The sequence below is a fragment of the Rhea pennata genome, chromosome 14 (genome assembly GCF_028389875.1).
Source record: "Rhea pennata isolate bPtePen1 chromosome 14, bPtePen1.pri, whole genome shotgun sequence".
NCBI classification, from domain to species: Eukaryota; Metazoa; Chordata; class Aves; order Rheiformes; family Rheidae; genus Rhea; species Rhea pennata.
The window spans coordinates 14298676-14370764 of NC_084676.1; the positions used below are offsets into that span (position 1 = coordinate 14298676).

General features: G+C 39.1%; 2 protein-coding genes across 2 annotated transcripts in view; both read right to left on the reverse strand.

Annotated features, from left to right (window-relative positions):
- Window positions 1-2627, reverse strand: part of C14H5orf47 (chromosome 14 C5orf47 homolog) — a 7263-nt gene extending 4636 nt beyond the window's left edge. The window contains exons 1-2 of the mRNA XM_062587719.1: window positions 2384-2627; window positions 844-932 (exon numbers count right to left, since the gene is read on the reverse strand). Coding sequence (XP_062443703.1) covers window positions 844-932; window positions 2384-2627 — 333 coding nt within the window. The remainder of the gene's footprint in view (window positions 1-843; window positions 933-2383) is intronic.
- Window positions 2628-10756: 8129 nt separating this feature from the next.
- CPEB4 (cytoplasmic polyadenylation element binding protein 4) lies at window positions 10757-57077 on the reverse strand. The gene is made up of 8 exons (XM_062587756.1): window positions 54004-57077; window positions 43439-43520; window positions 23476-23649; window positions 20783-20872; window positions 20023-20141; window positions 19031-19145; window positions 18631-18812; window positions 10757-15165 (listed from the first exon to the last, which is right to left on the reverse strand). Exons 1-8 carry the CDS (start codon window positions 55123-55125, stop codon window positions 14938-14940), a joined length of 2112 nt encoding a protein of 703 aa, XP_062443740.1. The 5' UTR covers window positions 55126-57077; the 3' UTR covers window positions 10757-14937.
- Between the last annotated feature and the right edge of the window lie 15012 nt (window positions 57078-72089).

The window sequence follows — 72089 nt, forward strand, 5'->3', positions numbered from 1 at the left end:
ATAGAGAGACAGACTAATAAATATAAATGGCTGTTAACATGCTAACATTACGACTTTTGCCAGACCCCATCCGTGAAACTAGTTTAAATCTAAAAGACTCCTTTCTCACGGACATTTATTGCTAAAATGTAATACATACTCCTCATTCTTTTTGAAGACTATTTAATGAACTAGAAGAGCAATATTATAGTATGTTATTAGCTGTTCCTCTGAAGTCAGTAGTATTTTGCTAGTTTTAAACCAAGTATCTGTGACATTTCTATATTATAGTCTAGCTGATTACTTGTACTTCACACATTACAAAAGCTCATAATGAGTTACTGTTTTAATAAATGTGCCTTTTTAAATTTCAAACATTTGTTGAACTACTGAAAAGGAACAGAAATACTTTTATGAAATGGTAATTTCATATTGCTACTAGCACAGTGATAATACCCATTATTTTGTCCTTTGCTTATTTGTAACCTGTAGACTTTCTTTGTTCAAAATAATCAGATGAGAAAGAGAAGCAGCAGAGTTTTGCCTTGCTGGGTTTCACCCAGCAAGGTGTGGAGCTCTCTGGCCCCAATCCAGCGAAGCATTTCAGTACATGCTTTAAGTCAATAGAACACTCTCACTCTTCAAGGTAAGCACATACTTAAGTGCTTTATTGAATGAGAGCCAGGGTTTTAAAGACCCAAGAGATGGAAAGTAATCCCATTTTTCTTTCCTGTAGGTAAGGTTTTCAGTAACAGACTACCAATTCAATCTTTTAATCTCCCTCATGCTCTCACACACAAAGGACAAGTGGGAAACTATTTTCATAGATGCAAAGGCAGCTCATTCAACTCTCATGTTTTATACCTTTTGCTTCTTTCGTTTCATTGCCTTATCAACATTTCTTGAAGGGAAGGGGAAATCAAAGGTGTCAGCTTTATCCTCTCGACGGTCACCTAAGAAGAGAGTTTAGAAAGCATATCCTGAGCATTTACCCTATATTCCCGAGGAAGCTATAGATGTCCCATCTTCCAAAGAGGTATTTATTTCTCCCAGCAGGTTACAAAATACCAGTCCTCACATGGTGCTGACCATCATCTTGCTTGTTTTCTCCATTAAAACCAGTTCCTCTTATGCTTCACAAAACAGATTTAAAACCAGTACAGCAACCAAAAGCAAAGACGTTGGGCTTCTGGGCAATACAACCATTTGATAATTCCCTCTTTTCTCCCCTCAGTCGGGTAACTACTACTATCTTGTCTGAGCTAAAGAGGAAATGGTGACTTGCTGAAGCAAGAAATCAGATGAATCGCTTCTAGCAGCACAAAAAAGCAGAAGCAAGAAGGCCAGGCCAAACTCTTGGACTGGTTCCCTCCTACAGAATGATTTCAGGAAAATGGTGTCCTCCAGGCCACCCCAGCACCTTGGCCACCCGTGCGAGGGGGCTGTGCCACACATCCTACCACTTGAGCAACCAACTGCCACAGGCCTGCATCGCTTACATTAGAGGTTAAATCAGCAGAACTGGTGCTTTTAATGACAAACTCCTGTAGCAGTTCACTTTGTCATCCTGAGAAAAATCACTTTTGCAAGCGAAAAAAAAAAAAAGCCAAAAGAATCCTAATATCTCAAGATCACTGAGCTGGTAAAAATCAGGATCACCCTCCCCTGCGTTTCTGGCTGGCAACCTCATGTCTTCTCCAGGAGCCAGGTCATGTTCCCCATCTTCACTCCACTACATCTCAGGCAGCAGAACTGTGTTTCATAATAGACTGTAACTAGTGGAAAACTGCCTAATTTTTTTGATCGATTAAAAACAAACAAACAAAAAAAAGGCACCCACACCCATGCCCAGCCCAACTTTGTTTGGTCCCAGTCACGAAGAAAGAAAATTACCGAACACGTTTAGGCTCTTGCAAAGAGGGACCAAAAAGTACAGCGGCACTGCGGTTAGGTGGGAATCCAGTGGGAAATGGCAGAAAGGACTCTGAAGTTTAGCGTGGAATAAAGCCGCTCCGGAGGATGCATTTTATTTTTGGCCTTACTGTTTTTTGATTGCTTTGGAAAGGACAGAGGAAGGCTAAAGAGCCCAGAGCTGCCTTGCCTTACAGCATGGAGACACTGCAACGTGAGAGTTTGGGGCAAAAAATAATGAATTTTTCACCCCTCTTTCCCCCCAAGAATGTAACATCTTTCCTTGAAACCCTGCCTAAATGCCGGTCCAGTTGTTCCCGGTAAATTAAGTGTGCAGCGTTCACCCCGAGGCGACCACGACAGGGCCGCACGAACAGCGCGATGCGCCACAGGAAAATGGCGCCCCTCGCCGCCCGCCGGGGCCCTCGGGTTCACCCCCGCCGCCCCCCGTGCCGGGAGGCCACTCGAGCTCCCCGGAGCCCCCGGCTCGTACCGCGGCGGGGGCCCGCGGGCTGGGCGCCATCGCCGCCGCTCCGCGCCGCCCGCGGCGGGTGCCGGGCCCTGCTCGCCGGCGGGGGCGGCTCCACCTCGGGGCGCCTCGCCTCGCCGCTCCGCCTCGGGGCTCCGGCGCCCGCGCAGCGGCCGTAGCGGATGACGGTGCCGCAGCGGTGGGCGCCGAAGCTGTTGAGGTAAACGAGCGGCACGCGGGGCCGGCACAGGCCAGAGCCGGGCTCCATTTTGGGGCAGCAGGGCAGGGCGGCGCCCGGGCGGCGCTGCGAGGAGGAGCGGCGCGGCGGTGCCTGTGGGCACCGACCCTCCTCGCCGCCGCCTCGCAGCTCGGGGGCGAAAGAGGCAGAAACAGCCGTGACCGGCCGCCCGCGGGACAGGAGCCGGCCGTAGAGTTCGCCTCAAAACTTGCAGCCCTTCGAGAGGGACCTCTGCTTCGGTGCCCCTGCCTCGAGCACCTTCTCAGTCGCTGCTCTGTCAAAAAACTGCCCAGGGCTGCACTCGGCCTTGCTTAAGCTTTAGCACAAAGTACGCGGCCCTCGGCCTGCAGCCATATATTGACCTCTTTGAGGCATATTATTAATACAGCGACAGGTGAGACTCCAGGCTGAAGGCAGCGGTGGATTTACGTGCCCTGCGGAGGAGCGGAACCATCGCCGCCCCACTGCTGCGGTGCGTCGATGGCGTCTGCTCTGATACCGTGAATTTTCACGGCAGCGTAAGCCAAACTAACAGCAACCTGCCACTGCGCGGGTGGCCGAGTCCAGCTACACGGCGAACCATGTTTAAGTAACATCTGTATTAATACACGGGCCATTTTGCTCTTCAAACAACAGCTGGTATAAACGAGACTGGGCGATGCTGAGGAGCTACCTACTGGGCTTTAAATTCCTCCCCTTCCATGCTCGCGAAAACGACACCTTCCAGTGCAGCACACGGGTTATTAGGTATCACCAATGGCAAGTGGGATTTCTCAAAGCACTTAAGAGCCCAGATCGCATTGATTTTTGCTTTAGCATTGAAATACTACTCAATACCATTTCGCAGGGCTTCAGCCCATTTAACTGCTTCCAGGAATGGAAAGCATTAAAAAAGAAAGTGTAAATTCCACTGAAAATCCTTTTTTTTTTTTTCATTTTTTTCCCCCCAGCAGCAAAATACGAATTGCACTGGCGATTCGTGCATCTCGCAATTGCCGAACTGCGGAGCGGAGCGGAGCGCTTCGCGGGGCGGCCGCGGGCCGGGGCCGGGGCGGTGCAGGCGGCTCCCAGCAGATGGCAGCCGCTCCTCCCGCAAGGAGCCCGGCGGTGCTCCTGCGCGGCTGAGCTAAGATCTGGGGAGCCGGGGAAGGGGGGGCGGAAGAAAAAAAAAGAAAAAAAAAAAGAAAGAAAGAAAGAAAGAAAGAAAGAAAGGTGGGGGGGAGAAGGAAAAAAAGAAAAGCAAGCCCCCTCCTTCCAAAAAAACCACCGCCACCCCCTTTTGCAAAGTATCCTGGAATTTTCCGCTTCTTTATACACTGTCAGAAAAAGGCATTTTGTGTCTGTAGTTGAAAAAGCGGAAAACAGCCTCCACAGCTGGACAGTTTGCCTGAATTGTCATGTTGCAGCGATAAAAGAACCCCTACTGCAGGCTGCAGAGCGCATGCAGTGAGAAGGAGGTCACAGATACAATGCAGTCGCCCAGTCAGAAGCCTTGGGATCAACTGTGATCTCAAAAAAAATAAAATAAAATAATAATAAAAAAAAAAATCCAAACACCAGGGATGCCCCCTCCCCTGCAAAGACCTGAGCTAACAAATTGGTCTAGTGAGGTAACCTAAGAGTTCAATTTGGGGGCATTACACAGAGAGGCAACCAAATCTGAGAATAGCTTCATTAAAAAATGATCCTGGAGTGCAAACTTTGTCACATCCATTAATCACAAAGCCCTGGTAAAGAAAATGCTTTGCTCCCTATGCTGAAAATACACGGACCTCGATCCACCCCACTCCCCCACACCCGTGTAAATCTACACAGCACTCATTTTCATTACACTCTCTTAATGCTTTGCGTGAGTGCTTGCTGCTGTACATTCCTAATCAGGAATTTGCTTTGTTAACTGGCAGGCTGCTTCCTTCCTATCGCCCATTTCGTGCGTCTTCATAGATAACAGTTTTGAAAGGCCTCCCAAATGAGAGGCTTTCCCAACATCTGTATTTCATGGAATATTCTTCCACTCTGCTGATATAAATACACATCCTGATGCGACAGGTTCTGCTCTTTTCCCAACAACAGATTGTCGTAACTTTGATTTCAAAAGCAAATTCAGCTCACTTCCCATTTAGGATCTATTACTGCTGACAAAAATCAATGACATCTAAAAATCTATGAACAACCTGCAGAATGGAAAGACTCAGCTATTTTAGCTGCGCACTGTTCCTCGCCCTCCTTTCTATACGCACAAGTGGACTCTATCAGTTAGTCACTACCTCCAATGTTATTTGTCGCTTTGAACAAACATCTTGGCTTCACCACTTCTTCAACTGTCTGGTTAAAAATAGACCAGATTCTAGCTTTCAGTCTGCAGCTCATCATGCCATTTGTTTTGAATTCAAATGTCAGCTCTCCAATTCAGAGCTTGCATTGTTTCTCATATCCCATTGCTTGAGTTTTACTTTGGTCAAGTATGCGTTGTCTTCCTCATTCATTTTGATTATTGTTTTACAATACCTTAGGTTTTGGTGTTAGCATGCCTACAGCTTATGCCAAGGAGAAGAAAGAAAGGAGCCAAGGAAACTTTACTGCAGGCACATTCATTGATTTATCTCTACAAAAAAGGAATCTCATTCTGCTGTTCAAGATTTGTTATTTCTCTGTGAGGACTCTTTGCAGTGGACTTGCACAGAGTACTTACGTGATCCAACACAACTCTGGCAAGGCAGATTGCCTATGAAGTATTACTTTGTCTTGATCACTTTGCTGTCTTCAAAGTATGAATCCATCTGAAATAGGAATCCTTAACACCATTAGCAAGTTTTCTTGTGGAAAGTATGCAAGTTCTGAGAAGTACAGCTATAGTCAAACCTTGTTAATTACCCCCAGTGTAACAGTGCAGATAATTACTGTATCTCCCTTGTTTTCACAGGTGATTTAATAAGAGTCACTGGAATTAGGTGTTTTATTAGAATGTGGTTACTTTACAAAATACGCTGGAGACCATTTATTAGTATAACAAGAAATCATTATAAAAACAAAACTCACCACTTTCTGGTAAATCGAAGCAATGCATTATGCCTTCAATTTTTGCTTACTTATAAATTTCATAATTTACAATAGGTTTCACAGTTAATGTAAGCAACAACACAGTGCAGCAGAGAGATGAAGTGCTGCCATTTTAACACACCTGCATTTCATATTAATGAACTTGCATAGCTCAGATTGCTTTACACACCATACCTGTGGGAATCACTTCATTCACACCACTCATAAGGAGCAGCATATTTATCCATGCTGCACATAAATATATTTAGCAGAGTATAAAGTTTGTTACATAAAAAACCTGAGTCTCTCCTTGAGGAATTTTCAAGTTACCCAGAAGATCCTTAAAGCATAGTCAAAACCCAAATCAATGAGACTGAAACCTTTGGCTTAGAAAAAAAATGGTGTTAAAATGTCTAAATGAAGAATCCAAAAGGCCAAATCACTACTGAAACTGAAAAACATATTTAAACAGCCTTATTTCTGGGAAAGATTTATAGTCAAGTGGATATGGCACAAGGCAGTTTAAGACTACAGTTTCTCTGACTTCATTTTCCCATAGAAATGTGCAAGTTACTGGTGTTTAATGATGACATGTTTGTTTCCAAATTAAAGACAGCAAAATTTTACTTTGGCTCTTTCAGATGTTTGGCTGCAGGGACTGGGACACTAACTGCTCCTATTGTTATTCTGGGGAATGTGCAGTGATGCCCTTGCTGAGCGCACAGAAGTTTGCTCTCACCTGAGATAAACCTCCAGATACTGTTCTCCGACATCCTGGAAGAATATCCATTCAGTGCAGGATATAAAAAGCAAACTCACTTAATCATCCTCAGATTCTGTGGTAACCTGGATCCTCCAAGACTGTCTGTCCAAGCACAGAAGGCTCAGGTTTTCTTAGCTGTTGAAACCTAATACAATCTCAGTCCAAAGTGTGCCTGCAGGCTAATGTAATCATCAATACATCTGTCCACATATATCAGACAGTTTTATTTAACTACAGTACAAATATCACTAAACAGACTTGCTTCTCAGCAGTAGCTCCACTTTGTAATGGTACTAAGGTCTTTGCAGAACTGTTCCAAATCCTGTACATTCACTTCCCTCCTACCCCCAAAGACATAAGGATCCTGCCAGAAAAAGAAACAGAGTAGGGCTTCTGTCTCAAAGGATTGCTAGTTCTGCAAAGAAAATTAAAGCAGTCACTGCTTTGTTCTGCCATTGACTTCCTCCAAAGACATCTCCCTGAAAAAGCAAGCCTTGAGCAAATTTTCTTGCTACTGACTGAAGAACTGAGTTAAATCTGGCAGTGTGTTCAGAGCAGCATCTGCCTGGGAACAGCTGGCCTGCTGAAGCAAAGCTGGGGGCTATTCCATGCTGCTTATGATGAGACTGTTCCTCAGAAATCTAAAAATCACATTTAACTCACTGAAGGAAAATTTAGAAACATTTGGCATGAATGGACTCTATACGCAAGCCAGTACTGAGCATGTGCTTAAAGCAACGTGTGCTGTCTTGAAAAAAGGCACTTTTCTAAAATGACCCCTTAATGCTTTCACATGCATAGTAAGGCATGAACAACCACTAAGCAAACCTATCCTGGTTCATGAGTCAGCAGCAGTCTGAGATGGTGAGTTAGACTGGTCACACATTTTCACAGGCGTTGGGTTGAAGAGGTTTGCAGAGACAATTTTTGTTTTGAATGCACTGCCTTGTGTGTGAATTGATACCCTCTACAGATAACAAAACTTGTATTAGTGCAGCACACAGCATGTTTCAACTGCATCTATGTTATTGGTCTGTCATTCAGATTAAACCAATGTTGCTCTCTCCCCCAAAAAGCAGACCAGCTCACCCTATGATACATGTTCAGAATTGAAAAAATGCCACAAAACTAAGAGCAATAAAATTCAGTTCATATTAAACACTAAATTTAATACAAAACCAAAAACGCGTTCCCCCAGCTACCTTTTACTTGCTTTGTGTTTAGAGGGTTTAATCTCAGAAGTCACAATTCACCAAAATAAAATTTCAGGAAGAAAAACAAAATCAAAACCAGACCTTAAATATCTCCGTATTTTATATATACAAGGAGGATTGATGATCTCCCTAATAAAGTAATATTTAGAATCCAAAAGCCTCCTCAAAACAAGCCCTACAAAAAAGTCAGCAAATTTTAGTTTGTGTACCATGAAAATAGCTGCTGATAGCACTAATTAGAGCATCAAGTTTCAGAAAGACTCTCCCCCCCATCCCAAATGGGGAGTTCAAAAATGTACTTAAGAGCACTGGTTCAACCCCCCTCCGCTCCATTCAGTTCCTACGACTGTAAAGACAGCTGCAAGTATATTCTTATCCCAGAGGCTGTTTTTCATACTGACAGACTGAATCAGCTTATTTTACACAGAGGAAGAGATGTCAGTGTTTTTTCCTCATCTATCCTTTCTGAGGCTGTTATTTGTCTTAGATTTCCTGTAGACAAGCAATGTGCATTTAGGACCACGGCTGAGGAGGCTTTCATAGTACTGAATAAACAGCAGCTGGAGGATCAGGACAGACAGCAGAAACCGTCCAGTAACAATTCAGCAGCTAGGAGACTTTCTTTAAAGTACACCTTTGCCTTTAAATCTGTAGTAGATGGTATAGATTTATCCATTGCCATGGATATGGATATCCAGATTTTATCCATCTCCACCCAAAACGAGTTTTTTTCCACTGATGCGGGATGTAGCAGTTCATTTACTGAAAGTAGCACCCAAGAGAAAGCTGTGTGCTCAACAAGCAGTTTGTGCTGAAAGAAAACAGCTGAAATCCATGTACTGTGGAAGTTCTCCAGTTTTACCCATCATGCGTACCTCCACCTTTTGCAGTCTGCCTGTAGCATTTATTTGTAGTTTCAGGACAAACATAAATCCAAAAGGGATTTGATGCATCATCTCTCCTAGAGAGCTTCTTCTCAGCAAGTCAGATTCAGCCAAGGCTGTCACTACCAAGAGTGTTTATTTTTTATTTTTGAGCACTCCAGACTTTCAGCATTTCAACTTACTGAGTTGAGTTTTTAGATTCTGCTTGTGAAATGAGATTTAGTTTATTAAACATTCACGGAGTATTTCTGCCATCTTCAGATGGGAAAAGTTCAAAATGAATATATACATCTCATCTTGAAATCAGAAGTTCTATTCTAATATACACTTCTAAGTTTATAGCATATGTGAACTGAAATCAGTTAGACAGTGCCTTGTTTTTGAAGGACATCAGCAATTCCACTAACCTGGCATCAGGAGATATTCCAAGACCAAATTTCAAGTCTATTATACTACTTTAAAAATCATTACTAGGTAAAACACTGATAAGCCCATGCTTTCCAAAAGACTATGTGCACTTGAAACAATGCCAAGAACTTGTTATCACATTGGGAGAGGCTGAACCATGACTATTTCCTAACAATACTAAAACAGAGAACGGATAGATAATACTTCTGCTACCAGCTGAGTCACGTGCTATAAACTGGTCAATACTGTCTAGTATTATTTGGCTGGCACAAAAGGAAGCAGTGAGGAATTCATTATTCACTAGGTAGACATCCCCTCTCTACTCAACGTATTTGATCCAAAGCTTAACCAGCATTTTGTTCCTTTTTTAAATACTGATTTCAAGCTGTTGTAAGCATGTACAAGGAGTCACCAGCAAAATTTTGTATCATTGTTAAAAAACTTTTTTCTAAAGGCACCAGCTTCTAAGTTCATATCACCTGAAGCCAACGGGAATTCAAATGACTAGCATCTTGCAGCATTAATCCTATTAGAGCTCTGTTCTATAAGATTTGCATTTCCTGAAGCACCTATGGAAAAGAGTACTCAGCGTCTATTTAACATTTCCAACACCATTCCTCAGGTGCAGAAGATATTACCAACTCAGACACTAACAGCGAAATGCTGTTTGATGCAACGGACATGGTTTGATTCCTACTAGGATATTGTAGTTTGGGCAGTTTTTCTCGAGTTGCACATGAATCCACTCAGCAGACCAACTTCTAGACCAATCAAAATTACAGTTCACTGAAACTTAGCTTTTTGTATCAAAATGGAAAAACAAATAAAGCCTGCGGGATTCCTAGCTGCTGAGGATGCACAACTTGTGCATGGTTCCTGTCGCATAATCCACGGAGGGCAGATACATAAGGTGGTAACACCCTACATGATATTTTAAACGTTTTAGACATTTTAAACTGATGGCTAACGCTAGCAAGCTCATCTAAGAATGGTCTTTAAAATGCCAGACTTCTTCTTTCTCAGAGTCTCAGATCACAACTGCAAGGCGAGTAAAAGAATCCTTGTCTGTCTATGCCATGCTCGGCCATACCCAGGCCCTAACTAGCATCTTTGGGGCTTGGCAGTGGTTTCTGACTGACGTGCTGCATTACGTGTGCCTCAGTGGTATTCTTCTCACTGAACATGTCACCTGCCCAGTTAGTTTGATTTCTCAGCTGTACGGCTTTTTATCTTTGTCCCTATTACTGAGCAGCAGAAAGCACCAAGTAGAAAACAAGTGATCAAACATTTAGCGACAATAGCTTGGCCTAACTGGATATGCTCCAGGCTGTTTAAAAAATAGTGCTGAATCTGCTGAAGGGTTTTTTCAAAGCTAGATGAGATTTCTAGACTATACTCAGCAAGCACCAAATTCACAAAATTAAGTAGTCAGCATTCAACATCCCCCTACAGACATCTGGACAGCAGCAGTAAAGACGCTGCTTCTTTCACTGTGATCCAGAGTGCACTAGTGCATTCCATTTCTGCAATATTGCACAGTTATTTCACAGCAATTTAATGCAGTGTTCAGGGTATCAGCATCTCTCAAGTGCTAGTACTCCTCTCACACACTTACCCCCTGCAAAACCATGCTCCAAACCAGTTAGAGTTTTGACCAGAACAGAACCGCAGAACTTAGCCTAAAGCACTTAACACATCATATAGTCATAGGTGTGCTGTCTGCTTCATCAAAATCACTTCCCAAGCCCCATACACTTCAGCCACAAAGGAACATGTTTCCATAGGAAGCTTAAAATAAGAAGGTTAAGAAGAAAAATTGAGTTAAAAGTTTTATTCATTCAACATCTCACATTACAAATATTTAAAAATTATATGCATACTGGTATAAATAGTCATTTGCAAACTATTTAATAACATTAATTTTTCACTAGCACTTCAACAAATGAACTCTTTAAAAAAAGTAACTTGTGTTATATAACTTAGAGTAGAACATACAAAAATATGAACTTAAACGTGAAAATGACTTTAATAAAAAATGAATTACCCTTATTTAAAATGCTATAATAAATACTACAACCTCCCCATACACAGTAAAAACTATATGGAAATTCAGCCAAGTAGTACAATTAACTGACATACTTAAATAACTTTTCCTTCTGATAATATGAGCAATACATTGGGGGAAAAACATATTAGGGATTAGTAAAAACTAGACACCCACTTGCTAAAAGTTTCACTTCCAAAAAATATAACAAAAAATCTGATGAAAATTATAAAAACTAATTATACTTTAAAATTTAAAAATATAAAAAATAAAACAGTTGAATACAATATTGTCCCAATTCTTACAATGCTATCACAGTAGCTTTAAAATAAGATAATAAAATAAAGCAAATGACCAAAACCTTTTATTCCATTTTTTAAAAATAATCTCAAATTTACATTAGTAGAAAGATTGATTTCTGATTCTTTTCTTTAGAAACACCAGCAAGAAAGAGGATTTACTAGAACAGTAGAAAATGACATTTTTAAATGTCTGCAATTAAAAACAAAGAATTACACTGCAAAGATCTTCCAGAAGTCTGAAATAGGTATTGCACATAACTTGAAGTTAACTTGCCACAATTCATCACATTCAAGTTTTAAATCACCTTTTAACAGAAGGTTTTAACTCTTCAAAAACAAAAGGGGTGAATTATCAAGTCTTTCCAACAGCATCCTTATAAAACGCTAAATTCATTCACTGCAAGTTTTAAATTTGCATTCTGCAGAGGTCTGTGTATGGAGAAGTATATACTATACCAAAAAGCACGGGGCAGTGGGGTTCCTTTACATATAAAATAATCAGAAACACTTTATTTTACATTGCAAAAATAACCATGTAATTACTCTGTAACTACATTGTAAATACATGGCCAGTGCCATGCTAATGTGATAAAACTACATGCTTATTAACCCCTTTGCAAATTGAAGTGATACCCTAAGACTTGTAAACTAATTACATGTTAATTATGTTTGGAGTGACATGGTAACTCCAACTACAAATCCCATGTAATCAGAAGGACATGTAATCACTATTTAAGTACAGAGTAATGTATATAATTGTTTATGCCCTGTAAATCGAAGTGTAACCAAATAATTTGTAAACACGCTTGTCACACAATCACAAGTGAATATTAGTAGAATAACAATTTCTTACATTAGTCATGCATACTAACATTACATGCCTGCCACCTAGCAGGCTCTCTTTTATTCTTTAAATATAATTTAAAAGAGCAGACACATTTCTGCATCAAACACCTAACATCAATTTGTTATTAATATTAAAAATGGCTAAACATTCACCAAAAACGCCTGCATTTGTGTATAATTTTTAAAAACTTAGTAAGAAGCAGTAGACAATTTTGCTGTTTCTTTACTTTTAAATTTCTACACTATATTTATGCATTTAAATTTCAGGGTCTAAAGACAGTGTCATTTGTCACTTTCATGCTTTTCTTCTTTAATTCTCAACTTTACATATACTATTTCTTAAATTATATGTACACCAAATACCTGGTGCTGGGCTAAGATGTTTAAGCAACATGCTTTCTTTTCTCTGCAGATTCTAAAATAGCATTGCCAGTGCACAACATCCATAATTCAAAATGTATGCAGAGCACTGAAATGTATAAAAAGCAGAATATAAGAAAATAAAATTTATTAAAATTATTTATATTAAAAAATGAAGTATATGAAGATCTCTCAGTAATAAAAGTACAAAAAGCTACTCTTTGCAATATGAAAAATTGAGGTATTGCATAAAGAGATATCCCGTCAGTGAAAAGTGTGCCTAAAAATGCTCACTGTTGGAAAAACAAGATATACAAAAGTAGTGCATAACAAATATACATTATGTGCATGACAAAATAAGTTAGCTACAAAAACACTGTACCGAAATTCAGCAGGTCATGTACAAAGGGAAAATTATTATTCAAAGCTAGTTCTCAAACAGTGTTATTTCTTGTAATGGTAACTCATCTCACCTGTTAACTGGGTAGGATCGGCACAATAGCACACCCCAAGCCACCTACAAGCATTAAAAAAATTAAAGGAACATTCCAACTATAATTATGTACTTCAGAGAAAAAAAAGTCCCTGACAATCTACACAAGAGCACTCTGCATTTGCATTACTGTTGTCAATATTTTCAGGGATTTCATTAAAAGCAGCTCCCTTTCTATACTTGACTAGTAGACAGCAAATGTCTCCATTTTGACCTTTGGAACTTGATAAGGTATAGTTCATTAAAGCCTGTATTGCAAATAAAAACTGCTTCTCATAAAGATAATCTGGGTGGGGGGGAACAAGATGAGGGGGCTGGCAAAGGCTTTTATGGAGCAGATGTTTTCCAAGCAGTGCTGAGGCAAGTCTTTGGTTTGAGAGAATCTAGGATGGTACCATGCCAGTCAGGCAGTTTAGAAGATTGCCACCAAGTTTGTTTGTTTGTACACTGCTAAAAAAAAAATCATTTTAAAAGTTGGCCAGGGCATTAGTTTAAAAGTAATAAAAATATTTTTCAGAACTACTCCTTCATTCAACTATTCCAAACTAAACTCGTGCACCCACTCCTCATCATTCGATTAACATGTACTGTGTTAATGCTTCTCAAGGTAGAACTTATTTATAATAAAGCAGGCATTAACTTAGCAATGTTGGCACTTCAAATACCTATGTTTCCTTATTTCCCCATATTAAGTTCTGAAGAGGAGGAATCTCAGTTGAGATATTTTTCTACAGGAAGAGTAAGAAAGGCATATGCATGTTTGCACTGTCTCGCACACAAATTCAGGGAACAGTACAAAGCAAGACTTGGAAATTACTTAGCTTTATGCCTTCGGTTACAACTAAGTTAGAGGATATTTAAAACTAACTTTACATCCAAGATGGGAAATCAATAAGCAGCCAATTTTAATTTGTGTGACACATTGGAATATCAAAACTTCAATGAAAATCAGTGATATCCTTGAGGTATCCTTAGGTTTTCTACTTTTTCATGTCAAAATGGAGAGCAAAGGCTGGCCCCTGATGAATGTTAGTAGATTAGGATATAGAGTTATATATAGCCATCAAAAATAAAAATCTATATATTCATCCTTCAGGAGAGGAAATGCCAGTTAACTAGTTGTCATTTTTCTAGCTTTGGTAGGATTTCTAGGGCTGTAATCAGACAACTGAATTCTCTTAAAGAAAAAAGAAAGTGCACTCCCCCCTCAGTAGTAACTTTACTCAACTTATACATTCAGGAATTCTTAAAATGTAATCATTCTGATGAAACTATAGTAAGCTCTGCCTATCTCATTAGTAATTTGGATGTGGGTGGTAGTCAGAGGCACGGTCAGATACATACCGAGCTAAAAATTCAGCCTCAAAACCCTTAACAGATTTTTTTTAAAAACACTATTATAATGCTGCCTGAACTTTGCTCATGCATTTCTGTTGCTTTAAACATGCTCTTTCCTGTTGATAGGTAAATGCTAACTTCATCTGTTGCTGGAAAAACTGCAAAGTCAAAACAAAAAGAGAGGAAAAGAACAGGCTTCCCTGGGGGAAAGTGTCAGAACAGACCGATAGTGTTATTGTTACATGGTTATTTTAATAAAAGTATTCTTATGTTCTTTATTAACAATAATTTAATTAAAAAACCAAAATACTCTATTGTTTCAATTCTCTTTTCTTAATATTTTTCTCTCCTCTAAGAAAATGTTGCATGAAATTAAGTGTTCTCTTGGTAGTAAAGACAAGAGAATGCAACTTGCTTGCAACATGTTATCAATACGAAAAGGAGTTCCCAATACAGTTTTCAATGACAAGAGTCTACAAAATACCCATATTATAGGTCATTCTTTCATTATACTATTGTTAAATTACAGACTACTACAAAAGGACATGCTATCTTGAATAAGAGAAAGGGTTGGGTGGGGTAGGGACAATCAGGATAACAGAAGAGTGCACTTAATTTGAGGCCTGCATATAAGCACTGCAGTAATCACTTAGTTCCAGCGGAATGAAATATGTCTTGGGCGATCACCTCCCTCCTTCACCAAGGGTTTGTGGAATTCCCTGCCAGCACGTGAATGGATAGCAGCCCAGCAATATTCACAGTAATACTGCAGACAGGTAACATTAGCACAGAAAAATGGAGCAAATTTTCCACCACAGCGGGCCCCCTGACATTCATCACAAAGCTGATCATCCAAGACATATGGCTTAACTTCCACCTGTATGCAGAAAACAAGAAGAAAGTTTGCAATTCTTAATAACAATGTAGGTAATGACAATTCCACATTATTTACTATGTTTATTCTAGCAAGACTGTGATCACTTGATCACAGCCATTAAACACTCAAAACTACACACTTGAGAACAATCCTGCTCCCACTGTTCCTCCTTATAGCTTAAAAAAACCTGGATACTCATCATCTTTATCATGCATGCTATAACCTTTTTAAAAAAGGTACCAATGAACACATTATTACAGAATTTATGTGCAGAGATTCTTATCAAAACCTTGGGAGAATTGTGGGGGTTTAAGTATGGTGACACACAATTAAGCTTCTACTCTTTCAGGCAGGAACATAAACAGTTTACACACTAACTGCAAATTAAAAATGCACATATTCAGCAAATTTCAATGTCTGAATTTCCACCTTAAAAAAAAATCATTTATTATCTTTAATAAAGAGTACGATTCTGTTTCCTTTTACTGAGGCTTACTTCACTCAGCAGAAGGAGATTGGCAGCAAGGTGCCTAACCTTGCTGGTATCATATGTGAAGCTTAAAATGCCAACCTAGAGAGCTGGCATTAAGGACAAGATGATGAGCAGCAATTTAGCACAGGAGACAAGAAAGGAGAGGAAAATTTTCTTCCAAGTTTTTAACTGGTAATAACTCATAGGAATTTACCAGCTGGTGCTCCAAGGATACATCTATACTGCAACATCTGCAGGCTACTGGCTTGTAATCCACGCATTTGCGTACCAAAACCAAGCCTGCTGTACTATGGACTACAAAACCCTGTCCACAGCACTCCAGAAAGCTTCTTCTGTGACAGGAATGACGAGCTCATGACTCTCAGTGCCCGGCTACATTAAGTACAGCTCGTTTAGACATGCCTACACGTTTAAATAACAACCACAGCCCTGCCATCCCCTGAAGCCTCTGTTCCACCTCACTACTAATGATCACCATCACTACCATTTCTCTGCTTCTTAGGGCTGCTTAAGGTCAATGCATGAATTACTCCAAAGTACAGCACAAAACCTCAACTTAAAAAATATATAGCTACATTACAAGTTGCTATTCTAGAAGTGCTTGTGAGCACTCTCTGAAGCTTGTTTAACCATTTTTCTCAAAAACATTTCCAAATATCCAGACCAAGACTAGTGTCTCTAATGTTACCCTTCTATTTCTGCATCTGGCACAGTGATGAAAGTCTTTGTACGTCTCGGGGATCTCAGAGTGCCACGCCAACCAAGCCAAATAAGGACATTCATAAGTTCCTGTGTTTTTAAACTTACCCAATTTTATTACAGTCCAGGCAAGTCACTGCAGTAGTTGATGCAGTTTGTGCTTACAGTAAAAATAAACTACTCAAAGCAGTGTAGTAGCCTTTCTTTTCACTTCATTTTTTGTTTTCCATTCCTGAAGAGTTCTGTTTCTCAAATACCCCTCACGCTAACCCAGAACTGCAAATGTGTAAAATAGCAGAGGCAAACAAACATTCCTAACATCATACCACTTTCTCCCTTCAACGCTACTTTGGCTAACTAGTTTTAAGTGGGTACTCAGTGATGAGCGTCATCTTCATCTTCTATAAATGCTAAGGAGTGTAAACTACAAATACGCTACGCAGGCCTCCTTAATGTGGCAGCTATCTTCCTCTATTACCAGTGTTCCCAGACACACTCAGAGGCTGGCCTAGGCTGCAACCTAAAGGCCCAACTACAGCACATGTAACTATACATCTGTTTGCTTTGGCCTGTACCTGCAGCACCAGTTTTTGTGCAAGTTAGCAACCCACAGATATTAGAGCCTTCAGCACATTTATTGTGTGCTGAAGCACGTGTGCCAAATTTGACTTGCAATATTACCTGTAAATATTACCAAATATTACCTGTTATTTGTGCTATGCATATTGAACTTCTCAAATGCACAGTGTAGAGTAGCTTAAATTACAGCAGTTGCATCAAAGTTAGGGTGGTAGCACTCATCAGAACCTCTACAGTGCTGGGTGCTGCAGGCCACCGAACATTTAACTTGTATTATCTCATTGAAGAGCGCACCTCTTTGCCTAATTTTACAGGAATTCCTTCTCTGTTAGTCATTTTACGTGCATATAAAACGTTACTATAAAAATTAATAAAAAATAATACCTTAATAACAAAAAGCAGTATTGCCACTGTTGCATTTCTCTCTCATGCATCCAAAACAACTATTCTAATAAATCCTCTGAGCACGTATCTCCCCACATTTCTTCTAAAGCATGTAGAAAACAGGGAAATAAGGAGGAGTGGGAGGAGAGAAGGAAAGGGAAATAGATTGCAAAATCTTTCCTAGAGTTCACAAGTACTTACTTAAAATCTGTAGTCCCACCAGCTTCAATGGACCTATTCACCCAAGTGTCTGCTTATGCAAGCAGAAGTTGCACAAGGGTGGGGGGGGGAGGCAAATTATTTGTTCAAAGCCATACAGAATTTATTTCTGAGCCAAGACTAGAACAAAAACATTCCAATTCTCAGGCCCACAATCAAATTGTTGTTCCAATTCTTCTTCCCCAGTTGTATAGGCAAACAGGAGTGAAATGATAATCAGCTAATCAGCCATTTAACAACAATGACTGACTGAAGCTTAGAGGTTAAGGCTTTGGGGCCTTTTTCCCCTCCCTGTAGTAATTATAGAATTAATATCAATAATGACAGCCACATAATCCTGATTCCTGAAAATCTTAGAAAAAAGCACGAACTAGACAGCACAGTAGAGGTTCTGAGTTTCTCAAAATTGTGGCCCTAAGATTAGCATAATAGGACAGTCACATTTTATATTAGAGTGCGAAGAGAAGCAAGCTGCAGATCCATTTGGCATACTCCTTTAATTTATGTTAATAAAAGAATAAAATAAGCTGTAAATAATTTTGATCATCATTTTAGAAGTTAACTGGGCATAGCCTTTAAGTAAGCTATGGAGGATGACTATGAGGCTGTAACGTCCACCAAGGAGCTTACAACGCTTTGCTATGATGCTCTTTAGGATGATCCAGTATATGTAACATCAGGCCAAATTCTGCCTACTCTCTATAGAGATGTAGAACAGGAATAGGAACTGCTCCATCCTTGGGAGATGCCTTACTCCCTGACTTTATACAAACATTACAAGGGCAAATACTTACAGTGGGAGTATAAAAATGCAATGCTCTTACAAAAGGGCAAGGGAGCTGAAATGCTTCCCATTATGCTAGGCAGTTTAAGGAAGTCTGCTTCACAGTTGCCACCACAGTCCAGAAGCAAGAGCTCTGCACTACTTTCATTTTTATTCTGTGTCGTATCTAAGTGGCAAAATCTAGCCCTAAATATGCAATGAATCCGATCTAACATTTACAGTCTTCAAGTGACGCATTCACGTTTACTTGGAAAACCATTTCTAGAGAAGGCATGAAACAAAAATAGAACGTGCTTGAGGACCTTACCCGTTTATCTATTTCTCCATGCTGCAGCTGAACAAAGCGAGCGCTGATAGCAGCTATGTAACTTTGTTGATTAGAAAATGCAACCCGCCCAGCTCCTTTTGGGTACTTCAGCTCAGGGTCTGTGTCAATTCCAGCATAGCACACCCCTCCATACAGGCGATCCATTATCATTGCAAGTTCCACTAAACCAGAAAGAAAAAGAAAACAGTAGTGTAGATTTAGTAATTTTTTTTCTCACTTCCTAAAAGCACCAAATATGACAGTTCATTTGTATTAATGTTTCCCGGTATAAGTGTCAAGAGCACTTAACACTTCCCTTGCTGAAATTACGTCTCCCCCCTTGCTCTCCCAATCATACAGCTTATTCAACATGCCCAATACTGCAGAACACGCAGTGTACCTGCTCGTAAAGGCCGAGGAACACCACCAACAAAAATAGTTTTTCGTGGGTCAAGAGGCTGTGAACCATCCATAACAAAATCGCTATCACTAAGGTTCCAAGGCCGGATCTGAACCTATGGACAAAAAGCCTTTTTTTTTTAAACCATTCACAATTCAGAAAGTATTTCAGTAACATAAATTAAAACAGTATCCTACAAAGAAGAAATTTAAAAATTGTATTTTAAAACTAATTTTCTACTTATTCAGCAATCACTTCTCAAGATGAAATGGTAATAATGTCTATTAAGACAGACCTCTTCATCATACCAAATTTCACCACTTGTTACCTAAATTTGTAGGAAAAAAAAATACTGCTTGCACATTTACTTAATCATGACTGAACTGTGGTGTATGAACTACGTTGCTGCATATATATCTGTTATCTGTGTTATTCTAGCCAAGTAAAGTGTAGGCACTGGACTAGTGTTATCTCAATGGAACAGGCTTCAGTGCACAAGGTCGTGTGTTTATTTACTATGCTGAACTAGCTACTTTGCCTACAGCTGGCCAAATTCAAAGTACAGGAATACATCATAAGTCTCTCTATTAATTGACTTGTTATGCTTTTTGAGGTTTAATTCACCTCTGTCAAAACATGCTCCATACAGCGCTACAGGTACTATTGAATATAATACAGAATTCATGCTAAGAATATATTACATTAAAAAACGTGAAATTTAGTAAGTCTTTTTCTAAGAAAAATATGAATTGTAACTAGACTAAAAACCTCATGATGTGTATGTAATGTACATCATGGAGGATTAACTTCAGAGTTTAGAAATACCCATCTAATTTGATCTTCTCTTTAAGAATTTAATTTGACGACATAAAGAAATTTAGATATTAGTGCTCTAAAGACAGAAAAAAAAAAGAAAAGAAAAAAGGGCATCTGAACAGCACAATTTCTAATTATCATACAGGAACTGCATAGCCACTGAAAAATTTACCTACCGGTTTGTCCTTGATAGTGGGGCTGGAGACACAAAGATAGAGTTTTCCATCTTCTTCAATACATGCATCAATCAGTGCCTGAACAGAGCTTTCATCTTGGAACAGCAAAAATGCATATCCTACAAAGAGAAAAAACAAATATATGATTTCCTTTTTTATTGTCATATATGATATCATCAATAATTTAACACAGAATTTTGCCTGATGCCACGTCATCATGCTACAGCATAATGAAGGACAAATTTTACAATGCTCTTGCACACTCCTAGACTGGTCTGCTGCAAGTCCTCTGCATTGTCAAAAAGGAAAGCAGGGACATTTGTGCCCAATATACTCTCTCTCCCTCTCTTTTGGCAAAGAATAAGCCAAGAGTATTAAATGACCAAGAGCAACAGCTCTAGAAGCACGTCGCCAAGCATGGTTGTGAATATAAGGTACAAATCCTTCCTGGTTTCTGTGGAAGGCATTTAGCTGCTTTAAAAAGGACTGCTCTTGACTATTACTATAAAAATGAGTAAAGCAGAAAAAGGAACAACAGGAAAAAAAAAAAGGAATAAGGTAAAAAGACGAAGTTAAGGAAGAAGAGGAAAATAATCACAAGACCATGTTCTACAGTCCATCAGTGCACAACAGCCCTAAGGATTCAACTTTTTTTTTTTTTCCTAAACATAGGGCCATTAACACAAAAATCTCCAAAATGGAGCTTTACTGAGAAAAAAAAAATCAAAAATACTCATATGATACTAATAATCAAATTTACCTTTTGGAGGAAAATAAGATTTACTCTCCGCCTTGTGCGGCCAGTCTACAATCAGAGGTCCGAAACGACGAAAACTAGCAGTGATCTCATCTATAAAGAGAAAGGAGAAAAAGCATGAACTGAAAATGAAAGCATCAATCAACTGTATGACATGCAAGACATCTGAAGAACACAGATCTCGGGTATCTTCTTCCCAGCCTATGAACAAACATTTTGCAACCCCAGAAGTTGAGCAGTTCATAGAAATGCTTAACAATGTTGGCAAATCTTTCTGACAACTCAGAATATACGTTGGAAAACAAGACAGTTGAAAGATCAATTTTTCCCCCCCTACTAATGGCTATAAATAAAAACTCATAACTCAGTAATTCACAGAAATGGAGTCACTGAATCTATATAGCTATCTTAATCTAGCTTCAGGCACTTTCCCACAAAGAGTTAGCAGACAACTCGCTAGTAAGTCATCAGATCTTGTAATTGTGAAAAGACTGGAGTAAAAGGAAGGGACTATCACAGTACCCAGCCACGTCCATTCATATCATGTGTCAGTGCCACAACTGCAAATACTATCCGACTTAAGCTCAAACTAACTTACAGTAAACTTGCAGAACACAGTTATGTCATTTTATAGGACAGATGACAAACAGCATGTCACTGTATTATGAAGCAACTGTTGCATCCATTTCAAATCTTTCTTCTACCTCATATTTTTGGAAAAAAACTACATATGCTAGTCCTATGGAAGCTTTCTAATTAGAGCTCTGTTCTTCTTGAGATTGATTATTCCCCTTCCTTCTCTGCAAACATACTTGAACCATTAGCAGGGAAACAAAAATCTCTGGACAAGCAATGCTAATTAAAAAATTGAAATAGAGATAAATCATCCTGTTGCTGGCGAGTCACCTAAACTGGCACATTGCTCAGTAGTATTCTGCTTAAGGTATTACAGGGCTTTCTATATTAGCAATGTTTAATACAACTACTTTCCCCACAGTGTTCCACCATTCTTCCCTTTGCCATATTGTATTTCTCAGAAAAATGTTTCATTAAGAAATCTCAAATTCTCCTGATTTTTACCCCTTACTGATACAGCCTGAAGAACAGGAATAACTCCACTGGGGGCTGCTCACAGCTCTCTAACAAATAAAAAGCGTAAGAGAACGGTGCTTTAGGAGCATTCTGTCCTATCCAGAGGATATCCCAGGACCAGGATGAAAACCTCATCAGCTGTGTTCTGTTGGGGGTTCTTAATACACAATTTTGAGAGGAGTTTCCTATCCTCAAACTCTGTTAGAAATCTGCAAAGGTGTTACTAGCTCTGCCCTTCTCAGTCTGTTTATACTCTTTGCCCACATTGCTAATATAATAGCAACTGAGAGGTCACTGCCCTGACAGCTCTTTGTGCACCACGGGTCAGCAGGAACATACACTGCAACGCAAGAGTGTCAAGGTTACATGCTGATGAGGATATAAACCACAGAAAACAATACTTACTGTGTATCTATTCTCCAAATAGATCTCCATTCGCAACAGCATTTATCACAAACTTAACATTAAAGCACATAGTCAAAATACGTCAAAAATTTGGTTGTGCAGTAAATTTTAAATCGCGTCGTCCTTATGCTAATTGACACGTGTCATTTACAGGAAGAGTGCTGGCAGAAGCAGCATTGAAAAATTCTAGCTACTCTCTGAGCACAGGTTTAACAAAGGTCTTTACGCTTCAGTAACTAGGGCCCACACAGATCAACCTATTCATGTGCTCAGCTGCTTTTAAAATAACAAAGGTAAAAAAGAAAAAAAAGATTGAAATAATATGTTTTCTTGTAGATACCATGTTATATTCAACCCTTTAAATGCTAAAGGCATAAGCTATGGTAACCATGATGAAAGTAGCTCTTTTATTCGACATGCAAGTCAGCTTGTCATGTCACAGTAGTATGCAGTGACATGTATTACCATCCTCCCTCATATGAAAGGTGGACATTAAAACAACATATTAAGAAGCGACAAACCATGATTTTTTTAGGTTCATACACAGCAAAACACCAAACTCTGGACAAAAGAAGCTTCACAATTGGATATGATATATTTTTCTTCTCTGTCACCACAGTTTGTGGGACGCACCTAACAGAAATCCTTGCTTCCTCAATATATGAAACTGTCTCTGCATACATTTATTTTTTTCTGAGTCTTCAACACACATGTATGTTAAGAGCTAATATAGGACACAATCACTGGCCAAAAACAAGCTCTAAACAATTCCACATAAACATCTAAATAGAGAGCTAAGACTTACAAGGACTAAACAAACTTTATAAAAAAACAGCAACACTCCTCCTACCACTACCTTCTGGTGCCTATAAACAGGCTGTAAAGTATTGGTAAGGGATATTTACTTATTTCCCCATCACCATCTTTTTTTTATATATAATTTTATCTTGTTGAATGTGTGCTGAACACACAATTCTATTTTTCAAAGGTAGAGCAATTCCATAGCCAAAACTAGTTCAAATTATCTCACTTTTGACATGGATTGAGAGAAGTGACATAGAGAGATCTATTTACATATCAAAGGTCTTCTGCAGAGTTTGGAAAACAATCAGGCCTTAGCTAACAGACAAAAGGTTTCGCATTGCAATTTTGTCACTAGGCCAGAAGGCGTATTTCTGGTTAAATTTTTCTCTGCGTACCTTCATCAATATCTGGTGGCAGTCCACCGACAAAGACTTTACGGGAATACCGTTCCACTCTTTCTCCATTCTGGTGAGAGAAGCAGTGAGGTGATCCTAAACCACTGTGAAGAGTCTGATCCCCACGTCCATCATCCAAGAACCCGTCTTCCATTGGAAACAGTGAAGACTGACCTAGAGAGGGTAAAAATAAATAAATAAATAAATAAAAGAAGAAGGAAAAAAAAACCATACATACTAACAGAAGAAAGTGCTATTTAAATGGGGGGGAAAAAAGAAAAAGGAAAAAAAAGAAAACCTCACCCTGGCTGCTGCATTAGCAGGAGAGCTGTTTGCAGTCTTCCCTTTTAATGAGCTACTATGTTCTCTATTTCATAGGAACCTTACAGGTTCCAGTACCATTCAGTAACTCAGATAAATTATTTAAGAGAAAAAGTCACTATCTTCTTCATAACTAAACTACAACTAATGAAAATTTGAAATAAAACAGTATTTCCAATAGATGCTCAGACTGACCATTTTCCATAATATTTTGTGTTTCTGAATGCAATTAAAAGATGTAAAACAGAAGAGAGTATAAGCCCAATTATTTCAAGGACTTTCCCTATAGCAGACATTACTCAAATCTAAGCCATATATATCACTTCCCAGTAAACAACTTCCTACACTGAGCTGATACAATTTCACAATACAGATGGGAAAATAAAGAATTCTACCAACTAAATAGAGTACACATATAAATCACCTGGTATCAAGACCCTTCATAAACCATCCACTTGGAAATAAAAAAAAACACCCTAATAAAAACAACAAGATCCACTGTAATTGCCTGCAAAAGATGCCTGAAAACTAAGCAATACTGTGTCATTCCTTGGGAAGACCAGGTTTACTTAGATGTTAAAAAAAGATATTGGTTAATGGACTCAATCTAAGAGAAAACGTTGAAGCATGCTTCCCCTATACAGTCCAATGCTCTCCTATTATAAACTTTTATTATAGATCTATTTAGTAAGTTTCATTACTTTTATACTATTCTTATTTTGTGTAACATCATAAACAGAGCATACAAACTTATCCTTTCAGTAATGTCACCTTTTAGTTACAAAATTCAATAGCTAGATAGTAAACTGAACAGACTTCTACTCATTTAATGGGTGTAATAGGAATATAAATATGTGAAAAATAAGCCAACATATGAGATGTGCTAGAAATTTTAGGATACATTTTATTTTACCTAAAATACAATATACTATGTCTGCCTTTCAGAATTCATTACAATCTAACATAGTAGTATATTAGTAAGCTTAATTTATCCTGCTCTGTTTTCCTTCATTCAAAATTACATTAATTTATTTGATTTTAAAAAGAAAAAAACAACTTCTTGAGAACAGAAAATTTGACCAGTTACAATATCCAAACAATTTCCATGCAAAAATCAAAGCACTCACAGGTTTAACAAACAAATAAAGATCAACAGTCCATAGAATTTACGTAAATAAAATACAAAGACTTGATCATTTTTCTTTATTTGAACTTTCAAGAATCTTTTTATGCCTTTAATTAAAATAACACTTTGAAAACCAACAATCAACTGTAATCCAGCCTATTTCTGCAACTCGGCAAACTTGGCTTTCTACCACGATAAAAATATTGTAATATAGACTTAAACATGATTTTGTTTTCCCCTAGTGAATTGATGCATATTTTGTTTGGCTCTTACGACCCCAATCCTGCAGGTATTTTTGGAAGGGAACAATTCTCCATACCTAAACAATCTTTTCTTACATTCATCAATATTACCACTCGTGTTGCATAATTCAACACGCATCCTTGCAGGATCTGATTCTTTAACCTAGTTGACCAGGACAAGTATTCTCTGTACTCTGTGCTGGATCAAGAAAACCATCAGTACCCAAAGAACCAAAGATAAACTTCTCCAGTACTGTCATTGGTAACATACACACAATGTAGCTCTCCAGTGTAAGAATTCACACAGATGATGTCCACTGAAAGGATTATGATCATTTCAGTCTAAATAGTATGCTACTCCAGAGTACAATATAATTCAGTTAAAATGCTTATTTATGGCATGCAGACTACATAAACTTATGCGAAGCTGATGTTTTTTAATCTTAAATTTTGGGGTTTGCTTTCCAGTAACAACTTAACGTTATTTCTCCCATGAGACATTGTTAACATTAGAAAATTAAATAGGAATACTGTTACCTCGCCTTCTCCCATATGTCCTTGCTGCATGTTAAATGAGAAAGAAAACAGCCTTTCAAACATTGTTATAAGGACCAAAAGACCTTGTTTAATCTTCTTTATACTAGCTCAGTGATTCTCAAGCCCTTTCCAGGTTATTTAAATTGGTATTCAAAAGCTTATCTCCCCCACCACCCGCAATACCATGGCTTCCTTGCACCATCTCTTGTTACTCATTGATACGAAACGTTGATAGGAGGCCAGCAAAGGATGTACGTATACTCAAGAGACTTTTTGAGAACAGTTTCAGTTTTTAATTTGCACATTCCTTTCAGTATCTATTCCTTACTCCTCTGCTGGATGTATGCCTGTTAGTAAACTGATCTCTTCTCAAGCACCAGGTCTCTCGACACTCATTCTGTAAGGCAACACGGTCCCTACCTCTCGAGCTTCAAGTATACTCCAACATTGATCTCTGAACTGTAGGAAAAGCCCTAACACAAGGAACGTGAGGGACAATTGTGTTTATTTCTCGTTTGAGATTAGATTGCTAAAAAAGCTTCGTGCATCTCACAAAGTGCACAGTTACGTTGTTAGTGGCAAATAACCAGTTAAAAGACTTAAAAGTCAGAGATAACATCTAGGCGACTAACACTGCTTCTCAGACCTCCTGCAGTCTACGTTTAATAGTATAGATTTTCTCATACTAACTTACAAATTCACCATAATTATTAGACAGCTACCTACTGCCTCCTAATTGCCTTTTCTCCCAAACAAATCAATGCTATCACAAGTACAACATTTTTCTGAGCTGGCTTCCAGGACCTGTTGTCAGAATACGGCCAAGCTTCCTAATCAAACTTGCACATTCTTTCGGTTTTAAAGATAATCTCATTAAAATCTGTATCTGAAAGGCAGCCAATTGTTTTCAAAACCTGGATCCTGGCAAGTACCATGAGAAAGCCTCACTCAAGAGACAAGTAAGGCTGACAATTAGCTTAAGCATTCGATATTTGCAAACCACAACAAAACACGAGTAGTTTCTTCTTTCAAAATAAAATCGCATCAATCCAATTTACTTCATGATTGTTTAACATTGGTAAGATCATTTATTTCGCTGATCTTTTGCTGATAGAGATACTCGCAATTAATGCCAAGATGAAAAAAATGACCCAAGTCCTAGGGTTCAGACCAGAACATACCCTCAAGTGTTCACGCACAGATACTAGCTTTACTGAAGGATCTTAAAGGCTGAGGGCTTTTGCAAGCGTAATTTTTCCACAGTGATTTTTAATTTAGAAATCCAAGACATTCATACAGTCTTAGAAGTACAAAGTTTTAATGAACTCGTCTTTCAATGCAAAAAAATCAGCAAGTTTACTGAGTTTCTGACCAGGTTCAGAAGCTTTTACACGTTTTAGAAGACTTCAAGCACTTTCAAAAACAGCCATGCCTATAAAGCCATAAAATCTTGCCTGTGGTTTCTAAATTACTAACAAAACCACACAAACGTCTTTGCTTGGTACACCCACTCTTGGCAACAAAGTCTTCAGCATAGACACAATTCTCACTGCAGATTTGTGACCACAATTTAGGTCAGCAGACTCCTCACTGCTTTGCCACCTGTGCCACTCCAGACAATAGGATTTTTCTCCTTTATTAGTACAGCAGAGGAGCTCAGCAACCAGCTTTAAAGCATTTCCAGCACCAAATATTACTGAAGAGGTTTTGAGAACTAAACATTGAGACTGTTTTCTTAATTTACAGTAGAAAATTTCCTCCATTTGCTTCATCTAACCCACAAAATACCAAGATGTGACATTTCAAAATGCTTCTCAAGGGCCACAGACTCTAAACCATCCCAGCGCAATACAGACGCAAACTTTCTCTCTGTGTTGAATTCAAAGCTCATCACATGCCATTAATTTCCACACAATGTAATACAGCACTGAAACAAAAGAATGCTCTTTTGGCAGGCCAGGAAGACAGCTAACGGTAATTTACTGATTCCACCTCTGGCTTCCAGAATTTCATATTCAGTGAAATCTTTGCTATGGAAGTCCCTCAGCTAAGCTTCAACACAAGCAATACCTTACAGTAACCATTACAGGAGAGAAAGACTTAATTCTAGAGATACTTATGCCTGCCCACTCCATGTGGACAAATGAGGAGACTACAATGTGGTTTGGGACTCCTGAAATCTAGTTTTTGTTTCTCCATTTCTTTAACATTTCAGGAGAATGCATCAAGGGCTTAGGACAGATTTACTGACCTCATAAGACATTTGAACAAGAATTATGTTACAAAACCTATAAACCAGAAAGTATTTACACAACCAGTTCAACTGCTTATTAATAACCCATGAAGAGACATCCTCCTATATGATTAGTCTAAACTATGAAGTGCTATTAAGCAGTTACTTCAATTATTTTGTCACCTCAGCCCTCCTTGCAACACTTTTGTGCAATAACACATCTCCAGTTAAATGTGGCTCAGCTTTTTCTCTCTATAGGAAGCACCAAAATGACCGTCAGCACATTGTGTAGAATCCCATAGGCAAGTGTATATAGAGAACGGAGAGCCCAGTGACAGCAATCTTGCTGAGGATCCATAAAAACTGTACGCTAGTTTTAAGTCTCCTAAGCCTCAAACTTACTAAAAGCTTTCTTTGCAAAAAGATCCCTCTTTAATGGATTTCTTCTGCCTTCCGCTGGCATGGAGCTACCTACCTTATGGTAGTGGCTGCGAAGCTACATTTTGCCATTAATTGTGGAGGGTTTAATTAAGGCCAGAGCAAGTGGCAGAACGTTTCAAAGGGAGAGCAAGCAGAAGGATCCGTATGTTTTGTGAAGAACGTCATCCCAACTTTCTAAGACCACATGACAACCAGGAGAGTTATGCAACCATCAAACAGCCTGTGCATTAAATTATTTAACATAAGATCCCCCTGGAATAGACAGCACAACTGTATGCTCCAAGTGAAATTATGGTTTTATCTTCATTAGCACTAACTTGCTAGAGTTGTCTTAAAATGCTTAAAATCCAGGTTGATGTAATACCTGTCAAGTTCTGTATCCAATTCACATTTTTAGTCCAAGTGCTCTTGGAGGCACAGATTCTGCTCTTTACCTTAGCACAGAGGCCAACAACACACTGCAATTTTTTACTCTTAGGTTAGTCACTGATATGCTCTGATTTCTTTCCTCTAGAATATCAAAATAGACTACTTTCACTAGTTCCACATAATTTCAGGTTCCTATGCATATTATATTTCTCTTGTAACCTCAGTAATATTTAAAATTTAAGAGGGACAGTTATTCATGTTAAACTTTGGTTTCATAATCAAGCCTTTACATAATCTGACCGTAAGAACAAGTATGACCCAATTGCATCCTTTTACCAGGAATGAGTTCCACCACTGAGATAGTTTCTTACTATCTATCTTCATGAAAGCTAGGAAATTCATGCCAATTTGAATATACCTCCATACTTCATACAAATCATACAAGCTATAGGAAAAATATTTAAGCTGAAAAAAAATTTGCTGAAGTTATTCCACTTTTACAAGCTTTTGCACATGCAATAATGATTTCAACTGCTGATTTTAATGACAAAAGCGAGTTACAAAAAGAAGCTAAGGTAGAAACGAGGTAACCACTATAGGGGAACTAGGCTACAACTCTCGCATATGCAGGCAGTAAAGATTAGAAGGGAAAACAAAGGCTCGCAAAGATAAAACAAAGATACTATCATCAGCCATTTGTTAGATTTTATATACATGGCTAAAAGTGTAAGAGGCTAAATTATTTGAAAAAACTTTCAGCTTTAGATCATCACAGGTGGCCAATGTCTTATCTTAGAAGGCAAATATGCTCAAAACACAAACATAGTCTCAGACTTTTTCTGAAACTGTTTACTCCACTCTTCATTTTCTCCTAAACACAAGATAGGGAGATGATTTGCTGCTGGTCTGTCTTTTAGTTCACTTAGGCCTGAGCTTTTAGAAAAACAGAAATATCAGAGTCACAGAATTATTTCTAGATGTGAGCTAGATAGCTTGAATCTATTATACAGAATACACTTTCATGATTTTTTTTTATTATAGAAAAATGATTGAAGCAGATATAACTTGCTTTTGCCATTCCAACATTAAAGACTTATTTCTAAAATATTCTATAGTAAACTATATTCTGCAATTGCAACAAAAATGATAACGCTGTGCAGAAGACCATTAAGATAGGAACCATGGTATTTTATTATCATTTTTCCCACCATCCCCTAAGGATGGGTGGGCTTGATTATAACCCAAGTTAGATTTTAGCAGTACTTTATATTTCACAATGCATTTCATAAGCAATGCACGGACCACATGCTTTAAGTAAATTCTACCACAGATAACAGTACACTTCAAAAAACGTTTTGTGTGAACATCTCAATCCCAACTTTGCTTTTGAGAATGTAATCTTATCCATAATCAAATCAAAAGCAGAACAATGAAAGCGATAACGAACATCTACATTTAACCAGTCTTTGGTACCATACAGTGAGGCTGACAGTGGAACAACAGATTATGGATGCTAAACACAGAGTAGCAAGGTCACCTAATACCTGATTCACTGTAAAAACCATCCATATAGAATGAACCTTACAAAATTTTTAAGAAATCTGAACTGACAGCAGATTTATTCCATATCAGAACATTGCATCTTGCAGCCACAGTCATCTTCATGATACTGTCAAATGAGATCTCTGTTTTAAAAATTGTTGTCAAAGACACATAAAGAGACTATATCATGTGGATTTCAATACTGCTGAACTTCAAAGAATGAAAAACATTCGAACAGTATTTTCTTAACGAAAGACAATCTTTGAAAAAATAAACACCTCTGTATATACATCTAGAAAACGCATATTTGTCACACTTTCAGCAGTGTCAAAATCAGCATGAAACCAAAAAAGTAGAGTGCATTTGGCTGCACTGTAAACATCAAGGACTGACACCTCTGGAAGTACTGATTCTGCAGAATTAAGCAGTAGCAATGCCAAAACCTGCTTTTTTTCCTCCTAATTTCTTTTTAAATAAACACAACATTAAAAAGTATCTGATGAGAAATATCACCCCACTTTAAGAGGTCTTTGTATTAAAATATTATCAAAAGGATATTCTACCCTGTAAAGGAAAATGAATGGAACTTCAAAAGGAAGTAAATATGTATGATCATTTCCAAATGTGACAGCAGCCTCAATATAAAAAAAATCATTTTTAGATTTTTCAGGGGCATGCACTCTTGAAAACAATGAATTATTGATACACATTCATGATTTTAAAATTAGAAATAGAAAAAAAAACACATACTTTGCTTAACCAGAAAAGTTATATGTCATATCCAAAATTTCTATCACAAAGCTCTCATTGGTCACCAGTGGTCCAATAATTATGGTGGAAAAAATATATGTATTTCCACTAGCATAACTGAAAATTAGATCTAATACTAAACCACGAGTTAAAAATTACTAAATATATAAATTCCTGAATTCCACCACAGTTCCAAAATTCACTTTCCTTAAGTGTTCACATGTCATGCATCTCGGGTTGGAGAATAAAACTATCAGAATGAACAGGTCAAATGTTTCTGAACCTGGCTGAAAGGTCAATTTAAAACAAAACCCTAGCATCCTTGCTGCTATCTAAAGAATCTGTAGAGAAATAAACTGATACAAACCTGTAACAAACACAGAAATATGTAGAATGTACTCAAAATTCAATTAGAAAAATTTTCAATTCTGGTATTTAAACTCCAAAATGTCTAAACCACTGCCAAAAAGCAAGACTACTGTAACAGAAGCAAGTGTCATGCTTTATTTCAAGTAAAATCAGATACCTAAAAGTAAGTATGTACCTATTACTCTTGCAGAGAACATTAACAAAATGAAGATTCAGGTATTTCATAGCACTGGAATACAGGTCTGAGTGGAATCTTTAAATTCAAGGCCACCACCACACAGCATGACTAACATACAAAAAACAGACAATTTTCTTTTCTTCCAAACCCTGAGTAGTATCTATAAAAGCCTCAAGAATATCGATAAAAGCACTGGTCCTCTGAAGTCGGCACTGTTTTACCTCTGATTACATTGAATTAAATGGGTTCACAAGGTAAAAACACAGAACTCGACTGTATGGCCCAAAGCAGACTAACAGCGTAATAAATTTAAGCCAATACCCAAACTGAGCAACCGGGACACCAAGTCCTGGACATGGCTCCATCATGCTATTCAAGCATCCTTGGGCAGGGAAAATGGTAAAAAAGGTGACAGCTATTAAAACATCACAACACAGTTAGTGTGAGAGCTTTAAAAAAACACCCCCACTATTACTGCGTTACTGCTGATGCTATCAGGTAGACTATCACACTAACACAGAGCCACTTCACGGACTGGAACTCAAAAAATTATCTTTCATACACTGCAGAAACTACAGAGGTGGCAAACCAAATCCTGTCTCGCTCCTCTCAAAAATATCTAAGCTTCAAAGCTAACTTTGAAGTTTTCTTTTCTGTGAAAGAGAAGAATACAGAGAACTCTTTTCCTGAACAAATCCACTTTAAATCCAAAATGTAGCTGTAAATTTGTCTACAAGGTACCAATACTTTTTTTGTAATTCCAATTATGCTAAACTAGTTACCACTTAAGTGAAACACTTAAATATCATACTTTTTGGATATAACTTTTTACTCTCCTCAGGTCACACACAGGGTCAAAGATAAGAAATCAAGAGCAGAAAAGCAAATTATGGATCATAATCCAGTGCTGCAGAATGGAGGTTAGCTTGAGCACTTCAGAGAAACAGCTATTCTTACGCTGGAGGCACTGAGTTTTATTTTACATTACTGTAGGACTTGCAGAGAATAGACAAGAAGTTGTAACAACATCCCAACTTTTTCTTCAATGTATCTTCTAACTTATACCATGGAGAAATTGGCAGAGTTTCTTTCAAACACTTAAACTATTACTATATTCATAATAAAAATAAAGATTTGAAGACAGAGTTTAGTGCTGAGAGGAGGAAAGGAATTACACTGCTTCGCCAGCAAAGAGCAAATCATGTTCTTAGCTGTGCAATTACTCAAAGCACGGTAACTTCAGCAAATTCCAAAACACATACAACTGATGGACTTTCTGACAAGAGCAAAGCAGAGAGAAAGGCATGTCATATGCTAAAGGTTGCTGGATAGGAGACGTTTTGTAAGGTGACAGAGTAACTTTTATTAGGCCTGTTGAGAGGGAGGAAAAAACATTTGTAGAAAGTGTTAAGACCTTCACAAACCTTCCGTTCGCAGTCCCGGTTCACATGCCCTGCTCCTGGATTCGGTGCATGTTGTTTGCCCTCAGCAGATGCTGCTCTCTGCCTCTACTATCAGCTAAACAATTTATGTAAAGCAGCAGGTTGAATCCTGCCCATGTTTTAATGAACAACCTGAAATGCAGTTCCTGCATATGACTCACCAGAGTTGGATTTACATTGGCATGTACTAGCGGGCTGCAAGATTCAAAAACACAGTTCCCTAAGTTCAATAATAGGTTCAAAGCAACTTATTTTTGTCCGTGGAAGAAATGATCACGAGGCAGCTTGGAACGCTACACGAGCACTTTGTTCCTTTTTTAAGCATCCTCTTACTTTGCTCCCAAACAATAAGGAAACAGTAACACAAGCAAAGTCAACATCAAAGGCAATCAACTCTCTGCAGCATAACACCTCCCCATTTCTCATTTTTAGAGCAACCAGCACAGTTAAGATGCTGATTTTTCTAGCAATTTACGTGAAAGAGAACTGTACTATGCATCTCCCCAATCCAAATGGGGAGAGAATCAAAAAGCTACATTTAAAATAGATCAGGACTTTTTCCTCCACCTAGGTTCCAGATGGTATGAAGGATGGGACGTCAACACTATTTATTACATCCTTTTTAAAACACCCATAAATAACCAAGACATTCTTTGGAGCGTTTTCAGAAAGATGCCCCCATCTCACTAAACATTTGGGCACTAAAAGGAACCACAATATAAAGATTTGCATGTGTAGCATTGCTTTAAATTACTGGGAATAATTTATCACAAATGTCTCCACATTCCAAAAGCAACATTTATCCTTTTCTCCTACATACGAGATCCGACTGCTGAGCTGGGATTCTTGTTAATGGGATTTCTAACACTATAAAGCAGAAAGAACACCACTCTATATACCCTTTACTTCTGCATATCAGGAGACTGCAAATGACTGCTCCACTCATCTGAAAGTTCAATTATCAGCATTGAAAAAAAAAATCCTAGCACCAAAGCTAAAAAATCTGTAAAAAATCTCCTCATCAAAAGTTCTTATCATGATACCTAATGTTCAAGTACTAAAATACATAAGATATTTGGAGAGAGAATCTGATATATTTAGAATTTCTGTATCCAATACCTAAGTAATTGAATGCAGTATCAGATTTCAGGTTGCCGCACAGTAATTCTTTTGCATAAATGCACAGACTCCCCATTACTGAAAAATATTTTTGTATGACTCTTCTAGGAGCTTATCAAAATCAGTTAAAATATTTTGAAAGAAATATATGGAACTACGTAAAAATATTTCACTATCTCCCAATTGGTTGATATGTAGAGCAGCTGATGGTTTTAAGGCACAGGATATATTTCCAGCCACAAAGAATTAAATAGTTATTACTTAACAGAAATAATCCAAAAGCAAATACATAATTAAACTGTGACTGATCAGAAAGGGCTTACAAATTTTCTTAATATCTCTTCACAAGCAAGTTAAGCATGGACTCATCTGAATCATTGTTTCCGTACCCAACAAAGTAGTTCAGCAGCATTTAAAACTTACTTTTACTTTTTCCTCTTAAAGTCCCCAGTAAAAAGCATTTTAAAGAGACTAAGAAGCATAACCGAGCATCTCAAATGTGGTAAATGCTGTATTTGTTTCCATATACAGTCTTAATTTGTCCCTCTTGGAAACATATTCCTTTACTATATCCCATACTTTAGGCAAGTTGAAGTCCGCTCCGTTGCCCGTCCTTAAATGACAAGCACTAAAGAATGAACTCCACATTTCTGTACTCAGACTTTCCAAACAAAGAATCCAAATTTTGTTTGTTGCAGCCAGAGTCCTATTTGGAAAAATACTATCACAAATCAACCAAAGCCCCAGTGGATAAAACCAAGGAAAAAATGTATGCATTACAAAAAAAGACATCTGCTTTGCAAGTATGTAACAGGACACAGAACCTCTAACAGGTCATCCAGTTAATCCCCTGTGAGATGACTGCATTTAATTACTCCCAAACATGTCCAGCTCAAAACATCTTCTATAACAGCAATGACATTTTTGCAACTACCTGTCCCATACCTTGCAACATACCTTGCCCCCCAAAAAAGTAACCATCTAACTGGTGTTACTTCTTTCCTCCCTAAAATAACACTAGTAACAGACAACATCCATAGAAGTGCAGTTTTTCTACTTAAAGAGTTAAGATTCTTGTTCCCAATTCTACGTATCACTAACACTGTGTTTTTGTCACGTCATCTTTTCTTCAAAAGTGTCCTCCTTTTCATTATACCTCTCATTTCCTCCTTGCCTCAAAGCACTTCAGGCTTCTCCTGCTGCTCCTTTCATGCTATCTCTAACCTGATGCACATGATGGTAGACTACCCAAAATGTGGCTAACGAAGGACTCGAAGAGCTAACAATTCAACATCAAGGCAAAAAAAACATAAATAAAGCGAGCAAAAAAAAAAAAAAATCAAAAGACACACAGTCTCAGCAGTTTGGGAGGGGAGATGAGGAACAGGAACTAAAAAACACTGATGGCATACAGCTCCAAATTAAAGGCTTCTTGGAAGCCAATCCAGAATGGTCAAAGATCATCAAAACAGGAATTCAAGAAAAGAAGAAAAAAATATATTTGGTGGACAGTGATAATGATCAAGGCAGAGGATTAAACATAATTCTTTAATATAACAAAGGCAAAAATATACAAAGGAATAAAACCTTAAAAAAGGTTTTAACCGAATTAGCAAGACTGCTTGCATGGAATTCAGCCTAAGTTTGTTAGTTTTAACACTTTTCAAGATCAAATCACTGAATCACAAATGATTCAGGCATTACAATTTTTAGCATTGTTTTGATGTTCCATTGTGTTTTGAAAAATCTGCAACTACCACACCATTTGCAGAACATACATTCCTAGGAAATATCTTGTCTGGGGAGTACGGAAAGCATTTCATTTTCCTTGCCAGACTCTAGGGATGGCATGGCATGGCAAGCAGCCTAAGAGAAATGTTTCAAGACTGGGCAAAAAAAGCCCGCAGGCCTCACACTCCAATGAAGTTAGCATCCATTTCAAAGCTGGATCAGGACCAGAAAACCTTGGGGTATTTGTACTGCTTTGTAGTAGAGTATGGGAAGGAATTTCCCAGTCTCAAAGGGTGGTTATTACCCTCTGGCTTATTACTCAATGGCTCAATTTTAGGACAGATAGGATAAACAAAGGTGTTACTGTTGCTCCACTGAAATTATACCATACCTGAAAAAAACTATAAAGTACAAATAACTAGTTATTTGACATCTACATTATTAAGGACTATTCTTCACTAAAGGTGCAGATAGTATCATAAAGAAGTACCAGCTCAGGCAACCAACGGTAATTGTTGCTTTGCCTTATTTTCTTCCAGCACTATTATTCAACGTAAGTTAAAGTTCTCAATGTAGTTCCAAAGGCAAATTTGTCAACATTTGGACAAATTCTCAAAACTCTGAGCAACACTATAACCTAAATACTTCAAACACTTAAAATTAAGAGTATCAGTAGACCCAAGGGAATTATTTAGTATAAACAGCAATTGACCTTTTCCAACTGGTATTTTCTCTAATTGAGAACCAACTCTAACCAGCTACATTTCCCAGATTACTGCAGATGATTGTAAAAAAAAAAGTAATTAAACCATCTTAAATATTGTATTCCTGATATTCACAACAATGTGAAAATTTATAGCAAACTGTAAAACCAACAGAAGCTTAGCCCTTATTCTTTTCTTAAAATCATATACATGTAACAAATACTTTTAAAAATTTATAATGTAGCACAAACTATTTTCTGAGATCACATACATGGGTCTTGAATTTTCACAGCTGATAATGGAAATTTAAGGTGTCAAAGTCAAGAAATAATTAGTAAAAAATTGTCACAAATCTTAACTTAAATTACATGCTACAGCTGCCTAAGGGCAACCTGTGTTCCAGTCCGCCTGCGTCTTCCAAACAAAGCGCAAATTCTCATCTCATCAGCCTAAATGCAGCCAAATGCAGACATCTACAAATTAAAAATTGACTCTATTTTCTTAAGGCATACTGTTTCACAAAAACAGCTAATCGCTAAATAAATTGGCGTTTCCAGGCTTTAACACATCGTCCTAGCATCGTGGAAGCACCCGTGCTCTTCCTCCTGCCTGCGCGACGGCTAACTCCTACGCAGCGAGCTTCACACCGCTCACGGGTTTGGGTTTGCGGGGTCTGCACGTGTTAGGAGCCGGGATCCTGAACTAGGAAAAAAAAAGGGGGGGGGGGAGAAAAAAAGGAAAAAGAAAAAGAAAATAGGCGTGCTGGCGGCGCTGGGAATCCAGCCGTCCTAAGAATCCCGCTGCTGCTCGTACGGGTGCGCACCGAGAGGCGACGGGCCGCAGCGCAGCCCCCCCGGCCCGCCCAAGCCTTGTCAGACCGCGGCAGCTTGCGGACGCAGCGCAGATAGCGCGCTCGGCCGCGGCCCCGGCGAGCCCCCGCCGCTCCGCCGCTACCGGGCGCCCGCGGCGGCGGCTCCGGCGGCGGCTCCGCGCTCGGCAGCACCGCGCGGCGCGCTCCTCGGGGGCCGCGCCGGCCGCGGACTCTCAGACTCCTCCCTTCCTTCTCCCCCGCGTTTCTTTTCCTCCTTTTCAACATGTAACTCAAGGGGAGCGCGCTTGGGCACCCGCGGATTTGCACCCACGTTTCAGCGGGCGGCATCACCGCCCCCCCCCGCCCCGGCCCTTTCTACAGCTGCAGCGGGCTCACCTCCGCGGGGAGCATTTGGGAGCTCCGGGTTAGAGCCGCTCGCTGCGATTAGGGACCCACTGCAGCAAGGGACCGCTCAGAAAAGGTCTCTCCAAAGAGGAGAAAAAAAAGAGAGAGAGAAAATGTACAGGCATGTACGTTTTCTCTAATATATAACTGATTATTATGTGTGTTCGAGTCCTCATATTTTTGCAAATTCCACGCATGCTTTTTTCTTGCTGCTCAAGTTTTTCCGCTCTAAGTCCCATCCAACCAAGCATCTCTTAAAAAGCAGCACTCAGGTCAAGCCACAAAACTTTCCACCTTAAATTTCATTTTCTACGAAAAGTTAAATGTTTGTTAGATACCAGGCAAGGAATGTAAAATCACAACCTTATATATGCCTGTGATTACCTCTGTGTATGGTTAGAATGAAATCTACAGTCTGATCTCAGAATTTATTAATAAGAGATTTCTGTTATTTCCTGTTGCCCAAGGAATTTCATTTTCTTACTAAACTGTTAGCTATTTTTAAATGCAGGCTCCAGTAAAATCATTGGAAAAGCAGGGACAAATCAACAAGAAACAAACTGAAAAAAAAAAAGGACTGTGAAAGGACTAAAAAAATTAAATTATTTATATGAATAGTATAAAAAGTAGGCCAAATCAATACTAGCTATGTTTGGCCAGAATGCACGCCCTTATTTGTTAAAAGCAATTATAATACCTGTATCTTAACCCAGTTCAAAATAGTGGATTATGACAGGCACGACAGCTGCCGATTCCAAATAAAATGCATGCAGACTGCTTCCCATCTCAGCTCTGTCAGCAAGAATTTTTTGCTGTTACACCCACTTCAGCAACATTTTTGAGAGAATATTTCAGCTAGTTATCATCTTAATTAATATTCCCTCAGTTTGCAAATCCCATTAGCCTTTCCTGATTACTGGGTAGGAAGTAAAACTCAAGAAGATCCTGAGTAGGAATCATTCAGTACAGTCATTCACCAACAACTCCTGCAGAGAATTATCCCAAACCATGTTTGGAGTAACCATGTTAGTGCCTGACGCAGTGGCGGTGAAAGGTTTTGCATGTTTTCTACTAATGACAGCAATTATCCGATATAATAAAGTTGGTAGCGAGTAATCCTTACATAAAAGTGCTCTGAGACAAGGCCCCCAAACTGGCTTAGCAGCTAAGCTTGCTCGTACAAGCCTGAGGTAAGAACACCATAGCTCCCCGTGAGAAACCTCGTTCCCCGTACACAGGGTGTCAGAGACCACGAGGACAACGGCAGCATCAAGCAGCAGCCATACAGATCTGTCAGAGGCCTTAGGCTTCAGCACTCAGCAAATAGCCCATGTATCTCTTAGCATAAAACAAGAGTAGGCAAGAAAAATTTATTTTGGCCATCAACTTGAAGTTCTCCTCATCCCTATGAAAACATAAAAGTTTTATATAATAATTTAAAAAAAGGATCTTGTTTTTACTTTTTTAAAAAGCTCAGCTTTTATCCTGTGCATACATAAAGCACCACTTACCTACCAAGAATTGTAGCCTTTACTATTTAGCCCTCTGCAAAAATTGGGCCTCATTTTCTCCAGACTCTCAGTAAATTACCCGGGTCACATGGGAAACCAAATGGCACGTTCTGCTTGATTAATATGAACACACTGCATACTCCATACAACGAGAAAAGCAACAGCTAATCCGGTTGCTTTTCTGACATTTAGAAAAGTGTCAAAACCATTCATCCCCTTTGTTCCAAGGACGCTTTATAAGATTCATTGTGGGAATCCCCACCTACTTTCTTCATACCTGACACAGTTTTTCAGGTCACTATTAAGGGGCTGATGACTCTCTTAAAAATTCAGTTAGGTATACTAGCTCACTCGGAGAAATCCAAAATGGTGAACCATTGGAAAAACAAACAAACAAACAGTTCTCATCACGCTGTCTTTCTCATCTCTTACATTCAAAGCTGCTGTTCCACATGCCCTCCCAGCACTGCATACACAGTCTGAGCTTCTGCTACTTTGCAGACCTTCCTTCTCATCCGTAAGTATCTTCAATCTCATTTTTCACCACATGGCATTCATGCAGATATCGAGCTGTTCACATCAGAATTTTACAGGGGGGCTTTGCCATCCTAGAGGCAGATGTGCTGGTCTGCTTCTTTAATCCATTTCACCTCGCACTATTTCCAGGCAATAACTCTATATCCTGAACTGAACTGAAGCACAGGATATTTCAGTAATAAAACAGTCTGCTGCTATAAAGTATTTAAAGACATCTCAGTGTCAGTTAACAAGGAAATATTTAGGTAACCTACGACTATTACAGTAATGTTCAAATTGCCATCTGGAAGACCCAGATTCGAAAAAATCAGTCTCTGGATCCCAGGCTCAGCTCATGAAGGCCAAATACATTGTAAAGAAGATGCAATTAGTCTCCAGGGAAAGGCTTCTGCAGATTGTCATTGGCTATGCAGAATGCAGCACAGTCACTCGTGTGGATAAAAATAACATATTGAAATGGCAGCTGCTCAGCAAAGGAAGAGGATTCAAGCAGGGATAAAAATATAAATTAGAATGAGAAAAAATGATAAAATGCCTATAGAAAGTGTTAAAAGGTAATATCGAATACCCTAAACCAATGATACTTAAGATTCATCTTTAAACCTCTACCAGGAAACACAACTTTTATTTCATAGAGCAAAACAATCCAAGAATATAATTATTACTCTTCTAAACAAACCCATGACTAGCAGAGCTACCTCAGTCAACATGTACACAGTGAGGATGGATTTTGTTAAATTCAGAACTCTTATTATTTTATTTCATGACCCAAACCCCACTATTCTGAACACACCATTTAAAGACACAGAAGATTTCTTTAAAGTTCCAAGAGACAGCAAATTCCAAACTGTGATTAGTATCTAATATCTTTTCCATATTCCAAGTTATTTTGAAAGTATACTTTAACAAAGCACTCCTTTCCCTTAGAGTCCACTACAATATAAAGGGGGTGGTGTTAGTGTTGTGCATTAAACATATGCTAAGTGAATAATAAAGCATTTCAACAACTCAAAAGAGAGCGGTGAGACCTATTAGATCACCGAAATTATTTCCATGCCATTCTGAGATTGCTCTCTATAGTATGGTTTATTAGTGTCTTGTCCAGCCTATTTCTAAAGTTTCAAGCCCAGAAGCTTTCCCTTATGAGACTACCCAACTTTAATTTAAAAGCATCATACGCACAATTAACCTATTTAAAACACAAAATAAAAAACTTTTTAAGGATATGCTTATATAACTGCCCATATTTGAAATAGAAAGCAGGATTTTGAACTGACAAACAGAATCTGTCATATTTTATGACTTCTGTATCTGAGGTTTTTAAAGATTCTTTCCAATTGGTTTAAGTAAAAGTAAAGCAAAGATTTGAAGAGAAATGGAATCTGTGTTAAGACATAATCTTAAACCAAGTGATATAGATGGGAAAAAAATACAAAAGGATCAGAGTCATATGAGCCCTTCATCAGATGCAACTTGAAATGTGTTTTGGACCAGAAAGCAGCAATTTTTTCCAGCTGTATCAGTTGGCTTAACTAAAAGTATTTCCTCTTCTTACGAACCCTGCCCTACTTACAGACTATCACTACAGCATTACTGCAACATGGGAGATGCTAGTTTGAATAAAAATTCATTCCTAAATATATTCCAAAATGTATCATAGCAAATAAGAGACTGCATAAGTCTGCAAGCAGCAGTCAAATTCAGTGCATGCTTCACTGTAAGCTAATTTTTTTGCTGAAGATACCCTTGAACAGTGTAGAAGAGACTTCACAACAAAGCATAACAAGTAGGATCACTATTAAATCTACTCAGTGTTGAGGCTTTTTTTCTTGTGTTTTAGAACTATTAAGCTTGAAACAGAATGACTTACAAAGAATCTATTAATAAGGTAGATTTCCCAGAACAAAACCGTATTTATATTACACTGTTCTGATCATTTTGACGCAATAAATACAGTTTTAGACAAAGCATGGATGACATTGCACAGGGGATTAACAATCAAGCTCAAGCAGGAATTAACATGCATCAAACTATGCATATTCTTTGCTGACACATTTATTCCAGCATTCTTTGTTAAAACACGGAAAGCGTTCAAAAAGAGTTTTCAATCCTAAACAATCTCCTCAGAGCATTTAAACCAAAAATTGGGAGTGCTGCACAAAACTGCCCTTGCTTAGTCATTGAATGTAAGTACATAGCAACCTGACCATGTTAAAATCAACTGTACGGGTAGATTTTTTTTTGGTCTACACCATGTCACTTTGGGTTGTCATCTAGTCAGATGTTCGCAGCTAAAACCTGGGCTAGGCCTGCCTGAGAGTTGAATAGATGGTCTGAGCAAGTCCCAGGTGCTGCAGTCAAGGAAGAGCACCTTGACTGCTAATGCTGGCAGTATGGACGTTGCCATCTACCAGACAGCATATATAACAAAGAAAAGCTGTTAATACTTGTCATTAATAAAGGCCTGACCCACACCAGGGAATGTATTTTGAATTTCGAATTAATCTGGTAATCATTTTATCATTATCAAGCTCCCCTTGTAATTTCAGTAGGAGAGTGTTTCTCTTGGTGTTTCTTGTCTCCCTAAATTGTTGTGCCGTACTGGGGATGTGAAATGTAAGCTGTATTTCAGACCAAAGTGAATGCAATGAACACAAAGTATTGTCAGTTAATCAAAGATTGCTCCTCTGAGTGAGAATCACTATTAAAACAAGTCAGATTTCATTACCACAAGCTTTTTGCTTATCAAAAGAAATTGACTTTAAAAAAATGACACATCCATGTTGTTTTTTAGTGGTCTCATGAACAGTAACAAAATTGAGCTCTTAGATAATGAGTATAAATAAAAGATTGACTACTGTTACTCACAAGTAACCCCTGAACTGAAACAAAGATTACTGCTCATACCAAAAAAGAATGAGAAACTAGACTTCTGAATTCTATACCCATAGCCTGTTTCTATTCAGGTATAGATAAAATCAAATATGTAGACAATGCTCTGAATATTCAACAAGTTAAGGTATTTTCAAGGAAAGATTACACTTGGCAAAAGAAGATAAATCCCAAGTGCAGGCTGGTTCAACGCCCCTTCCTTTCTCATTAGTAAATAAAGAACTCCACTATTCAAGGTGGTAAAATTAAAGAACTGAAAAAATTGTGATGAAATATTCAATGTTCTTCTTAAACTAAAGTAGTTAAACCTCATTCTTCCCCAAGACAGAAAGAACTATGACTTCAGTAGGAAAATACTATCAAGTGGAAAGTTGTATCTTACTGATCTGAAAAAGATTTCTGAAGCTAATCAGTTTTATAGGCAGCACACACTGCATCTATTAAAAACAGCACAGCCTTGCACAAAAGATCAGCTTACATTTGTGTTTCTTATCGCTTCAGATAAAGGCAGAAGACATTTAAATGCTCATATGCCACAATAGCTTCATCTAGAGACAAATGAAAAAAGGAAGCCTACATGAGCTGACCTACATGCACTAGGTGCACAACTTTACTTGTCCTGACCAAAACTGAAGTTTTTTATTCTAAGCGACCACGTCATCCCAATTATTCACTTCAGGAAATAATCTTTCTCTAAATTTACCTTTCAGTGAATCATTTTCAGCTCTCATTATGTCAATTAGTGAGTTCTCCAGTGAATGCATGTCAAAAGTCCTTGTGCGATCCTGCAGGTAAACATAAACAAAGCCAGTTTAGGCAACATAGTGTTAAGCAAACCATAAAAAGCATAAAAACTGCAGTTTTATTCTACATCATTAGAGCAGAATTAAACAAAAACACACACCTATACACCGCTAAAGTCAGTGTGACATAAGAATAACACAAATTAGAATATTCTTAAATATGACTCAGATCTGTATTTATCATAATCAATCTCTTAAGATCCCCAATTCCTTTGTATTTCTTGATAAATTTTATTAAACATTGTTAGAAAGACTTTCAGTTCATAGTCAGGAAGCAAAGATCATATATTGGGCGACAAGGAAAAGTCACAAAATAGGTATTTCAGCCTAGCTACAGAAAATCCGAATTCTGGAAACTTGTATCATTTCCTTCACCGAAACTACTATACTATAAACTGCGCTAATCTAGTTCTGCACATTCATTTCAGAGTATCCATGATTATAAAGTATTTCCTGCAAATACTACTATTCCAAATAGTCTAGTTTACTGGATGAAAAGTTAGCTCTGATTTTTAATTCAAGGAGTTCAGAAATTTGATATTCCACACATTACTAGATATGCAAGACACAACAAATCAGAGGCAAGATGACTTCTGTATCCTACCATTTCGTTATCGCAATCCATTTGAAGTATACTTACCAAATATTTCTCCTTCATATTAGCCCAAGCCACCATTTAACATCTATATGGTTCAATCTTTCCCAAATAATACATCAAATTCTACATCTTGCAAGTCTGGCACTATGTTAATTCAAGCCACAAGAAAATATTCCAGTACTACATTACTTTAATTACTAAATTCAGTGCAACCAAAGTAAATATAAATTTTGAAGTCTTTATAGTATCATAAAAGGTCACTAATGCAAGCAAAAAAAATCCCTCTCGTTCTCAAAATTATTCATCCATCTATCTTCGTCTATTTATAGACAGATTTTTACATGTCTATTTATATACATGTATGGAAATAGCTAGATAGAATTTTACATAATTATATTTCTTGACCTTACATTTAATTTTTTCGTGTCCAAGAAGAATGCTAAAATCAGTCCTGAAGGTTGTATTTCATTCAGCTTCTGAGAGGTTCATTTCTGAACCGAGATGAAGCATGGAAAGTATCTGCTCAAATAAGAAAGCAAGGTATGTGCAACTCAAGACAGATGTTTGCTCTGACCCACTTCTCTACTACAACTATCATTACTACAGCAGTGAATACACAGGTTTTGCCCCCAGCTGTAGCCATGAAGCTGAAAATTCTCCAAAACAAACAGATCTAGATTTGATCACTTTTAAAACTATGAGTGTCAAGATATATTGTCCTCTACTTGCAGTATTAAAGTGCTAAAGCAGTACCAAAGGCAATGTTGCAAGAGGCATCAGATAGTGATCAGTCATCTTGAATTTTAAGTATCTAATACTATTTTAAGAGCGGGAATCCACCAGCCTCCAGGGTCCTGATCCATTTCCAAGTTCGTAGATTATGGTCCTACTGATAAAAACAGTTTCTCAACTAAATTTACTGTTATTTTTCTTCTCTTCAGAACAGCTTACTACTGACAAAGAACAAATGAAGTATTTCTACCCAGATGTACTGCACTACAAGTAGCATTAGAACGATCAGAGTTTAGAAAAATTTGCCATACTAGTCTAGCCCAAAATCAAAAGTATGATAAAAAGTATAGTTTTCCTGTCTCTCCACAGTATTTATTTCCTTGTTCATATATATTAAAAGAGAAAAGATGAACTTTGGAGAAACTATCACACACATTCGTATTCTTAAATTCGGGGGTAGGGGGAAGGCTGTTGTTGTTTCATGCATTTCCTACTGATTTCTTCCTTTCCTGGTAATATTTACTTTATTGGCCTGGTTTATATATTACTACTGCCTAATTATTTCAAACCTTAGTTACACTAAAATACATTTGAAGGTTGAAATTAAATAGCATAAGCAGTTAAAGGAGTAAACATTGTAGTGTGTGCATCATTTTAATGGATCCTGGATCTATTAGGTTCCAGCAGGATCCAGCTCCAGAACGGATACTAGAAGACAATCTCTACATTTTCAGCAGTCTCCACAAAGTGACAGAAATAGCCTAAAGCACAGGTGGAAGCATTTTCTGAAAACTAGACATTCCTTAGTTGCTATTCTTGTTCCATCCTGGCTTTTATATTGCATTGTGTTTCTCTGTGTGGAATTAACCTCAACTCAAAGCCATGAACAGCTACAAAATTCCTGCCTCACAAAGCGCAAAGCCTTAGGAGTTTCAAGTCTTTGGCACTTAACATTTCACTTTTCTGAGCAACACTAAAGGAAAAAACATAGTCAAGTAACTTCTAGTTTATCGTTCCGTGTATGTGCTATGCTACATCAGCCCTGAGCTAGTATCTTGTCTCTCAAATGTCTATGTTATTTTGAAGTAAGCGACAGTGGTGAACAGAGAGCTTAGTGGGATACATAGTCTTCAGCATTGAGAACAGAGTTTATATTAGTAATGACTTAGAAATAAGGACTTGCTACAGAACATGCCTAAAATATGGTCTATATTCAGCATTCCTTGCTCTTCAGTGGTTCCAGTGACTTGGACAGCACTAATACGAAACACTGACTCTAAGGACCCCTATTGTCCAGTCTCAACTGACAGAGTTTAGATTCTGGAGGCATCTAGAGCACCCTTAATATGCTGATGTGCTAACATCTGTTTCTCGCTTAGGTTTCAAACAGAAAGGTCTCTGTGCTTACAGAATGTCTAAACATCCTTGTTAGCTCAAGGTGCTAACTTGCTCCAGCCTCAACACCCTTGGGAAGATCAGCCTTGCTCCTGGACTGCCTGAAACAGTTTATTCCTCCATGTCACTGCTCATTATAGTCATTCATTAGAAGAGAGCAAACCATGTTAAGCTCCTAGCACTGTGCCCTTACCAAAAACAGCCACTTATCAGGAAAAGTAGAGCCGGAAGCTAGAGTAATTCTCACCAGGAGCTGACAATTATTATAAGCTGCTTACTCACTATTTTTAGAAGCATTAGATAAGTATTTCATGACAAATCCCTTTGAATTCCACATTCCCTTGCTATGGAGTATGAATTACTGATTTACTGCTCTTCTTTACCATAACACTTGTGCTTTGTATTCTGCAAGAGCAGATTAAGACAGATCTACTGATGCTATTGTTACACTGATTTTGGATATATTCCTGAAACGAATGTAGCAACTCACCTCTCTGGGTAAGTGGAATAAACTCAAGAACTTGGTATATACATTCACCTATCCTGTGAAAAGACTTCAGAGTTTTAGATGTCCAAATAAAATTCACCAAAATGCCCTACTCAACTGGTTCAGAGGTTTGCACAGTACCTACTTGTAACACAGCTCCATTAACTTAGCTGACTATCAGGATATTGAAAGGGTCCACCCTACAATAGAAAGTCACAACAGGTAATTTTTTTTTATTTTTTATAGAATTTAAATATCTTTTATTTTGAGACTGCCTTAAAAATAGTAGCACTAATTTTACTTCTCTAAGGAATTCCAAGGCGATCCACACATTTTACCAAGAAGACATAGTACATCTGAAGTATGTATCTGATACATCTTATATATATATATATATATATATATATAAAATATCTGAAAATAAAGACTGATGATAGATTAGTGGATATTGATCATTAACTGGTAAATAAAAATGTGGAAGAGTTAGTCTCAGATGCTTGCTAGTTATGAGTTATAAAGCATATGGACTATGCATCAGAAAAACTGATGTTTTCTTCAGGAGATTTCACACAGAATTAGTAACAATGTAATAGTGTTTTTAATGGATCAGTTCATGAAGTTAACAGCACTCTCTAGGACGCTAAAGTGCTTACTGTATACTTACTTATTTTAATAAATAAAGGATATAAAATCATAGACTAGTTGGGGTTGGCAAGAAACTCTGGAGATCATCTCATCCAACCCTCCTGCTCAAATGTGGTCAGCCATAGCAGGCTGCCCAGGACCGTGTCCAGTTGAGTTTGGAATATTTGCAAGGATGGAGACTCCACAACCTCTCTGGGCAACCTGTTCCAGTGTTTAACCACCCTCACATTGAAGAAGTGTTGTCTTATGTTCAACTGGAATTTCCTGTGTTTCAACAGGAATAATGCCTACTCAGAAATAAAGCAGAGTGTGTACACTTCAGTAACAAATTACGATAACTGCAGCCTGATGTTGTTTACAAAGGTTGATCACAAGAACTTTGCTTTACAGGAGTTTGTTTTAGTGGATCTAAAATTTTGCTTTATCAGAGGGCCCAAAGGGCATGCACATTTACCCTTGGGAAAGGGGAACAAAGGCAGAAGGACATCAGGCTGAAAACAAGACCATAAATCAACCTTCAGTCTTAATACATGATTATGCTTAAAAGTCAGCAACATTTTAAGAAATATTCCTTAAACATCATTTTGAATAGCAGTATTATTTGCACAAAATCGACAGGAGGTAACAGCTATCAAATCTGATTAACAGAGAGCTATTGAGACTGCCAATATTCTTACAACAGCAAATATCACAGCTAAACCCTGGCCAGTTCTGTCTAGAAATAAAAATATTCTGATTATCCTATTATCTAGAAATCATTTTCAATATGTAGAGTGTGCATAATAATGCGATCGAATTGTTAAAACATTAGTAGTAGAGCCCAGGATTTCATGTCACAACTTTGTCATGAGATTCATACAGTGTAGGCAAACTACTTCATCTCTGTGACTATACTGCTCTCCCCATCAGCATCCAGACGGATCATTTTACATTTAGACGTTCTGTAAAACTGCACTTGCAAATAGCAAATCACTAGATTCTAATTCCAATTCTATTTTTTATTTTTAAAAAGTCCAAAAACATTTCATTCTAAAACAACAGTCATTTGGTAGTAAGCATATGCAATATATACCAGGATATCCTCATATGCAACAGAAATTAAACAAAAATTTTTCATGCACAGGAAGATCATGCTCAGCACTCAAAAATCCCGTACCTAAATTCTCTTGTATATCAAAAAAATGTAGATCTAACTTCACTATTAAAGTGGAGACCTACAATATTTAATCTGCACCCACAGCATTGTTAGCACTTGCACAAATAGGATTCCAGAATCTGAGAGCTTCTGTTCAGTCCTTCCCAAGAAGAATCTGCCAATGGTAAAAACCCAAACTGTACAAAAGTAAAACTGTTACCCAGGTGTGAGTCCTTGCTTGTAGCTAAGGTTGTGCCTCATCTTATATTATAAGATTTCTCTGAATATTGAAACATCAATAATAATGCAAAGCAAGTCAGTGAGTTAAACAATTTATTGAAGGTGATTAAGCACTATTTATGCAGTCAGTGTAGTTATATATATATGGGGGGGTGATACCTAAAACCAGGGCTTACTTCATATATTTAAATTTTTGTCAAACCAGAATACTAGTGAAAATTAGAAAATTTACAACTATTCTTGCCACCCTCATTATAGCATCAGAAGCCTGAAAACTTCTACCTATTTCCCCTAATTAAAAAGCCTGGCATCACAGGCAAAGGACAGTGTGTAGGGAGAGGTAATACTGTAGATACTAAATACAAGATCCACATTTTTGTCTTAATCAGACTGAAGCAAATTTGGACTTGATTCTACTTCTGGGTAAGTTCCCTCATCCTGCCAACCACCTTGCAAACACTGTATTCCAGCTTCCAGTCCAGGATCCAGTGAATTAAAGGCTTTGAATAAACAGGCTTTTCCTGAAAGGATGTTGCTGTATGCTGCCCTGATCATCATTTATAGCTTCAGCAGGGAACAATAAGAAGAAGTTGGAAAAATTAAGTGACACATAATGTAGGAGCTTTTTTGGGAGGGAGCACTTCTGGTTTTGTCAAACTTGAACATATTTTTAAGCAATAGAAATTATAACCTTTATAAAAATTTCCAATAACATGTCTGATACTATTTTAGCCACATTTTATATATATTTTATATATATATATATATATATTTATATATGTGTGTGTGTGTGTGTGTATCTATCTTCTATAAGCTATTTTCCACAATATCTTGTGCTCTCAATCTTTGTACTGGACTGCGAAATATGTAAGCATTTTGCTTTGAAAATAAATTATTAAGAGCATTCTCTTTAACCTTTGGAAAATACAAACATAATTCAAATAGCTTCTAACAAAAGCTCTCTTTAAAAAGAAACCCTGAGGTCAAAACCTCACAGGAGGGCCAAAGCCGAAGTATTAACGTCAGTAGTAAGTTTATAAAACAAGAAGAGTGTTAACTTCCATAGCGCTTAACTTGTGCATGTCATACCACATTAGAGTGCTTCTAATTCCACAGACCAATAGCTGTGGGGAATGGCATACAAAACACTAATTATTAAACAGCTGATGTAGTTATAGAAAAATGGGTGACTGGACATTTAAAAATCCAATTTCAAGTACTTATTCCATTTTTAAATGATAGCCTGAAATTTCAAAGAATAATTGCTGCTAGTAGAATGAAGAAAAAGTTCTGCAAAACTTTCTGCAGAACAAGGAGTCTCATTTTATGCAGCTAGACTGCATAATTTCTGAAAAGGTTCCTCAACAACTAATATTTTTAAAAGCACAGTAAACAAATCTACTTGCAAAATTTCTTCAAGAGGAAATATTGGCAAATGCATTCAAGAGTTTTTAAATTACAATTCATGAGCATTAGTTGTTTTAACGCACTTATTAAATCAACTATTTCTACATGCAAACAAATATCACCTATAGTTTAGAATTAGAACATATTCTGTAATCACATATGTGTCTTCTCAGACATTCCATATCTGCCTGGGGAAGGAGAAAGTCCCTTTGGCACAGACTCTCAATGGATTTGGAAGGGGTTATATACCTGGAAATTAGCCACTGCAGAAAAAAAAAAGAAAAAACATTTTGAACAAATGGATATAATGAACTATCCTCACGGACAAATTTATTTGAAATGGGCAATTATTTTCAAGTCCGATTCCAGAAATAAACACAAATTATTTTGAAGTATTTTTATATGAAGCGTTGCTTAACTTGCTAGTGGTTTCAAAGATCAATTTCAGAAGTGTCATCACGCACTTGAAGCTGAGATCAGGAAACCTGGAAATGCCTATAAAAGCAAGATCTACGCACTGCATAACAGGCAGGCTGTTCCACTCTCATGAGGAAGTACAAGTACATAGTTAAAGGAAAGCCCAAACAACCTTGAGGCCAATGCTACAGCAAAATGCAATTACTGAGCACTTAGTTTGATAATGCTGCAAGGAGCGAAGTAGAAGGAATTATTAAAAAAAAAAAAAAAATCAGTAACTTTGTCAGATGAAATAGTCACAGTCACATCTCTTTTCACTTATTAATGATCAGGGAAAGCTATGGTATCCAAAAGCACTTTTTTTTTTTTTTTTTTTTTTTTCCGGGAACCACTTTTCGTTTGCAGACCATTTCCTTTTCAAATGACTGCACAAAGAACAATGGCTTTTCTCTTTTCAAAAGACCTTTGAAGGGAAAAGGCTGCCCACTGGTTAAAGCACAGTATCAAGACTTAATTTCATTAACAGGTCTGGTAATAGTCTTTTCTTACGTTGCTTCAATTTCTATCTCTGCAACAAGAGGTTGCTATAGAGGTCTACTTGTGCGGGGTAATGAGACAGAATTCCAGAAGGGAAACACTTAGGAAAAACAGCACAATGGCTTGCTTGCAGCTCTGAATACCACGCACGCAACCACTATAATCACAAGATTATCAAGCAGATCAATACAACATTTTCCTTTTATCTGCGAATTTTGGAATGCCCATTTCATCACAAGTGACTAAGAGCTGGGGGCAGAAATATCTGAAGTGAGCGGTAGTTCACATTAGTGGTTTATGGGGACATTATGCAATGTTGTCCTCCCCAAAGAGGAAACGAGCACTTACGCTTGGTTACCCTAAGATTTCCATCAAAACATATACTTGTGTTTCATTAAGCATTGGAGTAAAGATAACCTCTGCTAATACACACACACACACACATATATATACACAAAGTGAGCCCCAAATATCTGCAATTGCTGCTTTACACCTTGTCTTCCAAAGAAACTAATTTTCACTCTATTACAGCAAAACTTGTTAATCATTTAAGCAACAAAACATAAATATTAAATGAGAAGGATAGTTGTCTCAAATTACTCCATTGTTTTGCTGCTAAGACAGCTTTCAATTATTTCCTAAATAGGAATATAAGAAGATTCCATTAACAAAATAACCTTGTCCAATACATGATTGCACCAAGGACGCTTCATATATATATATGTATATAAATATATATATATTTATACACACATATATGTAAATGCATGCACACACACATATATCGCAAGCAAAACTCCTCATTTCTGCTTTAAGTCAGCCACCCAAGCAGCATAATCAAGAAAAGAAAGCATTCTAAAGGTCAAATTTTACATCATTTGTTTTCAGCAATTCAAAAATGTAATGTGCTTTTGAAACTCAAATCACTGGGTGACTAAAGGGGATAAATATTTTGCATAAAAGAAAAGTTATAAAAAGCAGTTGTCCAAGATGGCTTCAAAATTAATCAGCATCTTTTTAGGTCTGCAGTGCTGAAGTCCTGTTTTTCGGCCCTGCCCTTTTTTTCACAGAAGTGATGGTAACAGACTGGAAAGCATTTCACTTTAACACTTTCCCTTTCCTGGCACGTATAAGTGTCAGACTTGGTCGTGACATGTATAGCTTCATCTTAGTGTTCACGTAAACAGATACCCACATGCTACATAAAAATTATTTTTGACCATGACCAAAATACAGGTGTCTTATATTTTATTTTCAGAACATAACCCAAGTGTCAAGGTTGATTTTGTCACTTTTCTGAAATTTTCTTGATACCAAACCAAGCACATTTCTATCAGTTAATGTGCTTTTGGGCCTTAAACGTAACAGCAAGGACACACTTGATCTCATTCTGTCAGTCTGTACATCAGCTACGTGTCAGGGTAGAAAATGAATTAAATTGTGAGCCAAGTCCTGCTGCAGCGAGGCTGAAAAAAGACCGACTCCAGCTGTGTCCCCTTCTCTAATGGTTTCAGCGCATAAATCTGGTGTGCTGGACACAGGTTGTTTATATTAATTCCAAATCCCAACATTAAAATCAGATATTACTACGCATTCTAGAGCTACATGGACTCTACCTGATATTTAACCAGCTAGTAGCTCTGCAGTAGAAATAAAAGGTCTTTAATGGAAAGTTATTGCCAGCAGCTGCTCTGTTGTCAGCAGGCTGCATAGGCCCTGCAAACCAAACAGAAACTGAACAGTTTACTAAGGAGAACTGAACTGTTCCTCTGTCTGAATCCATAAGGTCATTATTAAACATGTTTCTATTTCTTTAGGGTGGTTTATGACATGAGACATATTGCACGGTTCTTATCGACTGATCTTTCAAATTATTTAAAAGTAGGTTGTCCTGCTTCTTGCACCATGGCTAGAAATATTGCATATCATTTTGAAATTTTTACTTTTGTCCTCATCTGAAGATCCTGAAAAACAATGCACTGGATGTTAAAGAATTCTTATGTTTCTAAATCCACCCTCCAGGCGTTCACAAAGCACATGCACATAAAATCTAGGTTTAAGTAGTGGTCTGATAAAGAGCATTTCTATTTCAATGTTTACTGCAGATTAGGTTCCACATTATACAGTTCTTTTCAAATTTATACAGAGTCAGCCTAGGAGAGGTTGAGATGTCAGACAAGATATCCTCCTGTCAGGATAAGGCCATATTGAAATACAGAAGACCACTAACTGACGTTTGTCCAGATCTATTTTTGGTAATGATTTAATGGTCTGTAACAAAAATTTGCTACCATTGCTGAGGAAATTCTCACCACAGATAAAAATAAAGATGTTTTTAAAAGTCTACAAAAATCATGATGCTCTACAAGACAAGTCCATATGATACTGTAAAACAAAATACAACGATTTAATAGTTTTTCTCAGATTGGATGCATCTTCAAATACTTGAAAAGACCTCAGATCTTTCATATTTCACCAAGCAACACTTATTTTTTTACTTTAACTTTTTACTTACACCTTTTTGTAGATCTACTTGCTATTTATAACTATACATACTCATTAATTATGTTTTAATGTGTATAAAAATTAAGATAAAGGGAACTAACTAATTACAGATGTCTGGTAGGCTATAGATATGACCAGCACTTAAAAAAAAAAAAAAAAAAAAAAAAAAGCACAATTCACAGCTGAGATCGTGAAGAGTGTAATTCACACAGTGACATTTCAAGTTATATATATATATTTTTAGTTGCAAACATACAGGTCATACAATCAGACTGTATTATTCAAACCCCCATATCCCACCGTTTCTAGGGCATTTTAATGCACTTAATTTATTATTTTTCTTACAGCTATAACAGCGCATACTCACCTGAAAAGGAAAAATGTTGTCAGCTCTATTCAAACTATCTTCCATCCATGATTTTGGAGCAAAGGCTGAGCTGGGTCGAGCATATTTCTGCAACTGGATATGATTACTTGCAAAATTCTTCTTTAAGGGCGAGATGGAGTTCAGGGGTGTTATCCCTCCATTCAGTCCCCTGCGGTGGTCTCGACCTTGGGACCCTCCCCACCCACCATATCCACCACCACCAGGGCTCCATGAAGATGGTGTAGGCGATGGACTTTGGTAGCTGCTCCATGGAGAAGGTGGCTTGTTAAGATTATTAGCCAAATGAGGCAATTGATTAAAAGCAGCATTTCTATGTGTAAATGGTGGTGGGTGAGGACTCGCAGGAGACCGCCTCTGTTGCTGATGTTGATTGTGATGATGCTGAAAATGGGGGTGATGAGGGTGGTGTTGAGAGAGGGGTCCAATTTGGGGGGAAAAGCTACCACCAAAGCCAGGGCTGACGTGATGTGGAAAATTCTGAAACAGCAGAGCACCATTGTTAGCTGAGGCAGCAGGGACCCCTCCCTGGTGAAAAAAACTTGCATCTTCATTGATTATTGTAGAAGAAGAAGGAGCTATAGCTGCAGACCAGTTACTAAAACCAGTCAGAGAAGATGCGGTGGATGTCAAGGGCTGCGTTGAAGTACCCAGCCCTGAAGCCTCTTGATAATCGAATGCTGTTAACACCGGCGATTCTATTCTTATTTTCTCCTTTCCATTGCCGTTCTCTGAAGAGTTATCGCCCTGATTTTCTTCAGTTTTAGCTTTCTCAGGTTCAGATAACATGCCTGCTTCCTGACTTTGACTAGGGGAAAGCTGCTGTTTTTCTAGGGACTCTTGCTTTTCCTGTTGCTGAGTTTTAGATTTTTCTGACCCCAGAATCTCATCCTGAATATTATGGGCAGCTGGAGCAGGAAAGAGCCAAGCTGACCCAGCACTACTGCCATTGGCAGCTGTGTTATTATTTATAAAAGCAGCAGGGCTGGGGGTTGCATTTTGATGATGGTGTGGAGGCTGCAGATGCGGATGAAATCTGACTGGAAAAGCTGACTTATTTCCAGTGTTGTTTTGCACTAACACTCCAAACCCGTAATCCCCCATTTATTATATTTAGGGTTTGAATCCTCCCTCTAAGAACAAGTTGATGTTTAGCGTTTACCTCTTCCTCTTCTGAGGAGAGATTAGTAAGTATCCTTGTTTTAGCTAGATATTCCAGTTTCTCCCTCCACGCTATTTCAGATTCAGATATAGATTTTGTTTTCGTAAAAGATAATCTCTTCAACTATTTAAATGTGTCAATTTGTCCGTTTCCTTCCTCTGGCTGTGAGGAAGGGAAAAATAAATCTTTGGTTCACAAAATAAGAGGTTTCCTTTTTCAAAAGGAAATGCACAGCAACGAGAGAAAAAGCTTCTGGGGATAAGGATAAAGAGATTCTAACTATTCTGTTTTTTTCCTCCTCGGCAGCTTTGACTCGCCCATAAATGAGTTAAGAGGGGGAAAAAAATGTACAATGATGTCTGATCCCCCTATTCCTTGGCAGCAAAAAAATAGATTTAGATCTGAAATAATTTAATACATCTCTATAATCTAATATATATTTGTGTCCTGTTCAAAAAGAGTCTTTGCTGTGGGTAAGGGAAAAAAAAATTACCTCAAATTCAGCCTTCAGTGGGGGTGAAGGGGGGGGGTGAGTTGCAGAGGAGGCTTTTTCCCGTGCTGCTGGGTTTACCTATTATATATAGAAATAATATACAGTGTGTGCGCGTGTGCGGTTGTTTAAAGGGGTAAGATCTTATCTCAGGAAATTAGTATTCTGTGTGTGTTGGGTGGGGAGCGAGTTGTGCAGGAGAAGGGTGGATTCTCGATGCTGCTCCTTCTGGGCTGCGTTTCTGAGCTCGCCAGGCTCGCTGCTTCTTTACGATCCCGTATCCGCGCGTCCTTCACACGAGTCCCGGCTGTCCGAGGAGGAAGGTTTTCATCTCCGCGATCCGCGAATTCAGTGTTCGGGGGGAAAGGGGGAAGGGAGGGGACGGCGAGCCGTGCGGGAGGAAGGGGAAGGAGGTTTTTTCTCGCTCTCGCTGCGGCCGGGAGGGTGGTTCCTGGTGCCGGGCTCGCCGGTGCCTCCGGGAGCCGCGGGCGGCGGGCGGCCCCGCGGGCGGCCGGGCGCGTCGCTCCTCCTCAGGGACGCGGCGCCCCGCGGCGCCGGGCCGGAGGGCGCGGGGAGGCTCGGCTCGGCTCGCCAGGCCCCGGGTCTCGCTGGGGTCTCCCCGCGGTGTCCCCCCTCCCTCGCAAGAGTCCTGCCGTCGGGGGAAGGCCGGAGGGGTTTTGTTTGTTTTTTGCTGGGTTTTTCTCTTTTTTTTCTTTTTTTTCCTTTTTTTTTTTTTTTTTTTACCTCAGGAGAGGAGCAGCCTCCGGCAGGGAGGGGAAGGTGCAGGCGGCGGGGGGCCGGGCTCCTCTCTCCCCCATGGAAGGTGTTAACCGGTTCTCCCCAGTCGCCCGGAGGTTACGGCACGGGCTCCTGGCCGCGGGGCGGAGCGGAGGGGGAGCCCGGCGGACTAACCGGGGCGCGGGGTCCGGCGGCGGCGGCTCCGCGGCGGAGTCCTTCCCCTGCTGCGCGTCGTCTGGGCTCCAGGCGGGCGGCCGAGCCCCTCATGTAAACCAGCCGGTAGCGGGAGGGCGGCGGCGGGGACGCTGCTGCCGGGCGCTGGAAGGAGCGGAGAGGGCGGCCGCGGGACCGGCTCCGGGGAGGCGCTGCAGTCGCCGGCGAGCTTGGCCGCGGCGGGTCCTCCGCGCAGAGTCGCTGCTGCTGCTGCTGGCGGCTCGTTTCGCCTTTTTCTCTTTTTTCTTCCTCTCTCTTTCTCCTCCTTCCCTTCCCTTCCCCTCCCACCCCCCCCCAGCGGCCGCCGCGCTTCCTGCCTCGGTGCCGCAGCCGGTGCCTCCCTCCTCCTTCTCCTCCTCCCCACCCGGCCGCCGCCGAGCCCCGTCTCCTCCGGACCGAGCTGCCGCACGAAATGACAACCAGCTGGAGGAGGCAGCGCGGCACTTCCGGTTCGGCGGCGGGCGCGCCCCCGCCCCGCCCCGCCGCCCGTCTCCGCCGGCCCGGGCCCCGCCCCCGGCACGCCCCCGGGCGGTGTGTAGCCGGGGGCCATTTTTGGTAAGGGCAAGGGAAGACCTAGGCTGAGGGGCGGCCACCTTTGGTTTGGGCACGTTGCCGCCGCTGGGTAGCGTAAAGTGCGAAAGGTCACCCCGATGCCAGCAGGGCCGCCATCTTGGACTGCGGAGCGCAGTCACCTCCGCGGGCAGCCATCTTTGTGGAGGGCACGGGGACGGGGCGGGCTGACGGCGGGGCCCGAGGCGGTGCGGCGGCGCCGGCTGCCTGACCCTGAAAATCAGCCGCATATCTGTCAGCTGGCCGGATAAAACAGTGGAAAGGGAAACAGCAGCCACTCACTTGCCGTTATATATCCATACTATGGGAATTCCCCCCCGTGCTCCCCAAGCCAGGGCCAATTCCAGGTCTCGACCTCCTGTGGGGTCCAGTATCCAAAGCTCAGGTGCTACCCTAAACCCTGCTGCTTCATGAGGCCCCGAGGCCCCCTCGCGCCTGCCCCCTCCGTAAACCACCCTGTGCTGCGACCTGACAGTCACCGCAGCTCCGAGGCCCTGCCTTAACAGCGTCTCACAAGGCGCAGTAAATAATTCCGTAAAACGTTCAGGGTGCGACTTGGCTGGAGAAAACGCAACAGTAGCTAGGGTCAGTTTGACTTCTCAGGTCTCGAAACCTAGGACTAGGACATGATGATAAAGGGTAGTAGTAAAAACATGTAAAAAATCTTGAGGGTTTTCTGAGACTGTCATTCTGATAGTTTTTTTTTTTGAAACTCTTAGGTCAGCTGGCTATTTTAAAGGATCTCAATCAATTGCATGGTGTTGGTTTTGGAAAGGTTATGGCAAAGGAAAACAAAAAAACTAGTGAAAGATATAAACACAGATAGAAGCGAGTAAACATACATTAAATTGGAGATACTAAGAACTGCATAGATCCCCAGATAACCTTACACCTGATGTAGACGGTTTTAAGCTATTTCCCGCAGGTACTGAAGGCAAATGCATTACAGCCAGACTAAAATACACCAGAATGAAGCGGCAGCTCGTGCGTGTGGTGCCTGGGGCTCGGCTGCCCCGCGAGGAACCCTGTCCGTCTGTCCGACCGGCAGCACATGGCAAGGCCCTCATTTCTAACGTACATTAGGGAGCCTTGGGTTGAAAGTGAATTAATATTACAGTCCAACGTAAAATATTAATCCAGCATGTATTTTACATAGCTATATTATTTATTGAACATCTAGTGATTATTACTTCACTTAGCAAATATATAAAAGCAATGCTTTTATGCCTGCTGGGTATGCAAAATGAAATCCCAGTTTCCGGATGGTAACACCGCACGCTGCACATCTGACTGGCTTTTCATGTACACGGTTACCTGATCTGTGGGCACAACTGTGGGTCCAAAGCTGACACATGTTTGTCTTCCTTGAAGTTTATTCTTGCAAAGGAATGTAGATTATGCAAGGGCAGCCATCATGACTTTTGTCTACTACATGTGAGTTCACTTGTAGGGTTGGCAAATAGTTCAGTTTTAGAGATGGCTGCTCTTTTTTGCACATCTAGGAACAAAAATACAAAAAATACAGTTCAAAATTAAGTAACAAAAGGATAGTGAAATTAAAATAGCTATATAAAGATATACCAGTAGAAAAATCAGTTGAAAATGGAAAGTTGCAGAAACATTTCCTGAAGAATTTTCATTCAGTAGTGGGCTGTTCACTGCTACTTGCTATGAGACTGTTTCCAACCTATTCAGTCACCTGGTTGTGAGTTTAGAGGATACAGATATTTTTAGTAAATCCAGTATTTCTCAAGCATTATATTAAGTAAACCATTTCCTTTGAAATCACATATCCCATGTTTCAGTGTGCGATAAGGTACTTGGTTACATATGGTGGTAGCATTGTGGTGATAGCTGAAGTAGCATTGTTTGTGAACATGAAATTACTGGGTTACAATATTCCCCTTTGTTTTTTATTTGCAACCTTTGTGAGCCCATCTGCAATTAAATACTGTTTTCTTCTGTACTTTTATAGTCATACTGTTATCATCATCATCAGATTCAGCGTTAACAAGCATGTCTGTCAAGAAGCTGTGCACCTGGCTCCAGTAATATACCGCTATTAAAAGAATAGTTTGGGAAAGACTGATCAGATGGCCTTAATTTAATTCAGACACACCCTTGCAATGCATTAGGGTAGATGAAGATCAGCTAGAGTTATGTGAGCAGAACTTCCAAAATCTGACTTTTATCACCTTGCTTGACAAACACAGTTTGCTGAGATCATGGGAGATTTCTTAATGGCCGGCATTTTGATGGTGTCAGCTGCACAGCAGGATTTGTGTCATTTTAGTCAACCTCTTTGAGGAAAAATGCCTGAACAAAGTACAAGGGCTGCAGTCACTACATTTAGTTACAGAGAAAAATAAATCACTGAAGAAAATAGTGTCTAAAAACAAGTACATTTAACAATCTGTGAGGAAGTTGCCATTTTGATGATTTGATGATGTAAAAGAAGTCTCAAATAATGTGTCTGAGCTTTATTTGGAATGCATGAGAACCAAGCGGATTTTTTGGAATTGCCACATAAGTTTTGTAGAAACTAATCATCAAATCAGCTACGATTAGCTTGCACATTTGTCAAACATTTTAAAATCAATTGCTTTTAATAGCAATAGTATTTCATTTGCTGCATTCTTTTACAGAAGAATATCCTACTTCCCCCACTCTCTAACGCTGCAAAACCAAGCTAATTTCCAGGGAATCATGAAGATATTATTATTTCTGCTTTTCATTACAGACACACTAACATAGTGACAAGCATTCTTAAAAACTTTCTTATTGCTGTAATTCAATATATATAGCAATGTAAGCAGTATTTTTTTTATTGTTCAAACCGTAAGCTCAAATCTGCAGTCAAATCCACCCTTTATCCTGTAGCAAGTGACATGCGGATTTTCCTGTAGCTTATGTCATGACCTAACTTTGAAATCTTTAAAGCATAGGTGAAATCTCTAAACATAGGATCCAAATAATTTTAAAAAGCTTGGGCATCTAAATAATGTGACTCTAAATAATTTAGAAATATAATCCTAAATTTCTTTCACTCTACCCAAACAATAAAAATCCAATAATATTTTCAAAGGGAGGGAACGGTAAAAGTTGTCCAGGTATCCTTTCCCTTGCCCTTGCTAAGGTACAGCTGTCCGAGATTCGGTATCCAGATTTGCTGCCATATCCACCAAATAGATGGCTGCAGCTCCGTAGTGATGGATGTAGCTAACGCTTTTCATGTGAAAAGGGTTTAGAACTGAATTACACTTGAAGTACCTTTAGTCATTATCAGCACCTAATGGATTCATTTCTGGAGGCACTTTAACTCTGCTGGCTGCCGCGCAGGAGAGGAGTCCCCGACTGCTCTGGCTGGCGGCATCAGGCAGCTCTAGCTGCGATTGTCGGTGGCACCGTGCACTGAGCAGGCACCCCCAGAACCAACCTCTGGAATCGCAAGCCCCTCGACAGCCTCTTCTCTGAGAGACCAAATCACAAGTGGGAACATACGGCTCTCCTCTGAAGATAGGATTTTTTATCCTGCTTTTATTCAGACAGTTTCCCTGTAACACATCACCCAATCATCGTTCGATTGTGACTCAGCTCACAGTAAAAATCGAGAATGGCAACATGGGTGTAGAAAATGTGCTTGCTCTCGGTCAGAAACAGTCTCAAGATCTGTGGTTTGTTTGGATTTAATAAAGCACCCATTCAAACTTCTAGTGATAAAACACAACAAAGGGTAAACATCTTCAGTGCAAACCAGAACAACTTTGTCTGCATATGGACTGCACAGCTCTAGTAAGATCATATGACCTTTAGGAGGTGGTATTATTAACTGATAATTTAATACAGTTAGCTCACAGAACAACTTGAAAAAAAAGTGAAATGTCCCAACCAGAAACCTCTCCAGATCAGTCACACTCCTCGTCGCGGGAGAGTCCAGGAGAGCAGATGTGCTGTTTGTGATATACCCTGAGTGTTATCAAATCAGGGCACTATTGAGCTAAGATGTGCAATGAGTAACAGAGCTTAGAAGGAAGTCCTTATGGAAAAATGCCTTGCCAGCAACCCCCTTTTTTCTATCAAAAGATGTCAGCTCTCATGCATCTGCTGATTGCAGCTGTCATGGTGTCATCTGGAAAGAAAGGTGAGCCCTCAGTGACTCAACACACAAACTTCAAATATTAACACTGCACACACTGCTGATTCCAGAAACATCAGATTGTTGCACCTATTTAATACTGCTGTTGGAGCAACTGAGAACTCAAATCCTGCTGCCATAAATTTATAGTTACCTTCTGCCTCAAGAAATGGAGCAGAAAAGGGATAAGAATCTCTTTTCTAGAAACAGATTTATCAGCCGAATTCTAAGCATCAAAAAGCTTAACATGGCCTGATGTTTTCTTGATTGTCAAAAGCCCTGTCAGGATGTCCAGATCTCCATGTTATATTAATAATGCTTGTTGCATCTTCGTACAATAGCTACAGCCTATTAATTAACACAATTTAATAAATCAAATTAAAAGTCGAAATTACCACTATACTTCTAGCACAAGGACTTCAGGAAAGGTGCACTGGGCTGCATTAAAATTCAAAGGGCTCATTTATGAGATTATTAGTCAGTTCAGCTGTTCTTCCACATTACTTTAGGTCTAATGTATCACATAAGACACAGGACTTGCTCACATTTGATGGTAATAAAGGCAACCAACAGACCTGAAAAGCTGCATCAACATTTTATCCCGAACAATTGCTTCAGAAGGGCTGAGCTAAAAACTTTAGGCAAGCTGTCAGTAGCTAATATTAGCCTATGCATAGCGAAAATTTTTATTTCAGAGCAGTTTTCAAAGACTGCAAGAAGTCTTCTCTAGGCCTCAGAGAAAATTCAACTGTTCGTTTTTGCGCTGATGCAGCTGCAACTGCTGTTTCCTAGATCGTATCTCATCTTGGTCATTGCAATAGCAAAGTATGATTTTATAAACCCAGTAAACCATTTAAATCTTGTGTAAAACATTGTATGTGCTAACGTCTTCATTTGGCTAAGCTGTCCTTATCATTTTTCTGCAACTGTATGAAGGTACTATATACTGATATACCTTCATATGTTAAGCAACCCCTTAATGGAGTGCTTTGCCTTGGAGTCTTTAGTCTTTATGGAAAAAAAAAAACTTATCATTGCCCAGAGAACTATTTTGTGTATAGTAATTATGTAATATTAATGAACAATATTACGTACAACCATATTTTCCAGCCCTATTCTACGTATGGAATGTGCTTCAGAATGACCTGACACTGCAAAAATGCCTCTAGCTTCCATGGCTCATGTAAAATACAGTAAACACATAAATATTTTAAAAGCAGAAATAGGTAGCATTGTGACAGTGGTGAAGTTATTTTTGCTATACTTCAAAATCTGGCAATGTGGCCTTTGGAAATTCTTATTTTTATTTAAAGGCACCATTCTCAAACTGGGCAAAGAATTCCATATGGATGCACAGCTTTAAAACACGAATGCGAAAGCTAATGTTATAATTTCACTTCTGAAACTGTAGAAGGAAGAAAAAGGATACAAGCGAGTATTTACCCACCGCAGGCTTTTGCAAAGAGCCCAGTGGATTGCTGTATGTGGATGAGATTTCTGCAGCTGAGAGCTCCTAAATGCTAACCACAACCACATCGAGCATCGCCTCCACAGGGGAAGCAACAAGACGGTGCCTCCTTGGTGCCTGCTGTGCATGCACAGGGATACCCCAAAACCCCTTCCAAGCCCAGCCTGCCACAAACACCAGCAGTCTGCAAGCCCGGCCTGGGCACAGGGCACCCCTTTCCAAATAGACAGCAGCCTGCGTGCCTGGGCACCGACAGGCTAGCAGGCCCCTGGCATGCCGGGACAGGCTGTCCACGGGCATCCACCAGTTGTCCCAGAGGCATATGGAAGGCAGTAGCAGTTCAGGAGCAGAGCTGTTTTTATTATAGAGACTTAGGTTCTCAATCTCTTTGGGTATTTCTTTCTACCTCTAAAATAAAATAATTAGCTATTTAATTCCTATTAATAAAGCAGGAATGCATCAGGGTTGTTGCAAGGGTCAATTAGTTGAAGCTTATGAAGTGCAATGGTGCTACATATGATTTTTACTCTAACTCGGTGACACCTTCTTTTCTCGAAAAGATTTCATAGCCTATTCATTTGCAAAGTGGGCTAGTGCCTTTGGGTATTTGGGAAGGGCAAAAAGACAAATTGTAAAGCACCAAATCATTTAATTTCAAAGTGCATTAAGCACATGCCTTCCAATTTTCAGACTAAAGTGTTCATCAGCTTTTTCCAAAGAGGTTTGTATTCAGGGCACAGAAAAAAATTGTGGATTATAGATTCCTGAAATACTTAACAATGCTATTCAGAGGAAAAACAGTAGCTTCTTGTCCTAAAAAAAATAAAAAATCCATGTCAAAAGTATTAATGAATCCGAGTGACTGGATAAAGTTAAGGATAAAAATAGCTTTAAAAATACAAACTTTAACCAATCAAGCATTTTCTGGGACCAAATTTTCCCCAGTGCTAATTTTGAACAGTATGGGATATTATACAAAAGGAATATAGGAAGCAATATTAAGAGTAATTTGGAGTGACCAAAATGCTGCTGGTGTTGCTTCACCCTGGAGCCACGCTGTCCCTTAGTGCAGCATTTGGTGATCCAGGCTTTGGCGGCTGAGCCCGAGTATGCAGTGCTCTGCCTCGGGCTCTGCGACCAGGCAGCTTGGCTCAGTTTGGAGCATTGCTTGCTGGAATCTGTAGTCTCCAGGCTGCATCTCCATTATTAAAAAGGAGAGCAGTGGCAATCTGCTCCATTTTAGGCAAATTAAGTGCAGCTCTTCAGCTCCTGGCACGTTCCCAGTGCAGCTCCGAGATGAACGTAATTCCATAAAATCCATAACATTTGAGGTCTGGGGCTGCCACCATTCCCACTTCTCCATGCCTTGCAGATCACACAGAGTCCTCTGCCGGGGTGCTTCATAGGGGAGAGACATACAGTGTATGTACCCAATGAATACTGGTCTCCATGTGCTAAGGGGATGAGTTAAGAAGGGAGTTTCAGCCTCACCTTTCAATTCTCTGTCTTAGGGGTTTCATGTTTTAACTCTACCGGCAAGGGGGTGGTGGGGTTACGTTGCATATTCAATGCTCCCCTCCTTGTGCCTTGCAGGGGGAAAGAGGGTGGGTTTCCACCGACAGAGCAGAACGAACTCTTGCTTTCCAATTTTTCCCCATGTTAGGAAATAGGTCCTGTCTCATTACTGGTGACAGCACATATTGGTAGGTCATAGAGCAAAGGGAGAGCCTTGCGTAGAACAGCTGGGGCCCAGAGCCAGAAATCTCATTAAAGTAAGCTGCTGCTATTTCCAGCCTGTAATAGAGCTTTGGAGCTTGATTATATTCAGTGAAAGCAGGTCATTACAAACACAGTGCTTTTTGCATATTATCTAAATTGAAATAATAATATGTTCTCTCCTTTCATGTGCTATATTGATAAATCCCAACTTATGAATGAAACATGTTGATTAGTTAGTTAAAAATAATTAGTTCCATATTATGCCTCCAAGTTTAAGGCTTGATTAGTGCAAACAAATAACTTTTCTTGATAATAAGTCATTTACAGATTATTCTTTTAAATGGAGCACACAGGCACACAAATAATCTATTGAAATAAATTATTGTGCTATTTGTTTTCCCTTTCTTTTCTCTTTAGCTTGTAATATAATAGTCCTTTTAGAACTTGATAGAGTATCTATATGCAGATTCTGATCTCAACAGAAATTACAGCAATGCAACTCTGGAGTTATTTGATTGGGACAGTGGTGTAGCAGATAAGAATTTGACTCATAAGTGTTCTTTGATTCAATCTTTTTAGTCATATAGTCCCAAAAGAAAAACAATTATTGCTTTCATTAACTCATAATATTGCTCTGTTTAACTTCTCATTATTTATCTTGCATTTAAATATTCTGATATTTATATTCTGATAAATATTCTGATATTTACATCAGATCTCAGCTAAACAGTGATTGTTGGTTTTATAAGAAATACTTAGGAATATACTTAGGAATATACTTAGGAATATTTAAGAAACTTAGGATATAGAAATACTAAGAAATACTACGGTTTTTCTTAGTAGTGGTAGCATTAAGTAACCTTTTCAGTTCTTTTGAATGAAAACGAAACCCTGCATTAACGTTTTATCTAGTTGTCAGTTTACTGAAGGCAGCAGGATTTAAGAATGCCCATAAAGCTTTAATATAATCCTGAAAATGAATAATTTCTTGAACTATGGCCTAGGGCATTCATAAGGACCGAGTCTTTCACTTATCTCCTCTAGAGTTTTTCTCATAAAAGATGGCCCATAACTATGTACAGGAGACACCCACTAATGAAAGGCTATACACTGATAGGATTGTGGTATATTCACTCTAATTAATTAGGTAACATCCCGGTAAAAAGCCTTGACTCTGTTGATACCACTGTCTGTGCTATTGCTCCCTGATGGAAAGTTACAGTTTTCAATTATTGCTGTGAAAATCCAGCCCTATTTTGGGAGTGCTTATAACTTTGAGCAGTCGTCCATGGGGTGGGAGTTTGACATTGTTCTTGAAGAATATAAGCTTTAGTGTTTAGGTGTTGGAGCATGACAATTCTGGATGAGGCAAATAATACACTTTTGTAAAGCACTTTCCTAACTGTTTGACAGAAAAACTTTCAAAGACTGGAAAGACCCTCTTTTCAGATTGGCAGCAAGGGAGCTAATTTGATAGCAGCAGTTGTAGTATGGACACTTTGTCCACTGGGACGTGACTGAGACCACCAACTTACTGTCGGTACGTACTCACCAAATAGCCAAAAGAGCTAGAAATGATTAAATCTCTACCACGCTGTGAAAGATCTGATGTGACGTATTGGTTAGGAACTCCCTCATCCTTCCCAGTCATCTTAGAGGACACTAACTGAGGAATAGTAATGGGCTCCAGTCTCGGAGTGCTTTTAAGGTCCTCAGTGTCAGAAAAAACCAACACTATTCCAGTCCTCTGCCCATATCCTGGACCTATAGACTCTAAATTCACAAGTAATTTCACTGAAGTGAAAGGAATCATACAAGACCTGTGTAAAAGCAGAACCAGATCTATGTATCATACAATTAAGCTTCCTGGCAAAATATACTCTATTTGCCTGAGGAAATTAAAGCATTTCAAAGAATCTGGATGATTTAAGAGCTATGTTCTTATTTCCTAGAAGTTAGAATAGTACATCAGGTAATCAATAAACATATAAAACCATCTAAAATGCCCGTAATGCATTGGTTAGGAATGGAAAAATTGCAGCTGAAATCACCTTACATGATATACTGGAAAAACAACATTATTTGTACCAAGGGCACTAAGGAGCCATTGCAAAAGGCAAGAAACTGATTTAATGGTTAGGCAAACAACGTATGTTTCATAAACTCAAATTTCTGCCATTTCAATTACAAGTAAAATTAAACATAAAATTAGGCTGCTTCAGTTAAGCCCTTTAGCACCAACCTCCCTTGAACTTTAAGAAATTCAGGGAAACAAGCTCTTGGGTTGGGGCTATCTGTATCCAAAACACTGCATTCAAACCACGTTATTGGTATTTTGTTCACTTCAAATCACAAGTACCAGGTAGTGCGTGTATCTCCTCAATGGTCTATAATAGAAATTCCTGTTACATGTGAAACCTCTCCAGGCTCTTCCACAAGCACAGGCTCCATTAACATTTATAGAAGGGCTGATTCTGAATAGTACCTGCCACAGATCCTCCAGAAGTAGTGCAGGAAAGAAATGGGGTCTGAAACAGGTAAGGAGTCACTCCGCTTCTATCCTCAAATTGAAAGGAGCTGCTTGATGGGCTTTGCTTTCTGACTGAGACTTAGAGCTAAGTTAGTGACTTAGCACTAACTGATTAACTGCACATCACTTTCGGACTTGTAATAACTTCAAAAAGAGGAACAAGCACTTCTCTCTGCTGCTCCTTCCCCCTGTGTTACAATAGACGAAGGCTTGTGATGCTTGGCCAAAGAATGGGGAAACCTAGGAGTGACTTTGGACAATACACCCTGGTGATCATGAGTCACCAGCTAATGTTAAAGACAGACCTAAAGTCAGATGTGGTGTGTCTGAGAGTAGCTTTCTTTGACATCAGTGAAGTTACCGTCTGCTTATGGCTGATCTGAATTTTGCTTTGCATATGTTCCTAATGGCATTAAAAGGCATTTTTGTGAATGTACAGTGAGGGGAATAAACCCTTGCAGTGTCAGCCTCCGTTTTGAATGGGTTGGCTTTTTTGGTTTGTCACATCTTTCTCGTCTCTAAACCTCTGCCTTTGTATTGTAATGTGGCATGCTGTAAATATCTGTAATGGAATGGATTACATCAGCTAAGTTAGTGTTGCCAATCTCAATATTAAACTCTGCAGCAGTCAGGAGCCCTGCCCAAAGGACTATGACAAGTATTCAGCTCCATTTATATTGTAGTACAAAGTACAGAATAAACCCAGATCATTTCTGGCAACTGATACTACCTGTCAGATAAGAATGGCAGAGGGGAAAACAACATACCACTGAAGATCCTTTTCAAAACTAGGGTTATGGCATGCACTTGATACATGCCCTTCCTGAATTTTAGGTTAGTAGTAATTGAAAAAAAAAAAAAAGAAAAGAAAAGAAAACAAAACAAAACAAAAAGCCACCCTCCTTATACTGAATGCTCAAGCAGCAGCAAAAAGTAGTTCCCTGTTTCTACATCCTCTGATTCTCTCTTCTATTATGGCTGTATTAGGTAGACCAAGAGAGAGAGAGAGACCTGGTGGAATTTTAATATATTTTCACCTAAATTCAGATATGTAAAAAACAGCTGGTTAAAATACTTAAAAATATGTTAAGCATTTTCTTGTGGTTTCCATATACTCAGTCAGCTGCACATTGACTGTACTGTTCTCACTGCAATTTCACTTGAGGTATTTGGTGCCAAATAAAATCCCATTCCTATTAGATAAGTCACCATCAGATTGCAGTGAGTTGACCAAAACTATAGTCCAAATATTAGACTACCCATCTGAACTTTTTCAACCATCACTGTGAATATTTCTGGAAGAGAGTTCTCAAAGATTTATGCAGCAAGTGTGAAATAATTTGACTCAGTGGAACACAAGTGCTCAAGTGTAGGAGGCATGATTCAGCGCTTCATCTTTTCAACGTGAATGATTTGTTGTTTATTCCTTTGAAGATTTGCAAGAGAAAACTGGACTGACTTCTTTGCATGGGACTTAAAGATTCTGTAACTGAAAACTGAAGAAGTTGGCAAGTATCTGCCATGATGTTTTCCGACTGCTGCTAGACACACAGAGATGTGTCTAGCTTCCTTTCTTCAGTATTTACTGCATACAAATTGCAAACAGTATGCTGATATCCTTTGAGGAAAGAGGCAATAAGAACACAGAAAATATGAATGCTCAAAAATAATGATCTTGTACATTTATGAATATGGAACCAGGTCCTGCGCCCTTATTTCTTTAAGGAGCTGGCTATTGTTTCTATTTAAAGTTGGTTGCCATGGTGGTATCATCCGGGTTTTCATCCCGATGAAAATTGTTAGCGTCTGTGACGCAGTAGCACTGGCAACCCAGTGTTTGCATCTACCTCTAACACAGGAGTAATTGTGAAAATGGCACCTGACTGTTTGCCTTTGCACAGTAAACAGGTTGCTTAAGTAGGCACATTCTTCTTGCTGTTAAAACTGAAAGGAAATGAGAAAAACACTTGGCTTGACAACATCTGATCCTGCAAGGATCTTGAGCAAAATCAAAGCAGCAGGCTAAATCTCCATGACCAGGCAGACCCTTCCCCATGGAATGGTGCTGTGGGATGGTCTTGATTTTGCAGTAACCTGTGGAATTTATGGGATGTTACAGCTCTCATGTTTTCAAGTTGATGCAAAGCCTCGTCTGACATTCAGATCTGCTGGTATGAGACTGTCTCTCTTCCATATTCTAATAAGGCTCAGTCATTAGCCTCCTTACTCAGACAGCCAGTGATCCCATTAGTTAGCTGAATGGTAACCACCACCAGGAGTCTCAGAAATGTCTGTATGAACAACACAAGTTAAAAATAGGACTCTTCATATGCATTTATTTTAGACAGCAATTCAGATTTTGGTACAAACTAACTGTGGGGCTCGGGTTTAACAGTGCTGGAATCTCACAAAGCTCTTCTGAAATTTTACCCTGGTTCCATCTCGGAAGTGATTCTGTAGGGCCGTGGTCACAGACACAAACACAGGATGGTCCTGTGTCTCAAAGGGATGCTTAGGCTTAAAGCTCTATCTCTAGTTTAAAATGCTGTCTTGGAATACTGTACCTAGTTAAAGGAACACATAGGGTTAATGCTCCTCCCTGCATAAGCTGTCAGCACTATACTTTGAACAAAGCAGCAGCAGCTTTACTAGTTAAAATAGTGCCTGTTAAATTCAATTAGATCTGGAGCACTAGCATCAGTCCCTTCTCTTTACCTATATTGGGAAATCCTCATTTTCAGTGTAAGTGGGAGAGCAGCTCTGAACAATGAACAAGAATCACATTTAACAGCAGAGAAGAAAACCTGGTAATGCCAAATCCGTGACAGCATTTAGAATTTTGCAAAGCAGAATTGACCCAGGCTGCTGTGTGGATGTTCCTTTCTAGTTTAAAAAATATAAAAGCTGGGCAGTCTCCTCTCTGGCTTTCCAGCATGCATATTACATTTCAGCTGATGTGTCTGCCTTGCTGATTCTGCTGAGCTGTAAATGAAAGATCTGCTGAGTAAGAAATTATTGAAGGGAAGCAGGAGCCTCATTGTCTTTTGGCGATGTCAGTGCGACCCTTATCAATAACTGAACGGCTTTTCCAGGAACACAATCTAGAGAGACCAGAGGCTGCGCTACCGTGTCGCTGCCTCAGCCCCATGTTCCAGGAAAAGCTGCTTTCCACCGAAGCAGTATTGTGCCATTTCTTTACTCTGCAGACACACGAAGCTGAGAGCTGAGCCAGTGCTCCATCTGATACAGAGCTTCCCGCCCACACGTTGTCACACTTGAAAGCATCACAGGCTTGAAATAGGGACTGTTTTAAAAAGGACTTGCCTGTTTGCTACAGACTCGAGCCTAGCAGGATGACCCGGGGGGAGGGCTGTGTATCTCTCGCAGTCCCTTGAACCTTCGCTGCTGACCTTTCCGTATAAAAGAGGAAAGCTGGAGGTTAGCAATCACCCCATCTCCGTCAGGAGGACTTGGCATGGGGAGCAATGGTCATAGCACTTGGATACTAAGGCCAAAGACCTGGATAAAAACAAAGGAAGGAATTTGTGAAAGCTGCCTGTTATAATTCTGACACCCAAAGGATGGGAGAAACCAGGCGATTTTTTTGCATTTGAATCACTCCTACACAAGGACATTTTCTCTTAAGCTCTCCAAATTCATATGCCAACCTAAGAAGGGGTCAGCTAGCAATAAATACAAAAAAATATATACAGTGGGAGAATATCAAAGGTCACACTTGTTCGGGCTTTATATACATATATACTCTGAATGATACAAGCTGATAGCTGTGCTCTCCTAGCAACAGATTTGATGGAACAGGTTTCATCCTTTACTCCAAAGCTAATGTCTTATTCTGATAGCATATAGAGCCTAGAAGTGTGCCCCAGGGGGCTTTGCTACTTGGGCAAACTTTGGGTAAGGTACTAGCCCCTTCTCAGGGTCAGCCTTATCATTACGCTACAATGTGGAGAGGCAAGGGAGGGATTTTTGCAGCAAATATTTTATCAGGCAGTCTGGGCTGCATTAAATGAGAGCAGCTCATAAGGAGCTACTAAATATAAAATCATCCTTAGGGCAGCTGCAGTTTAAGCCAGGACTTGTCAGCCCTCAGAGAAGCCCAGCATATAAACGGATGTAAAAAAAGATAAAGACAGGATGGAAGATGAACTGGAAGTTTACAAGTGAAATTCTGAAAAACAAATAGAAGGTGGACCATGTAAAGGAAGAAGAGCAAAAAAACCCATCGAAACGTGGAATGTCCAGTATTTGGAGTCCTGGGATTTCAAGAATCCTCCACCCCAGTCTTATTAATTGCTTCTTTGCACTGCTTGTCCAACTAACCTCACCTTTGGTGTCTTCCCTCTTTTCTTTGGAGTTTCTTGTAGCTCCTTCTAACCCTGACTCCTCTCTCTTCTCTCACTCTGCTTGGACTATTTCCTCTTCTGTACGTGTACACCACCCCAAAAATATTGATGCCCTAAAAGCCACTAATGGTAAAAATAAATACTATAATTAATTTCAATCTTTCAGCAACAGAATTTAGTGTTCCATTGCTGAAAACTAAACTCTGCCTTCCAAGAAGGAAGAAGACGCTCCTTGTGTTTTGCTGTTCTGTGTCTCTGGTTCTATAGATGCTACATCTAGCCTCAGTTCTACATTTTACCCTGGCGTAATTTGGTCTAAGGTGAGCGGAAGTGTGCAGAGAAGGAGATCTTCAAAACCCTGAAAGCAGCCCTGATATCTAGGGGAGTCAAGTTCCTGCTGGATAATACTAAACTGGTTCAGTGATCCAAATCTAGATCTGAACTTTGCAGCCCTGGCCTATATCTAACAGAGATGAAAGATTCTATCTATATCCTTTGGACTGCACAATCCCATTTCTAAGCTATATTGTGTTTCCAGGTTAAATTACAGACAGCTGACTCTGCTGACTCTTTGTGTCTGAATTATTCTTCCACTTTTATTTATGTTTTCAGAGGCAGAATATAGTTAATTTAACAGTATATGGAAATCAACAATATTCAGTAAATGCTGATATTTAAT

What these genes read in the sequence shown, in the direction of transcription:
- CPEB4 (XM_062587756.1), bottom strand. Translation starts at nt 55,125, where the DNA reads ATGGGGGATTACGGGTTTGGAGTGTTAGTGCAAAACAACACTGGAAAT. An exon ending in CCACTATCAAGGACAAACCG is followed by an intron (nt 19,146 to 20,022) that starts GTAGGTAAATTT and finishes TTTTGTCCATAG; the next exon opens with GTTCAGATCCGGCCTTGGAA. An exon ending in ATGGAGAAATAGATAAACGG is followed by an intron (nt 15,166 to 18,630) that starts GTAAGGTCCTCA and finishes TTCTGCATACAG; the next exon opens with GTGGAAGTTAAGCCATATGT.